We start from the raw sequence: 72,089 nt of genomic DNA, 5'->3' as shown, positions 1-72,089 counted from the left end.
CTAAAGCCCTTCCCCAAAGGGAGAGCCAGGGACCCTTAGCTATGGTGGTTAGAAGGTCTCAGAAAAGGCAATGGCTTCAGATAGATGATTTCTTCCTCCCAGCTAATGCCAGAAATCACTTAAGATTGGGGGTATGATGGCACAACTGTCTGAGTCCCCATTCTCCACTTAATTTCTCCATGGTACAGTTTTTTTTCCCTCAAATGCTTATCTCACATGGTGTTTCTGAGAACCAAATAAAATAATATCTAGGAAAACGCCTTATAAACTGCATACAAATATATGGATTTATTGTGCAAAAGTTCAGCTGCAATGGCTCTTTGTTGCTTTCGTCATCTGGCATCCTCTCTTGGGGGGCAGTGCTCTTATATGACCTTGTTGGGACCATCAAACACACCTGCTCCCTGACTACAGAGTCACGGATGGCATTTCGTCCCCCTGTACAGAGTGATTGGCCCACGGGGTGGACATGAGCCAGACAGAGCCAGACAGAAGCCTTAAATGGAATTAGGCAAGGAAACGCTAAGAGCTGGAGGGCTGTGATGGTTAATTTCACGTGGCAGCTTGACAGGCCATCAGGTGCCCGGATATTTGGTCAGACTTTATTCTGCATGTGTCTGGGAGGGTGTTTTGGATGAGATGAACGTTTGAATTGGTGGACTGTGTAAAGCAGGTTGCCCTCCCCATGTGGGTGGGCCTCACCCAACCAGTTGAGGGCCTGACTAGACCCAAAAGGCTGACCCTCCTACAAGTAAGAAGAATGCCTCTTGCTTTGAGCTGGGACATCATTTTTCCCTATCTTCTGACTCACGTGAAACATTTCACCTCTTGTTGGGTCCAGAGCGTGCCGGTCTCTGGACTAGAGCTACATCCCTGCCCTCTTGGGACTCCAGCTGCCAGCTACAGATCTAGGGACATGTCAGCCTTCATATCACATGAGTTAGTTCCTTATATTAAATACACACACACACACACACACACACACACACACACACAGTCCGTTGGTTCTGTTTCTCTGGGGAACCCTGATTAGTACATGGATGTCTTTTCCTTTTGAGTTATGAGCTGTAAAAATATGGGTTTGGGGCTCACATTGGCTCTCTTTCCTGCCATATGCAGAGAGCCTTTAAGTACATCAGCTCTTAAAGCTGTTCACACTGATTGGGGAGACAGTATTTGCCCAAGCACACCCACCCTCTAGCACCTTCGTGCTTCTGTCAGAGTGCCTTGGCACAGACCTAGACCTCAGCATGTCTGGGGAGAAAGTCAATCACCCCCGTGGCACCTGTGATCCCAACAGGCACCCATGACACCCACCTGTGACCTTACTGTTGGCTCTAAGGGAATTCCGTTTTCTCCACAGGGAGCTGGGGAAATGCTGTCCTGAAGGTTTGCATTGGTGAAATGCACAGCCACAAATATAAAGCAGATTCTGACTCACAGAATAAAAGTTTGGGAGGGAGGCCAGCGAACGGTCCTACCTCCCACCCGCAGTAAGAACCTTCACCACACCCATCCTACCTGGTGATCAGAGAATTTTCGGATGGGCAAATTCTCCCAAGGACCCTGAGCAACCACAGACGCACGTTTCAGAAAGGTCACGGGCAAGATAGAGGTGGACAGAAGGACCACACTGTGGTTTGGTTTAGGGGTGAGACATAAAGATATTCCCTCCTGCAGGGTCTGGAGCTCTACCATGAGAAATGTTTCCCTTTGGATCAAGGCGTTACTGGCTTCAGAAAGAAAAAGGGCTGTTATCATTAAGACTTAATATGCACTTTAGTGCCAGGGACTGTGCTAGAAACTTTGTATACATTATCTCCATACGATTCATCAGATGCCTCATAGAATCCACGAACACACTTTACATGCAGCAAAGTCACACAAGTTGTCTGGACCACACAGGTTGTAGGCAGCCCAGTGGGCTGTGCCTTGAGGTCTGCGGCCAAATACCCAGCACGTTCTATGGCATCAGCATCTGGCATCCACAACCTCCCGTTCCTGCCCAGACGTTACGGAATGGGGCATTACTCTCAGTTGGGACCCATCAGGGCTAAAACCCTCTGTGTTTTAGCAGAAAACCAAAGTGACCACCCCAACTGCCCATATCTACAACCCCAATCAAGCTTCATGTAAGGAAAGAACAGAAAGTAAACAGCAACTAATTTTTATAGACTCAAATGAAGAAGAAGAAGAAGGAGAAGGACAAGGAAGAATTACTGTGACCTGATTAGAATCTTGGAACAGAAGAGAGACGCCCAACAGCTCATATGGTCACATCTAACCAGGAACGTTTCCTACGAGACCCCAAACAGAGGGGCAAAGCTCTGCCTTTGCTTACTCTTCCTGGAGCCGGCAGGCTGCTCCTCACCCACCCATCTCCAAGAAGCTCTGGACAGGCTAGATGGCTCTCCCTGGGGGAGGACCATGCCAGGTACGCCACGCCGGAGATGCTCACCCCAGACGTCCACGTGAACAGTTCTCCCACCTCCTTCAAGAGCTGCTAAAATTACAGCTTCTCGTGCCAACTACTCTGATGTCCAACTTAAAACTGCAACCACCCCTCCCCATACAGGTGCTTCTGACCACCTGTACCTGCCCCAAGTTTTTCCCATGGCATTTATCACCTTCTAATATACTACATACCACATGCATGCACACATGAAGGTATCTATATGTACTGTATAGACTACCTATATGATACTATGTATACTACATATGTGTGTATATAGTATGTATGTATATATATGTACACATTACAGTATGTAGTATGTACATATATAAATTGTATATATACTGTACAATCTTTATTATGATTTTATATATAAAGTCTTTGGTATATTTGTTGCTTATTGTTTGCATCTCCTTCTAGAGTGTAAGGTCCATGAAGGCAGGGAGATTTTGGCTAGTTTTTCACTGCCCTATCCCAGCCCTCAATTTGGTGCCTAATCTGGAGTAATCATCCAACAAATATTTGTTGACAGATTGAATTTATGTTTTAGGTATTTAGCCATGTAAGGCATTAAATGACACCTCTTAATGTGCATCTCTCCCTTATTAGCTGTCACATATCTTAGTGTTTTCAGCACGTTTGGTGGGACTTCCCTGGTGGTGCAGTGGTTAAGAATCCTCCTGCCAATGCAGGGGACACGGGTTCGAGCCCTGGTCCGGGAAGATCCCACATGCCGCGGAGCAACTAAGCCCGTGCGCCACAACTACTGAGCCTGCACTCTAGAGCCCGCGAGCCACAACTACCGAGCCCACATGCCACAACTGCTGAAGCCCATGCGCCTAGAGCCTGTGCTCCGCAACAAGAGAAGCCACCGCAATGAGAAGCCCGCGCACTACAACGAAGAGTAGCCCCCGCTCACTGCAACTAGAGAAAGCCCGTGCGCAGCAACGAAGACCCAACACAGCCAAAAATAAATAAATTCAATAATTAATTTTTTAAAAAGTTTGATGAATAGTTCTGAGGGAATGAATGAAATATCGACAGCTTCTTGCTATCATGACTCCTAACACCACCGATAGGAGGGCTGTTGTAAACATTTAGAAGTTTAAGCTCCTCCCCTCCAGTCGGTCATCCATTCACTAACTCATTCTTCATTCATTCAGCAAATCTTCGCATCCCTGCTACCTGCCAGGGCTGCAAAAGGCAAGGTTCATCCACAGCAATTGCACATAAGTTGGTCTCAAACTGGTGAAACCCTCCATCTCTATCTTTTGAAAATTCACTAGGAAAACAAAGGAATGATGAAATTTGAGTATTAATTGTCCACTTTGTTCATTCTTTTGCAACGATCTTCTGCAAATGACATGTTTCTAGGTCTCCAGAAGGCTGTGGCTGTACCACCTGTGAGGAGCCCTGGGCTCAGAGCGACTGGGCTGTGATCCAGCTCAGTGCCGGGTTCCCTGTCCTACTTAGAGACGTCCACTCCCAGGCCTCCCGTTCCTCACCGGCCACCTCCCTGTAAGACATCCACATAAGCAGAAGTGGATGCACGCGATGTTCCCTGAAAGAACAGTACTTAAGGTAGAATTCACATAACTGACTATTGGATGTTGATGCTGAAAGACCTGCGGATGCCCACCTGGAACAGCGGGATGGGGGCCTGTCCAAGGAGCTGTGAGGACTTGAGGAAGGGCAGGATTTGGGGGGTGGGTTCCCAGAGAAGCAATAATTACAACCTCCACTGTAGTTAAAACTATGTCAGCATACATTCAAATTACTTTACCAAGCAGGTGGCGAGTTCTCATGTTACTTCACGGAATTAATATTTTCCCCTCAAACAAGGGATAGAAATGAGCCTCACATGAGTAAAAAGCCCATTCTGCTGGTCTTCACAGAGGAAAGAGGTGGGTTGGGGCCGGGGGCATCGTTGATGAGCCTCGTTTTGTGCCGCTGCATTTGGTATCTGTTCCTATTTCCCCAGTGGTACCAACATTAGGATCACAAGAGACACTTGTACCAGCAAAAGCTTCATTTCTGTGTCACGTGGGCCAGGCTGTGGAAGAACCAGGGAAACTGAGAGGGAAGAAAAGCCCCTTTAGAAAGGCAAATAGACGGGAAGCGTTATTGCAACGGAGATAACTTTAAGGGACTTATTTCATCAAATCACCCTCAACCTCCGCCCAGCTGAAGTCCCGAAGGGTGTGTGCTAAGTCTGGAAGCAGAAGCGACGAACTCCGACCGAGTAACAGAAAGGGCTATGCGCGTGCGCAGTGTGTGCGTCTGCGCGGTGTGTTTTGTGTCGGTGCGTACCGTGTGTAGAGCGTGTGTTCAGTGTGTGTGAGATCCTGCACGGCGAGGGGGGGAGGCGAAGGGGGACGATGGCGGGGGCACCAGGACCACCGGCCCCAGGGCAGCCCAGCTCTAGGTGGAGGTTCCGGGTCCAGCCCTGGGCATGGCTGCCAGGCGCACCTGTGGGTGGGCGAGTGTTGGGGTGCCGGCCTTTGCGAGCACAGATGGCCTCGCAGGTGGTGATCAGTGCAACACTTTGCAAAACAAGCTTCAAAGGAGGCATCAAGCTGAGATGTGGGCGGTCAGAACAAACCAGCGATGGGATGGGAATGTGGACGGCCTCCAACCCGCGCGCCGGGCCCGTCTGCTGGCGGCTCAGAGCCTCGGAGACCAGGCCCTGCAGTGTCTGTTCACCCTCCTGCATCGCTGTCCCGCCAGCATCCTACCCCTCACCCCCCAGCCCCTCCCCTCGGGCCCCGTCATCTCTGCCCGTTCGTCCATTTCTGGGATCTCGGTGACTTTCTCCTCTTCCCGCAATCCTTAACCTTCTCCTTTCCCTTCCCCCAAACCCACGTGTGTTCAAGGCATGGTGCCCGGTGCCACCTTTCAGCCAAGTGTCCCCCAGCTCCCTCCAAAGGCCCTGCAGTTATGGGACTGTCTGAGGTGCCAGCTGAGGCCTCTCCCTTCCCCAGTGCAGCGTGTCGCCGCGTGTCTGCCGTCGGGGCCACCGTCTCGTTTCTGCCATTAAATAGGAAACGCGGGGGGAGGAGCTAAGTCTCAAGTGGTCCACGGCCTGTAGCACCTTGTTGCCGGGGCCAAGCCCGCGGTTGCCGTGGGGAATGTGGAGGTGTCCGTTCCCCGGTAGAGCTCGTTTCAGTTCTGCCAGCAGGGCCAGTCCGCTCCCGGGGGAAGGTGTCTCCGGGGCCTTGTGACCTCACCTCCACGCCGGTGCAGCCCAAGAGCCTGGACCAGGGGTGGCCCACCTCCCCCCAGGGGCCGGGAGAGGGATCCCCCCGTCCCCGAGGCGGGGGGCCGGCAAGGCTCAGATGCTTCTTTGTCCTGCAAGGAAAAGGGAAACATGCAGACGGAGGGAGAACGTAGGTCCCGGAAAGCTGTGAAACAGGCAGCTTGGTGGGGCTTGGGGGGAGCCAGACAGAGGCCCACCACCTTCAACAGACATCATGTAGAGTGACTCTGAGGGAGGGACGCTGGGAAGGAGGGGCTCTCACGAGCAGGGTGGGAACAGTTTTCACTGGAGCAGCTGAACAGTGAGATGAGCGGCCCTTACGCAAAGCGCATCCCCCCGTCCCCCCGAAGGAAGTGCCCCCGAGACCCGGGCGGCCGTCTGGTCTGTGAGGGTCCCCCGGGCTGGGGGTCAGATCCTGAGCCCGGAGGCCCGAGGCTCACGTTCTGCCCCCTGGGGTGCCCTGAGTCGCGCTTACTCAGGCATTCAGAGAGTGTCCGTGGTGGGTCTCGGTTTGCCCATTACATCGTCCTGCCCCCAAATCCAAACCCGGGAGGCAAACGATGGACAGAGACGACTGATATAAGGAAACACGAGTGTGCAGATTGCTGTCTAGAGGGGATGATTCTGCCCGGCTCTGCAGAGGCTTTAGCTCCCACGGGGCACCCAGCAAGTTCCCAAGACGCTGCATTATTCAGTTCCGTGCCCCTTTGTTGAACGGAAGTTGTATCCTGCGCCTGACACCTTCTGAAGTCGCAGGGCCTCAGGGACTGGGACCAAGGGCATGGGAGGCCTCAAGGTCGGCACTGATTTGCCCCCATGGGCAGGGCAGCAGATGTGTGGATGGCAGCATCCACAGCAGTGCACAGCCAGGGAGAATGGAACCACTGCTCCCCAGACACTGCAGCTGGGGGACGCCCCTGGAGCAGGAGCCCTAAGCGAGGTCTGCAGACTTTCTGAGATGCCAGGTTTCTGTGCGTCTGCAAGGCCAGCCCTGGTGCGGCTCCATCCCCTGTCCCCCAAGAGGGGTGGCTCCGTCAGACTGGCTGCGTGTTCCATCAGAAGGCACCAAAGGGGACCATCTACAAAAGAAGAGTCCCCCAGAAATCACAGCCCCCGAGAACAGACCCTGTGCCCTTCCCTGCAACTCCATCCTCTTAGGATTTGAGGACCAGTGAGCTGAGGGGGCCTTTAGGTCTCTAGCTCCCTTACACATTCCCTGACTTGGTTGTCACCTGCGTGCTTTCTCTTCTGATGTCTTCATGCGACTATTGCTGGTGGGCTACGAACACACGTGAAACCAGGGCTGACCTGTCTGCTCCCTTGTTGCAGGATTGGGCTCCGTGACAAAACTGTCCCCCAGCAGATGCCCCAGAAACGCAGATGACAGGCCAACTACAACTGGCCCCGCCCACCTCCCCCTTGGAGAGGCCCCTTAGCTGCTCCCCAGGAAAACTGTCACTCTCCAAGCAGTTCTGTTTCTTCAGTGCCTGTGTAAACAGTCTCCCTCGCAGGCAGAATCCTCCTCATCAGTCTGCCCTGTCGGCAGCTGGAACGGGAACGTAAACACAGAACTAATGCCGCCCCACTAGCCTCTGTCCCTGGGTCTCCCTGCACAGAAGGGAGGGGGCACGAGGAACAGGATTAAAGTGAAAGAAGGATGCTCAGCTGAAGGCACAGCCTCTCCTGATGTCTCGCACTGAGACCCTGAGGCTGGCCGTGTGTCCCCTCCTGTCCGTCACTCTCCTGCCCTCGCTGTCTATAACGAGAGGTCACTGCCGCCTGGGCGGCTGAGTCCTTCCGAGCTCGTCCTGGGATGGGGACAAAGCCAGGAGGGCAAAGTCAAGGGGAACAGGGGGTCTGACTGCGGGGTGTGGAGTCATCATCACAGGTGGGTGGAAAAGGTAGTGGTATGGCCTGAACTCTGTCCCTCAAAAGGCATACGTTGAAACCACCCCCCTGCCCCGGGACCTCAGGATGTGACTATGGCATAGGGCCTTTAAGGAGGTAATTGAGGTGAAATGAGGCCCTGTGGGTGGGCCCTGATCCACTATGACTGGTGTCCTTGTGAGAAGAGGAGATGAGAACACAGACAACACAGAGGGATGACCTGGTGAGGACACAGTGAGAAGGCGGCCACCTGCGAGCCAAGGAGAGAGGCCTCAGAAGAAACTCAACGTGCTGACACCTTGATCTGGGGCTTCCAGCCTCCAGAGCTGTGAGCAGCCCCCCACTGGTGGCAGGAGACTGCCCACCGTCTCCTGATGCACCCAGGGCAGCTTGCTTGGGAAGCAAATAAAACTCTACTTGAAAATCTCTAAGCTGATGTAACAAAAGAGATTTCCAGGAGGGCCATTTCTGAAGACTTTCAGAAATGCTCCTTACATTTTGTTGTTGTTGTTGTTGTTTTATTTTATTTTATTGACGTATAATTGGTTTACAATGTTGTGTTAGTTTCAGGTGTACAGCAAAGTGATTCAGATATATATATATTCTTTTTCATATTCTTTTCCATTATGGTTTATTACATGATATTGAGTATAGTTCCCTGCACTATATGGTAGGACCTTGCTGTTTATCCATTCTATATATAATAGTTTGCATCTGCTAATCTCAAACTCCCAATCCATCCCTCTCCCACCCCCTACCCCTTGGCAACCACAAGTCTGTTGTCTATGCTGTGAGTCTGTTTCTGTTTCATGGGTAAGTTCATTTATGTCATATTTTAGATTCCACTTATAATTGATATCACATGGTATTTGTCTTTCTCTGTCTGGCTTACTTCACTTAGTATGATAATCTCTAGGTCCATCCATGTTGCTGCAAATGGCATTATTTCATTCTTTTTTATGGCTGAGTAGTATTCCATTGTGTGTGTGTGTGTGTGTGTGTGTGTGTGTGTGTATGCCACATCATCTTTATCCATCTTTATCCATCCATCTTTAATCATCATTCATCTGCTGATGGACGTTTAGGTTGCTTCTGTGTCTTGGCTATTGTAAATAGTGCTGCTATGAACATAGGGGTGCATGTATCTTTTTGAATTATAGTTTTGTCCGGATATATGCCCAGGAGTGGGCTTGCTGGATCATATGGCAACTCCATTTTTTGTTTTTTTGAGGAGCCTCCATACTGTTCTCCATAGTGGCTGCACCAGTTTACATTCCCACCAGCAGTGCACGAGGGTCCCCTTTCCTCCACACCCTCCCCAGCATTTGTTGTTTGTAGACTTTTTTTTTTTTTAAACAAGGGGTGGGGTGTGGGGGGGGAGGATTTTATAAATTTATTTATTTATCTATTTATTTTTGGCTGTGTTGGGTCTTCGTTTCTGTGCGAGGGCTTTCTCTAGTTGCGGCAAGCGGGGGCCACTCTTCATCGCGGTGCGCCGGCCTCTCACTATCGTGGCCTCTCTTGTTGCGGAGCACAGGCTCCAGACGCGCAGGCTCAGTAGTTGTGGCTCACGGGCCCAGTTGCTCCGCGGCATGTGGGATCTTCCCAGACCAGGGCTCGAACCCATGTCCCCTGCATTGGCAGGCAGATTCTCAACCACTGCGCCACCAGGGAAGCCCTGTAGACTTTTTAATGATGGCCATTCTGACCAGTGTGAGGTGGTACCTCATTGTTGTTTTGATTTGCAAGAGATGCTCCTTACATTTAAGGTAACTAAGTGACCCTGTTTTCCCAAGGCAGGTGCATCTTACTTCTGGAGCCCTGGAATAATGATTAATAGTGTTTCCCTTCACTCTTTCATCTGGTTTGGATGAGAAATTATTTGGCAAAGTTATCCTACATGCTTGCGCTCATGCACACTTGAGTGTCATATTACTAATAATAAAAATGAATAAATCATCCTACTCACTTTTTGGGTACCAGCACTCAGTTTCTTTTCAGTGGGTTAAGAAATGCAGCATATGACATTAATCACAATATTTAAAAATTCTCTTTTTTTCCACTGGGCCATTAGTTCTATTATTGCAACTGAGTTTCAAGTAAATCCTCTACAATCAAGAAGACAAAGCCCTCTTTCCTAGAAGATTCTTCAAAGAATCTTTCACAAGAATCAAAGGACAAGAATAGTTTCCTTCAAAGTTTCTGGGGTCTTGTCTTAGGTCATGTAGTATCAGGTCAGAGCTGGAATTTTTGTCTTTACCACACTTCTGGGAAGGTTCAACATGAATTTTTCTGTCTTTGGGGGTATGGGTGGGAGGCAGTGTTTTTCCTTTTTTTTAATTCTGCTTTTTTAAAATTAATTAATTTATTATTTTTGGCTGAGTTGGGTCTTTGTAGCTGTGCGTGGGCTTCCTCTAGTTGCGGCGAGCGGGTCTACTCTTCATTGCGGTGTGCGGGCTTCTCATTGCGGTGGCTTCTCTTGCTGTGGAGCACGGGCTCTAGGCGTGTGGGCTCAGTAGTTGTGGCGCACGGGCTCTAGAGCACAGGCTCAGTAGTTGTGGCTTGCAGGCTCTAGAGCACAGGCTCAGTAGTTGTGGCGCACGAGCTTAGTTGCTCCACAGCCTGTGGGATCTTCCCAGACCAGGGCTCAAACCCGTGTCCCCTGCATTGGCAGGCAGATTCTTAACCACTCCGCCACCACGGAAGTCCAGTGTTTTTTCTTTTTGTTTGTTGGTTGATTTTTGGTTAAATATTTGAAGATAAATGACAGAGAACCAAAGATAGCAGATCTCACTCTGATAGACTCGGGTGTGGGAAGGATACTTCTCTTCTGTCCCTTCTAGAAAAGAAAGGAAAGGGGAAATTCAAGCTTCTTCTACGCATGAGCCCAGTCATAGAATTTGTCCAGTTTTTTCTTTGCTTCTTTTCTTGCCCCTGGTTTTTCTTCTTGATGACGTGTAGGCCATGGGCCTGTGTCTTAGTCCATTTGGGCTGCTATAAAAATATACCATAGACTGCATGGCTTATAAACAACAGACATTTATTTCTCACAGTTCTGGAGGCTGGAAGTCCAAGATCAAGGCACCAACAGATTTAGTGTCTGGTGAGAGCTCTCTTCCTGGTTCACGGACCTTCTCGCCATGTCGTCACATGGCAGGGGGCAAAGGGGCTTTCTTGGGCTTCTTGGATAAGGGCACTGACTCCATTTATAAGGCTTTGCCCTCACAACCTAATCATTTCCTAAAGGCCCCACCTCTAAATAACCCTCACATTGGCTATTAGGTTTTCAGCATATGAGTGTTGGAGGAACATGAACATTCAGTCTATAGCAGCCTGTGTGCAGTCCTGTTGAGAAGTTGAAAACCATTAAAAGCTGCTGTCCTGCCATTTTTTTTCTCTGCTGTTTCAAATCGCAGAGGGAGGAATAAGGTCAGGTTTACATCAACTCTGAATGGAAGAAGCAGCCTTGAGTAAAGGACTACAGACTGGAAGGCAGGCCCAGGACGTGATGCTTCTCTACTAAATAAGGCAGTGAAGCCAGCAGAGAACAAGAGATGTGTCGCCTTGGTGATGAATGGCCCAAGAACACTCAGACTGGTAGCCAGCTGGCGTGAGAGATGGGCTTGGACAAGAGTGGTTCAGAATTACTGGAAGGAAAGCAGTTTTCAGAATGAGGAACATAATGTTCTAGTGAAGTATTTGATACCTGTGAACCGAGCTAGAAATTGAACAACAAGGCTGTCCAGAAATGGGTAGGAAATCTTCAAGAGCAACAAATACGGGGCAGGGGGTGGGGGAGGAGGGTTGGAGATAATGTGGTCACGTCGACAGAAGGAGGTGAGTCCAAGTCACAGCAACAAGATATAGTCTGTGCAATTTTTAATAGTTTTATTGGAGTGTAGTTTAATCGTGCTTTAACTACTGCAAGTGTACAACCCAATAATTTTTAGTAAATTTGCAGAGATGAACCATCACTTACCACAATTCCACTGGAGGACATTTCCATTGTCCCTCAAAACTTCCCATGAAGTCAATCAATGCTCCCTTCCCAATAACCACCAATCAGCACTCAGACTCTATAAATTTACATTTAATAAGGAGTATTCACTTGCTTATTAATATTAATATTCACCGCCTGGCTTCTTTCAATTAGCATGACATTTTGAGGTCCACTCATGTTGTAGCGTGTACCAGTAGTTCATTCCTTGTCATTGCTGAATAGTATTCCATTGTGTGACTCTACCAAATTCTGAAATGACCAGTTGACAGACATTTGGGTTGTTTCCAGCTTGGGGCTGTGATGAATAAAGCTGCTATAAACATTCACGTATATAAGTCTTTGTGAAGACATACGCTTTCATTTCTTTCAAGTGAATTCCTAGGAGTCTCATGGGAATTTTAGTGGGTATGAAGTGGTTTTGATTTCATTTCCCTAAAGATTAATGGTGTTCAGCATCCTTTCCATATGCTTCTTAGCCATTCATGTGTCTTCTCTGGAGAAATGTCTACTCAAGTCTTTTGCTCATTTTTGAGTTGGGTTCTTTGTGGTTATGACTGAATTGTAAGTGTTCTTTATGTATTCTGCAGACCACTCCTTCATTAGAGTTTGATCTGCAAATATTTTCTCACAGTCTGTGACTTAACTTTTGTAACGATGTGCTTTGAAGTACAAAAGTTATCAAACGTAAGAACTTAAATTTTAAAACTTAAATATAGAAAGAGCTGTGAGCCGTTACTAATCTCTGGTGTCTCACTGCCTTGCGTTCCATTTCTTAGCTTTCTTTTTCTCTCTTGTTTTTTTTTTAACCAAAGTAAGCAATTCCCTCTATTAAATTCCTTCTGGTTAAGAACTACAAGTGGTTTCTGTTTCCCTGGTTGGACCCTGACTGATACACCTAAAAGTCCTGAAGTTTTATTTGCTCCTGATAATGGCTCCTTCTGTCAGGAATGATCTCTCCAATTCCTTAGCCCCACCCCTGACACACACCCTTGACCAAGCAAACTTTTATTCATTATTGAGATCCCAGAGCCAAGGTCACTTCGCTCAGGTGTATTCCCTCACCCCAGTCTAGGTCACATTTCCTTCTCTTCCAGAAACGTCAACTCCAGGAGAGAAGGACTCTTTCCTCTTATCATTATTTTCCCTACCACTCACCACAGTTCAATAAATCGGTTTGAATGCTTGAATATGACAGAAGTTCATGGGTCTTTGAACCTGACGTTTCATATTTTAAGAGGATCAGAGTGAGGGTGAGAGCTGTTAAAAGGAAGAGAGCTGAATAGATTGACTTAATGAAGTAAAAGGAATGCTCTCCGGGGGCCAGGAGCTGTTCTCATGTTGATTGATGAACAGACCCTGGAAAGCCCAGACGACAGACATTTTGAAGGACCTGGGACTCTGGGCGTCAGGGGAAGAGAGAAGCTACTTGGAAGCCTGAATGGGACCCCTAGTTACGTTGATAAGAACAGAATGAGACATGAGTGACGGTGCCCTTGTGGCAGGAATCTCGGGACTGGACCCAGGATGTCTGATATGAACTTTTAAGTTTTTCCACTTTCTGTTTGGAACATGCGTCTGTTATGGACTGAATGTATGTGTCGCCACCAAATTCCTGTGCTGAAGCTCCACCCCTAGAGTGGCTATATTTGGGAAGTAATTAAGGTTAAATGAGGTCATGGTGGGTGGGGCTCTGATCAGATAAGATCAGTGTCCTTATAAGAAGAAACAGCAGAGCTCTCTCTCCCTCCCCCTCCCCTGCCCCCCACCCCATTTGCACGCCCTGAGAAAAGGCTGTGTGAGGATAGCAGGAATGTGGCCGTCTACAAGCCAAAATGAGTGGTCTCGCCAGCGATTAAACCAGCCAGAACCTTGATCTTGGACTTCTAGCCTCCAGAACTGTGAGAAAATAAATGTCTGTTGCCTAAGCCACACAGTTCGTGGTATTTTATGGCAGCCCTTGATTCAATCGATGGCTTGATTCAATGAGGGAGGGAGTTTGTCTCTTTGCTTGAGTGACAAAGTGAGGAGAAAAAAGAGCATCCTGAAGAATAATGATGACAGTGGCTTAGCTCACAGAGCGCTTAATAAGCCCGGGTCCCGGGCTAAGGGCTTTACATGTATCAACCTGGTTAAGTCTCGCAACAACCCCAAGAGATGGGATCAGGAGCCAAGGCACAGACTAATTGTCACACGGTTAATCCACAGTGGAGCTAGTGATGCCAAATCCAGGCTCTGTACCCTGACACCGAATAAAATCTCAGAGACAGAGTTTTGGGTGAAGTAGAAAAGAACAGCTTTATTGCTTTGCCAGGCCACAGTGGGCTAATGCCCTCAAAACTGTGTGTCCCGCCCTGGAGGGGGTTGTGAGGAGTTTTATAGGAATGGTTCGATGAGGGCGTGGTCAGCTTGTGGACATTCTTCTGATTGGTTAGTGGTGAGGTAATCAGGAGTCAGCATCATCAACCTTCTGGTTCCAACCGGTCTGGGGTCTGTGTGCTTGTGGGCAGCAGAGAGTTAACTTCTCCCGCCTGGTGGTGGCTTCAGAATCTGCAAAACAGCTCAAAGATATTGTTATGTATCAATATATCCCTTGAGGGGGAACCAGGACCCTGCCCCCAGGCTGCACTATTGTTTCTTAGCTTCTGCTCCCTTGTCTCCGAATCCCCTCGCTTCCCTAATTAGCAACTGAACCTGCCCGTTGGAACTCAGGGAAGGTCATGGAGGCTGAGAGGAGGCCATTTCCCATAATCAAGAAACGGGGGACACAGAAAGGTTTTTGTGCCCAGGAGCCCCACAGGGTCCTGCTCGGTTTCACTAGGGGTCCACACCCAGGCATGCCCTGCATCGCAATGACTCTCAGAAGTGTGGACCAGAAGGGGGCGGGTCAGAGGACAGAGGAGAAATGAGGAGCAGGAAAGCTCCTCGAAAGCAAGGTCACCTTGGGAACTTGAGGTGACCAGTGACCCGGCCCATTCTAATTCCGATCCTGCTGTTTGCTGAGACGGGTTTGGGATGAGTAGACAAGAAAGTGTCAGCTTCTTCAGGGGGTACTGAAAGGTGGCTGTGTCTGTCCCTTCTACTCATCCTGCATCCATCCATCTCCAGCAGCAGCTGTGGGAGTAAATGAAGACCAACCAAATGAGAACAAGCAAGGGCTCTTCATTCAGAGGTTGCTTCAGCACGAGAGTCGACTGCCATCCCCTTGGGCTCAGCAGAGACTCAAAGGCAGGCAGGGGAGCAGGACAGCTTCATGGTGGGAGGAGGAGCCTCAGGGTGCTCTGATGGAGGCTGTGGGCGCCAGGGAGCTGGAAGCGGGGGTCCTGTGTGATCAGTTAGAGGTGCATATTGGGATTTCTTTGTCTTCCTGCAAGTGTGACTTATGGATAGTAGGCTGGCTTCCTGGGCTGGCCACTGTAGGTAACGGGTTTGTCTCCTGGGCTGGCTGCTGAAGATTTGGTCAGAGTTCTAATTTTTTTTTTTCTGGCCATGCCGCTTGGCATGCAGGATCTTAGTTCCCTGACCAGGGGTCGAACCCATGCCCCCTGCAGTGGACCTGCAGAGTCCTAACCGCTGGACCGCCAGGGAAGTCCCCCAGTGTGCTAATTTTATATACGGTCTTGCTGTTTTCCATTTGTATATTCAATCTCTCGAAGCTAAAGGAAAAGATTTATCACTGGAGACATTGATTTCCTCCAGCATCTTTTGCCTCGGGTGGGGAAGCACTCTTTAAATCAGTAGTTTTCAGCCAAGACTGCGCATGAGGACCACCTGGGAGATGAAAGGAATCACCAATTCCCAGGGCCTACCCCAGGCTGCCTAAGTCAAAATCTCTGAGTGCGGTTCAGGCCTCCGTAGGTTCTAAAACCTGTTCAGAGGATTCAATTACTGCCAAGAACAAGAACCACTGCTCTGAAGGTCAAACATGGCAGGAAAGACTCCCTCAAATGTTGATGTGCAAACAAACCACTTGGGGATTTTGTTTAAAGTGCGGACTCCAATGAAGGAGGTGAACTTTGTTTCTGCCTGTCTAACAAACTCCCAGGTAGGCTGAGGCTGTAGGTCCTCTGGCCACACTTCACATACAAAGAACCAGCATTCAGCTCAGAAAAGGAATAATTAAAGGGCAGTTATGGATGGATCTTTCCACTCACTGGGAAAGTCTACCTGGAGCTGCTGTAACCAGTGAGATGTAGAAAAATCAGCAGTGAGGCATCTGGAGCTTTGAGTTTTGTCTCTCGGGAAATAAAAAAACAAAACAAAACAAAAAATAACCCATGTGTATGTTCTTGGGTATGCAGCATAAACTTTCCAAGCCTCAGCTTCCTAATATACTATATAAGTGGTTTGTACTAGATAATCTTTTTTCAATTGAAGTAGAGTTGATTTACAATGTTGTGTTAGTTTCAGGTGTACAGCAAAGTGATTCAGTTATATATACATGTATATCTTTTTTTTTCAGATTCTTTTCCCTTATAGGTTATTACAAAGTATTGAGTATCGTTCCCTAGATAATCTTTATAGAATAAAAATCGTGGTAATTAATATTTTAATGCTTGCTGTGTGCATGAAATATGCTAGCATTTTACTATGAGAAGCATATAAGATAATAAACGTAACCTTGTTAGGATTGCCAGATTAAATACAGGACACCCAGTTAAATATTGGATTAGCAACAAATAAATGATTAGTTTAATTATGCCCCGTGCGATATTTAGAGTATTCATAGCTTATCTGAAGTACAAACTTAACAGGGCATACTGTATTTTTATCTATTAAATCTAGCAACCTGAAAAGGTCTTAGACCCATTTCACAGATGAGGAGACCAGGTAGTAAGTGGAGGAGTTGGTACTTGAAGACACAGAGTCCCCCTCTTAAGCCCAGACTCTTAGCTGCTGGCTCACCCCGTTGGGATGATATTACTAGTTGAGGCTTAGTCACACCACCACGGGACGGGAGACATTAGGAAGCAGATGAAAACAGGAACATCGTTACCTGCTTGAAGGCGTTGGCACGGAGGTTTACTTTGTTCATGGCTTTGTTCATCAGCCTTTCCTTGTTTGTAACAGGTCAACCTCACTGCCCGGCTTTCTCACAGCAATGATCAGGACGGGACCCGATGGAGGAAACTTTTTCTGTCTAAGTTGGGGTCTGGGTATCACTCCACCTCTCTTTAATCCTACATCTGCCATTTCAGAAATGGGGTCCTTCTTCTCCTGGATTTCGTTGCATGCTGAGTACAATATGAGCCTCTTAGTTGGGGGAATTTTTACTTAAGATCTTGGAATGCACAGTTTTCCCTTGAATTGACTTCCTTTAGGAGATGCATGCCTTCTGTTGTCTAAAGGCAACACCAGGATTCTGACTTGTCTTTGTGATCCCGTATCCGACATCCTTTCCTACTCACATTCAGTGTCCCATCCCTCACCCCAAAATGAACCCAAACTGCACCCTCACTTTCCAAAATCATTGCCTGTAGGACCTCTTCCTCCTCTTCTCTCTCCTCTACACCTTGCTTCTCCCCTGGGTTCCAGCAGAGATCTCGCCCCGATGCTCAGGTCTCCCATGTCTTCCTGCTAAAATGAACAGGTCTGGGACTCATGGTCTGGATGCAGGAAGGTTCCAACCCTTTTCAGAAAAGTTTCTCCCTTCTGTGACCTTGCTCTGGCTGTTCCCTGGGCTAGAATGCCCTCTCCACTTCTTCATGTGTTAGAGGAGGCTCTGAGGGAATGTGGATGGCTTTAGGGGTAGTCTTTCTGGTCATCTCAATAAGGCATTCTCCAACCATCCCCAAGTCTGGAAGAATATCATCTATCAGCCTTGGAGTAAGAGCCCAGGGTCTTGACAACATGGCAGCCTGATTTGACCTCGCTTCCACCTCCAACAAATGTACTCTTGCCTTAGCCCTTGTGTGGGGGGCTTTGCACATTTATGAATGTGCTTTGTAAACTCTGAAACACCCTTAAATCTAAGTTCTGTTCACTGGATCTCCATCTTACTTAGCCAAGGCAGCCATTGCCAGGCCCCTGCAGTACATCTCAGGGTCACTGAAAGCCAGGTTTTGTTAGAACTTAGTCATCAGGTCGGGACCTGGGACACCACCCTGCCACCTGCCAACAGGTGGATAAGAGACCCGCCTCTCACCTCGCCCATGTCCCAACAGCACTGCAGAATTTTACCTACGTTATCACTTAATAATGAAAGAAAAACTCCCCGGGAGAAAATCTCCTGCTTCCAGAATTATTCGGCAAAGATTGGGACCGACTTTTCTAGACAGGATACAAACTATCACTTGTGAAGTTAATTGGGACAACATCTGTGGACAGTGGATTTTAGAAGTGGCCTATATCATTGTCAAAAAGAAATCCTCAGCCCTTCGAATTAATTATTCACCTATTTGTAATGGAAAGCACCTGCTTTCCATTACATACTAAGTGAGCAGGAAGCAGAGGTTTACCACAGTGGATTAAGGTTAATGGCAGGAAAAAGACAAAACCTGCGTCCAGATTTACCACTGAGTGAGCAAGGGAGACCAGAACAGCCACAAGCCCAGTAGTGATGGCATTACAGGTAAATCACAGAGAAGGGGACCCTGGGGGAAGGCAAAAATTATGAGGAAATCCAGTCAGAGGAGGGGTGTCCCAGCTGGGGAGTGGAGAGGGGTTGTTTAAATAAATTCCAACAGGCAAATCAATGGTCCATGTCAGGAATCTGGGGCTGGATTTGGGGCTCAGAGACAATGTAGAGCCCCAGTCTTGGAGTCATAAAGACATCCCTGACCACGTGAACCAGAAGATGCAAACCTACTAAAATGAAATTAACACTGACCTGACACCCAGTAGCTATTTTTAAAAGACTGAGCCCCCAAATAATGATTTCACCAGTTACAGAAAGTGTGTTTTCCTATCATTCTGCAAAGGAGTTTTCCTTTTCATCAGAGGACTGTTCTTCAAAGTGAATCACGTTCATTTTCTCTTCCAAGTTCATGTGTGTAAGAACGCACGCAAGTCATGGCTGTGGATACTTGGACTTCATTAGCAGCAGAAATACTTTTCAAATAGTTGAAGGACAACAGTTTTTTTATTATTGTCACCAGGTACTTCTAAAAGGAAATCAGCATCATGAATTGTAATCGTAGCTCCACTTTTCTCCTCCAATTCTGGAATCACAGAAAAACTTTTGGGAGTTCATCCTGTCAAAGTTGAAATGGCTGACGCTATTCTGAATGCCGTTCTAAATGCAATTTAAAGGTAAACGTTAAACATAAAATTATTTGGTTTTGAGGTGGTAATATAAATTTTGGTAGAGCAGAGTCACATTGTAAAGGCAATTTTACTAAATTAAGAAAACTGTGACAGCTTCTATTTTAACTGGTAAAATATTGCAACTTATTTGGGTGTATGGCCAGTACGGGGGGCAGGGTATAGGGGAGAGAGAGGAGTGGGGAAAGAATACCTGAACTACAGTATTTTTTGAGAAAAATCTGACTTTGGATATAATAAAAATACTTTAGCACGGCAACGCGCGCTTTCTCTTTTTGAAGCTGCCATCAGTCAGATGGCAGAAATGTGTGAGCCTTTGAAGTACTTCAATATAAACAACCTAAGCAATGGTATTAAACTCGTTTTTTTAGTACTAAATGAATCCACTAAGTTTTGACTGCATGTTTTTCAAACTCAGGTGGAATCCTTTTTATTCAAAAAATGTCAATACCTGATATGACAAGAGTAACTTTAGATTTTACACCTTTTAGTGAATTGTAATTATTGAAAACAAAACATTCAGGAAGGAGGCACTGAAACGCACCCTTTCAAAAGCAAAGAGGCTGATAAATTAAATGAAAAAATCCCAAATAGTCTGAAAAAAAAGTTTTTTTTTTAAAGCAGGTCACAGGAGAAGCTTTTTTTTTTTTTTTTTTTTTTTTTTTGGCTGTGTTGTGTCTTCGTTTCTGCGCGAGGGGTTTCTCTAGTTGCGGCAAGCGGGGGCCACTCCTCATCGCGGTGCGCGGGCCTCTCACTATCGCGGCCTCTCCCGTTGCGGAGCACAGGCTCCAGACACGCAGGCTCAGCAATTGTGGCTCACGGGCTGAAAATTTTAATTGGAAATTTCATAATTGCATTTTGGAATATCTCAACCTTTTAAATTGATAAATTACATTCTGTAGTGGAATAGAATAAAATGGAGAAGGTCAATGATTTTTAGCATCCAAATTTGACAATATTCTAAACAATTCTATATGGTTTGGTCCTGTAAACATTATTTTTGAGAAAATCTAGTATAAATAGAGGCAATAAAAAGCACCTGTGAACATATTTGATATTTTTGCTGACTTAAAAAATAAAAGAAATAGGACTGAGAATATCCACCACTTAGCAGAATTTGTTCTGTGATCACTAGGGCCTCAGGGAAGAAGTAGCATCCATGTTCCAAGCATAATTATTCTGCCTATGTTCATTTTTAATATTTATTGAAACAATATAAAGAGTTTTATTCCATTTCAATGTATATTGATATATTATTTTAAATTTTGAAAATAACTTTAGTTTTAAAAATGGTTTTAGATTTTAGCTAATTTATATATCTACCTATATTTACCTATATAGTAAAGGCAACTTGTCAGACACTTAACGTAAATTCCAGGATCGCCCTATGTATAGGCCTTTCTACTTTCTCCGAGATAAAGTTTAACATCCAGGCTTCTCAGAGGAGAAAGCATATACTCCTTGAGTTTACCCCTGACAACAGGAATTCTAGAGCACAGGGAAATGGCAGAGAGCATGCAGAGACAGAGCAGATAGTTACGGCCACCCTGGATGAAGGATCTGACATTTAGTATCTACAGCCCTGGTTTCTGGCAATAAATTCATTGCTCGGGTCTACAAACAATTGAGAGAGGAAAATCCTTGAAGAAACACCCTGCAGAGCGGCCCTGTGCGTTTTCTTGAGGAGGAGGGACCGTCCAATCAGCACTGTTGCTGGAGAGTTCCAAAAAGTTTCCTCCTTCTCCCAAGTTCTTGAGAATCTCCAGGCCTGTCCAGTTCCTTGTGGTCTAGAGTGAGGGGAGGAATAAGTCATCTTGTATAAAAGTCATAGCTTTGTTCTCCGCTCAGAGCCATATATTGGGAACAATAACTAATATCTTACAATTCAAAGCCCATTCAGGTTAAATTAAGCTGCTCAGCCTCAAATACATGAAAATTAAACTGTTTGAGTTGGATGTGCTGGAACACTTAAGTTGACGATGATCAATAATGATACTCCCAGGCCGATTGATTAGACTCCTTGGTGATGAATTTTGTAAGTTACTCATTCTTGTAATCTACCAAGAAGCAATTTTATTCAAACCGAGTCAGTAAAATCAGTAAATAAATTAACAAGGAGAAGTTGATTAAGGCATTCCCTTAGACATCTTCGGCATGTGTGTGAAGGTCCCATCACATGGAAAAGACTATTTTAATCTGAAAAGGTGAGAGTGCATTACTTTAAAGTCCTGCAGATCCCCCTGCAGCCCACTGGGTCTCTACCTGACTTTAATTTTACGCACTGGAATGACAGCTCTTCCTGCAGCGTGCGTGGTGTTGAAAACACAAGACTCATATTAATGAACCGCGATGAATGTGCTTCAGGCACTTGCTAGAGAATTCAAATCTGAGTAGATGGAAATCCATGCCTGCCAAGGCTCACTTGAGACATCTGATATCTGAGAAAGGCCATCTAATGCCCAAGTTCACTAACAGTCTAATAGGGTTTTTTAATGTCCTTTTGCTACGGGAAGCCAGAATGTTAGATTGCAACGAACACAGACTATTATAACCTAGTCAAAGCAATTTCGCAGGCAACTAAGATAAATTCGTGGTGTGCCTTCTTCCACTTGAACAAGCTGTATGCATGTTTTCAAAAACTGTATTTAAATGCATTGTCTATTTTCTTACCCAGGATTCTCTGACTCATCCCCATTTGAATCCAATAATGGGAAAAAGCTTGATAAATAAACCAGAATGTTTGCCTTCAGAAAGTAGCAGAAATATATAAATCAATGCCTTTCTCTTTTGCCTTGGTAACAAGGAAGCTAAGAAGAATAAAGTCAATTAACAGAAGGCAAAAAAGTTCTTACAGGACAATAAGAGAATTATTATAATTTTTAAATGTTTTGTATTCTACACTGTGCTTAATTTTTAAGATGTCTCAAAACTGTTTCAATACCAGATGGAGTATAAATTCTAGTGAAGATACAAGAAACAAACAGGTTAATGGGCAAAATAAAAGTTTTGCAAGCTTGTTCTGGTTGTTATATTTTGGTATCAAAGGCTTGAGGGATTAGAGGAAATGTTTGCCTTCTCAAATCTTTTCTGGTCCAATTTTCGTCAGTGGATATATTTATCTATGTATCTATCTGAAATAAAGATAGGCTTTTGGAATTGAATATTAATTCTTCAAGATATATTTCAAATGTTATGTCCTCCACAAAAAATTCCAAATTCATCCCACAGTGATTCTTCTGGCTTGGGGCATTGTGCAGTAGATTTTGTGTATATTTCAAATTATGTCACTTAACTTTAATCTCTATTTTATTCTCTATATACTATTTGAGAGTAGAAATTATATCCTGTTTTTCTTTTTTAATTGTATATATGTAAGGGGTACACCTGTATCCATTGTGAAAGAATGAACACAATCAAGCTAATTCACACATCCATCACCTCACACAGTTACCTCTGTGTGTGTGTGAGAACACCTAGGATCTACTCTCTTAGCATATTTCAAGAATAAAGTACAGTATTTTTACCTATAGTCTCCATGCTATACATTAGATCCCCAGAAGTATTCATCTTGCGTAACTGCAACTTTGTACCCCTTGACTAACATCTCCCGCATCAACCCCTCCCGAAGCCCCTGACAACCACCACTCTAATCTCTGCTTCTATGACTTTGACTGTTTTAGATTCCACCACATCTAAGTGAGATGATTCAGCATTTGTCTTTCTGTGTCTGGCTTATTTCACTTAGTATAATGTCCTCTAGGTCCATCTATCTTATTGCAAATGGCAGGATTTCCTTCTTTTTAAGGCTGGATAATATTCTACTGTGTGGATATACCACATTTTCCTTATCCATCCATCCATTGACGGACATTTAGGTTGTTTTCATATCTTGGCTATTGTGATAATGCTGAATAAACACAGGAATGCAGATAAGTCTGTGAGATCCTGATTTCGTTTCTTTTGGATAAATACCTAGAAGTGGGATTGCTGAATCATACAGTAGTTCTATTTTTAATATTTTGAGAAATCTCCATATTGGTAATGGCCTTACCAATTTGCATTCCCACCAACCATGTACCACTTCTCAACAATGTTATCACTTCTTGCTACATCCTTGCCAACACTTACCTTTTGTTTTTTTAAATAATAACCATCCTAACAGGTGTAAGGTGGTATCTGTTGTGGTTTGATTTGCATTTCCCTGATGATTTATACCTTATGCTTCTGCTCTGGCATCTCCTAAAGGACCTAGCGAAGACTGGATAGGGTAGTAGTAGATGCTTAGAAAGGCTTACTGTACACCAGTGATGGCAGTGCAACATTTCCTCTAGTAAGAACTGTCTATTCGGCTTAGCCCAAGTCAGACTTAGAGGTTTAAAACTCTCTAAACCACACCATGTGGTTTTCCGGATGTATCCTGGGTTGACCAGTTATACATAAGCAGACCTAGATGTTAAGAGTCAGATTGTGCTTATGAATTGGCACATGGAACTATTCACTTCCTGTGCCCAGGACTGAGACTTACCTTGGCACTGGGGTACCAGGAAACAATGAAATATGGAGAAGAGGAGACCCCCAAAGCCCAGGTGACCCCCAACGCCCGATTTCTCTCTCCTCCCTCTTGTCAGAAGCCAAAGTAGGAAGGGGGGAGTTTGGAAGGACAAACAGATGAAGCAGCAGTGATCGGGAAGGGGGGCAGGAAGAAGCTTCCTCACCAGTGCGGAGCCATCTGTCTTGGAACCGGAGAGGGGTGCCCCGCTGGGAGCTCTGGAGCCTTGGATCCTCGGCAACAGGATCCTGGGCAAACAGCGGCCACATCCAGGCTCAGGCCAAGGACAGCACCAGCTGCACCTATTTTTAGGTTGGGAATAAAATAACTGAAGCATGAAGGGCTGGCCCTACTTAGAGTTCCACTGAAGGACCCCCTACTCGATACCTCAGGGGGTTTGCAATGGAGATAAGCAAGTGTCTGATTAATCTGATGGAAAACCAGGTGTTTCCTCTTTTAAAAAAAAATTGTCCCTTGAAAGAGAGCCCCGTGTAGGCACCTTGGTCCCACCTCTGGGGACCGGCATGGTGCCGAAGGCATCACATAGGAGATCAAGAGACACAACTTCACGTCTCTCAGCCTCAGTTTCCCCAGCTGCAAGGAGAAAAACATTGTCCCTGGGTTACTTTCCTATTGTTGCATAACTAATCCCCATGCAGTGAGCAGCTCAGAGCAAAACCCGTTTATTAGCTCACAGCTCGGCAGGTCGAGTCCAGGCTGGCCATGGTCAAGTTCTCTGCTCATCCTCATCTGGAGCTTAAATGGTCGTGACACAACTCAACTGCTGGTGGTTACAGCCCTGAGGTCCCATTTCCTTGCTAGGGGTCAATGGGGGCTGCTCCAGCCCCTAAAGGCCACATGCGCTATCTGCCACATGGTCCCTCCACCTTCAAATCCAGCAAAGGAGACCTTCTCACACATCCAATGCCCTTCGTGCTTTGAACCTCTTTCTCCAGGAAGAGAAAAGTCTCACCTTTTTTTAAGGGCTCACTTGATTAGGTCACCTTGATAATCTCCCTACTTTAAGGTCAACTAATTTGGGATCTTAATTACATCTGCAAAATCCCTTCAGAACAGCACCCAGATTAGCATTTCAATAAGTAGGAGAAATTGCACGTACACCAGGGGCTGAGAACTTGGGGACAACATCAGACTTTTGCCCAGCACAGTTCCTCATGGGTCCAGTGGTCTATGGTTCCACGAAAAAATAAAAATAGAATTTTCATTAATTGAGAAGCAGAGATGAAGTAGATCTTGTCAAAGAAAAACCAGTCGATCTATGAAAGAAATGGAAAATTTTATTCTAGCCAAATTTGAGGATTATAACCCAGGAAGAGCATCTCAGAAAGCTCTGAGAACTGTTCCGCCCGTTAAGAAGTCAAGACATAGTTTATATAAATTTTATGAGACAGAGGGCTGTACATCAAATGACGTATTATTGACGATTTACATAATCCAGATCTAGGCGCCATCGAGGTGGATCATGTGACCCCTTACAAGATCGAGGAGGAATGTTATCTTTAAGGAGTTGTCTTATTGATGCTGGGAGAATGTTGCTCTTCATGGCTGAGCAGCTATTTCTGCCCGTGGGGGAGGTTTGGTCCATGCATAATGCAGGTACACAATGCACCGTAGGGAGAGAGGAGGCCAAAGGGCAGAGAAGACTTTTTATGTTTAAATTTTTCTTGTCTTGCCATAAAATATGAATTTTATTTCACAGTCTCCATTGAAGGTTTAAAACTCAACCTCAGGCTGGCAGGAAGGGAAAGAAAGAAGGAAAGAAGGGATAGGAAATGTGAGGTCTACTATGAATCATGTATTTTTCATACGTTGACTTAATATTTCTCAGTGTATATTATGGGAAACACCTTTCCACTGGTTGTTAATAGATATGGCACAAAAGGGTAGCTATAGTCAGGTAAGTTTGAGAAATGGAAAAATTTTTTTAAACTTAATAGGAATAGGACTAAACACATGAGATGTTCTGAGAATTCCTGCAAGGATTTACATCACATATTCAACCGTCACAAGGGGAAATCAACATCGCACTAAGGATGGGATTCTAAAATAGACCATTGTTTACGTTTTAATATTTCTGAAACCATGTCATATTAAACCTGATATATGCAGTATAAGCTGCATTATGTGAAAGTTGATATACGCATCCTATAGCGTGACTTCACTTATACCCAAAGGCTGCTGTATAATTGATGGTACAGAGGACAATCAATGAAGTCAGAGCAGACAGGGAGGGCACAGTGAGGGGGCCCAGACAAGAGCCATCCCAGGAGCTGCCCCCACCCCCGGCTAAGGTGCAAAGGGAGAAGATGGTCACAGTGAGCCCCCCTTCCCCAGGTATGCAGTTCTTCAAAAGCTGGCATCTCAGTGAGAGGCTCAGTACCTGAGCTGGGTTCCTGGACAGAGGGGCTGTCTGACAGGAGCGGAATCCTTGTGGGAGGAACGGCACTGTCATAGACACTGCCTGAAATAGAGGCGGGGGGTGGTCCCCAGCACGAGTCTCCCAGTGGCTGAATCAGGCCAGAGATCACTTGACAAAAAAGCCTGGGGAGTCAGGTTTTCAGAGCACAGGATCCAACAGAGGAGGGCAGGAAAGGACAGGAAGAGCAGACAGGAAATGCCTGGAATAGCAGACGGGAAATACCTGGAACAGCAGACGGGAAGTGCCTGGAACAGCAGACAGGAAACGCCTGGAACAGCAGACGGGAAGTGCCTGGAACAGCAGACGGGAAATGCCTGGAACAGCAGACAGGAAATGCCTGGAACAGCAGACGGGAAGTGCCTGGAACAGCAGACGGGAAGTGCCCGGAACAGCAGACTGGAAATGCCTGGAACAGCAGACGGGAAGTGCCTGGAACAGCAGACGGGAAGTGCCTGGAACAGCAGACGGGAAATGCCTGGAACAGCAGACGGGAAGTGCCTGGAACAGCAGACGGGAAGTGCCCGGAACAGCAGACTGGAAATGCCTGGAATGGCTAGGTTAGGTAGAAGGAGGGAGCTCTCTCTGGACAGTCCCTGTCAGATTTTTGTCCTGTGAGGGAAGGTGGGAGGGTCAGTGGGATGGAGGGGAAAGGCTGCCCTTTCTTTATCCCATTAGCTGCAGTGTGGCTCCCCTCCTAGGGCCCATGGCAGGTAAGCCCAGCAGATGAGCAGTAGTGTCTAAAAAAGACAAAAGGCAAAGGGAGTTTGAGGTCAAAGCTGTAGACAAACTTCCATCAGACACCCCAATGGAGACAAGGAACAGCCAGGCTTAGGTGAGCACGAAAGCCAGCAGCTGCCTTCCCTGTAAACACTGTTCAGTGCGCAAGTCAGGATCAACCTGGCGGCAGAAGGCCTGGGAGGTTCAGAACCATGAGACGGCCAGCCACTCAGGAGGAGGCGTGGTGGCCACTAGGCAGTCACACCGGGACCATCAATTTTGGATCAGTGATGTAGAGGGAGGTTTCCAGGAACTGTGCGTGAAACCAAGGAGTCAGTGCAATAAAGAGCATGCAGGAGGGGCTGGAGGCATGTCAGGAAGAGCAGAGGATGGAGCAGCCTTGAATCCAGCAGGAGCCAAGCAGACGGTCCAGCCCAATCCCGAGCCACGGGCTCCAAGGAGACCTGGGGAGTAGGTACGGAGACTAACACCTGGGAACCAGGAGCACAGCTGGGGCGCACAAGGTGAGAATCCAGTGTTAGGACCCTGGAGAGGAGACCCCGGCAGGACCAGAGGTCTGACTCAAAGTTCAGCTGAGGAACAAACGCCAGGGGTAAGGACCCTTGTGACACTCCGCTCCAGGCAGTGGTAAGGATGGATCCTGGAGGTCAAGTTTCAGATGCACCCAAGGGGTAAGAGTCAATTGCATATTACTGCCAAGTTAGAGGGAGCAGAGATTAGGGACTTGGAAACCTGTACAAGGCTCTGGGACCCTCAGCAAGAGGCTGTACATCTTGGTCTCATCTGTAAGATAAAGCTGTTTGAGATCATGGGCTGGTTGAAAAGCCTGGTTTCTAAGATGAGTTCAGTGCTGAGACATGCACTGCTTTGTAGCCGTGTGGCCATCTGGAATTAGATGTATTACTCGTGGCCAGTATTGTTTGTCAGGAACCAGAGTCGTCAAGTCCCATCACATTTCTCATACTCTCCTTCCATTATTCCGGTCCAGGCTTCAAAAGGTCCCTACTGTTGAGTGAAGCTGGCCTCTGCCCCCTGCTTCACCAATAACACCATCTACATGAAGATCTTCTCATAAATGTAAATAAGGAAATAAGCAGTAGGTATTTTCCTATACCTAATTCATTTGCACAATCATTGAATGAAAAACACACAATATTTAACTATTAAACTTTCATAGGATGCAGTAACTATGCATTTCTGATGCAAAAAAAATACATTTTCATGATTTAAATAACATTTTTTATGGTAATAGCTTGAAGCACTTGGAGCGATACCTGATAGATAATACTCAATTTTTTATTATTTTTTTTTCATAAATTCAATTGAAAAATTAATAAGAAGAAACCTTCGACTGTATAATGGAGTTTAATTTGGAGATTATTTCTTAATTCTACTGTACTGGAACAAAGTTATAAGTGGTTCATATCATCAAAAGATTACCTTTTCAGGGTTTAAGATTAGTACATTTAAACTTTATAATAATCTGCTGGAATATTCTCTGCTTTTCAGAGGAGGGAAGCAATGACAACTCACATAGATGAACTTGCTTTGGGAACCTCTGGCTTCTTAAACAGCATATATTTCCTCATTTGACTCACTTAAAACCCCTGTGAAGACTACTATATATAAAATTGATAACTAATAAGGACCTCCTGTCTAGCACAGGGAACTCTACTCAATCCTCTGTAATGACCTATATGGGAAAAGAATCTAAAAAAGAGTGGATATGTGTATGTGTATGACTGATTCACTCTGCTGTACAGCAGAAACTAACACAACACTGTAAATCAACTCTATTCTGATAAAAATTAATTTAAAAAAATAGCATTTTTTACTTCACTTACTTGGAAGTCAGTAAGAACATATTCCTAGTTGTACGCCCCATCCCCACATCACCGAGGCCCACCCTCTTCAAAAATGAGGAAGCTGAATACACAACAGATCTGTTAGATGCCTCCTGCCGGGTCCTGTTACGGGGTAAGGCTCGGGAGCGGTGTCGGTGGAGGTCATCACACGTTACTCCTGCTTTTGGCCCCTGTAGAGGGCTGCCCCTCTCGGCCTGAGACTGAGCCATCTTCAGGGTCACTAGCTTGTCCTCAGGAGAAAGGACTCAGTGCCAACCTAAGCACATCCCCCCGGCCCACCACAACCGACGGCCACCTTTCCTTGCATCTGATGCTGAAGGCACCGAAGAAGCCACAGCAAACACATTCTGACTCCAAGTAACTGCCAGCGGGCCCAAGACCTGGACCAAGAAAATACAGCATGGTTGGACTTGGGACAATGTCACGTAAATGAGGACTTCACGTCCCTAAGGCTTCCTGGAAGCCTGGAGGACGCCCACTGGTGCCTTTCAGCAGCTCCTCTGCCCACCGAGGTCAGTGGCCCGTCGCTCGCCACTAAAGCTGATCAGTTTGTCCCAGAAATGTCGATTTCCTCTCGGATTGCCAGGGAGGCAAGGGCAGTGGTGATTTTCAGAAATGAGTATTTTTGTTACCCTTTGATATGCATTATCAAAAATTGGCTAGCATCACCTGAAAGCCCATGGCTATGATTAGCCGAGGGCAGGAACAGGAGTGTCTGGGGGACAAAGCGTAGTGGTTTTCACTGCGGGGGTCTCTGCCCCAGGAACTCGTCCTTCCTCTCCCTTCTGGCACACGCTTCAGCGCCACTCCCAGCGAACAGGCAGCACCCAACCCCAAAAGGAGCTCAACCACAGCTTCCTGTGTGCTTCTAGGTCTGCTCCTGGTGTCGGTGAAGCTGCTTCCAACTGACCGATGTTTAGATTAGTTGTTGAAACGCAGAGATGCGGCAGAGGAGGTGCGCCAGAAACAAGACGCTTGGAAACGGACAGAACGTTGACAGGTGCAGGACAGACCCTCATAGAAATTGTCCTCTCCCTGGCCCCTCACTGTGCCTGGAAATACACCAGTTATATTTTTAAAGGTATGAATCGTTTCAGGCACACCAGGAATAATGGAACAAGCCCCCACCATGTACCTGCCCTGTAGCAGGCACTTCCACATACCTTAGCCCTTTGCTCATGCAGCCTTCACAGTGATGCTGAGAGGAGAAAATAAGAGACATGTGACATGTGACACCTGTCAGCGCAGGTGTGGGCTGGCAGGGCTGCTCGGGACAAACCTGGGAGTGAAGCTTGTCTCAAGATCACGGCTGTTCACCCTGCTGCTTTGTAACCTGGACGGCACAGTGGGATCCCGTACCCTCTACTGACCTGAGTAAAAACGCAAAATCTCCATGGGATGCAAAGGCCTTTTCCACGCACAGGATGCAGAAGCAAAACATTTGCTAGCAAGAAACAATCTCCTCCAACAGAGGGAGGAGAAGTGTGTTTGAGGCCACATCTAATATAAATCAAAGGATCATAGAGCAAGAAGCACATGTCATATTCTCAGCAAGCACATGTCTGCAGTTTCTTTTGAGTCTGGAGGGATGGATAGGCATGAAACCATGATTCCAGTTGATTAAAAGGCATTGAGTTGTACTGGAGAGGTCCCATATCTCAGATGTCACCATTTGTCTTTCTGAAGGAAGAATGTGAACCCCAAAGCTTAGTCTGGTCACAAACAGCACATATGAGCAATGCACCAAATAACTCAACCCTTGTTCTTTGAGGGCTTTCTGCGTGCTGGGTATTGCTTAAGTACCACAAGGAATTCAAGATGAAATCTAAGGTGCACATGGTCCCAGGTGAGATAATAGAGGACAGCAAATGGTCACAGTGGATGAAAACAGAATGCACAATGATGTACTGGTTAAAGGACTTTGTGAAAACACAGAGAATTAAAACTAAGATAATCAAATAATTTAGAATAGAGGAATTTTAAAAGATATAGCATGCAATGACTAAAAACTGAGCGAATAAATAAAAGAGAAAGATTTGATTAATTGGACTCCATCAAAATTAAAAACTTTTTTTTTACCTTTTTTAAAAATTTATTTTAGTGAAGTATAGTTGATTTACAATGTTGTGTTAATTTCTACTGTACAGCAAAGTGATTCAGTTATACCTACATATACATTCTTTTTCATATTCTTTCCATTATGGTTTATCACAGGATATTGAATATAGTTCCATGTGCTATATTGTAGGACCTTGTTGTTTATCCATTCTATATATAATAGTTTGCATCTGCTAATCTCAAACTCCCAATCCATCCCTCCCCCCAAAACTCCTGTTCTTCAAAAGGCATCATTAAAGAAAACAAAAAGACAAGCCTCAACTGGGACAAAATATTTTCAAATCCTATATCTTAGAAAAGTATACTTATAATACAAGCCAGCAATTTCACTACCAGCTGTATCTCCAAGAGAAATAAAAATATATATCCGCACAAAACCTTGGCCATGAATGTTTATAGCAGCATTATTTATAACAGCCTAAAACTGGAAACAGCCCAAATGTCCAAACAGGTGAATAGATAAACAAACAGGTGAATAGATAAACAAAATGTAATATATATCTATATCTGTAGTAATATCTCTCTATCTATCATGTGATAGTACTCAGCCATTCAAAATAATAAACTGTTGATACACTGCAACCTGGATGGATCATCAAATAATCATGCTTATTTATTTTTGGTTTTACTTATGTATTATTTTTGAAAAATTATCATGCTGAGTGAATTTAGATAAAACTAATACACTGTAGGCTTCCATTTATATAAAATTCTAGATTATACAAACCAATGCTCGTTGACAGAAATGAGGCCAGGGATTTTGTGTTGATGGGCGGGGATGGGTGGGGAGACAAAGGGGCATGCTGGTGGTTTCATGGGTGTGTGCATGTCAAAACTCACCAAATTATAAACCTTAAACGTTCACAGTTTATTATATGCCAATTTTACTTCAATAAAACTGTTTAAAATATATGTAAAAATGAACAGAGGAAGAAAAATTACACACTACAAAAATTGAACACAAAAAAGGCAGTAAAGAAAGAACAGAGGAACAAAAATACATGAGACCTGGAGAAAACAAATAGCAAAATGAGTGAAACCCAAGCACTTCAATAATTACATTAGACGTGAATGTTCTATACACTCTAATTAAAAGACAGATTTTCAAACTTGATTAAAAAAAAGCAAATCCAATTATATGTTGTCAACAGGTGAAACACTTCAGATTCTAGGACACAAATAGCTTGAGCATGAAAGGATGAAAAAAGATGTTCTATGCAAACAGTGACTGTGAAAGAGCTAGAGAGACAATATCACTATCGTAGAAAATAGATTCAGAGACAAGAAATATTGCTAGAGTTCAAAGACAGACAGTTCATAATAAAAAGTGTCAATACACAGGAAGACATAAAAATTATTAACGTGTAGACAACTAACAGCAAAGTCCCACCTCTAATATTAATCACAGGAAAATAGAGTAAAAGTGTGCATAACCTTTGCCCTCTGCTTTTCCCCATCTTTAGAGGTGAGCGTAAGGTAAGTCCCCTGTGGTCGAGTTTGCAGAAGTCGTGGCTGAGGCATCAGGCCCACCAGTGCAGACGGGGAAGTGCAGTGAGTGTGAGCTAGCAGCACGCGGGGCAGGGACAGATGTGGCTGTAAAGAGGGAAGCAGACGGGGCTTGGCTGGGGTGGGGGATGGACCAGGAACTGGGCTGAGAAGACGGGTAGCGAGGAGGATAGAGAAAAGGGCTCTGACTGCAGCTTCACGAGCCAGGTTCCAACACTGACTTTACGCTCGTGTGGGAGATGAGATGGAGTTATCCCCACACCACAGATGGGAAGACCGAGGCCGTCAGAGGAGAAGCACTCCTCCCGGAGGCGATTTTGTGACTGAGCCTGACTCCCAAGCTGGTGTCTGCTCCACCGGTCACACCAGGCTCCGTGTGGGTGGCCCCTCCTACCATCTCTTGGGTGACTCCAAGCTCGCGCGGTCCCTGGGACCAGCTTCTCATACAGTTTGAGGTACAGGAAATGCCTCTTGCCACCGGCATCTGTTTTTGAAGGGTCAAATTTGTGGGTTCTGCCTGGGAAGAGCCCACCATGCAGAGCTCAGTGAGGAAATTGCCTGTCGGATATGGAAAGAGGGCTCTGAAGGGCGGGTGACATCTGGGAGATACAGAGGTTCATCTCTCCTTCACCCACCTGGGGTATCCGGCTCGAAGTGACGTGACCTACAAGGACTAGCTGCGTGAGTGATGTCTCTGCCTCTGACACCAGCTGTGTGAGAAGCCAAAGAAATAGGGGCGACAGCAGAGAGCTCCAGGCACCACCGGGAGAGATAGCCCCCTCCCTTTCCCCAGTGGATGCCCTCGACCTCATTAAAAATAAGGTGAGGCAGAAATCAGAGAGGTCACAGCCTCAGCCCTGGAGCCTGCTAAGACCAGCGGGAGTTCTGAACGCCCGCCCCCCACCCCCTTGGACACAGACTTCTAGGGAGGGGCCAGAGGCAGCATGCTCCGTTAAAAACCCATCAACCACAGAAATTATTTTTAGCCAATTGATGACTTCATGGAGGGCTGGGAATACTACATAGAGGGCTGGAAAGGTGACAGGGAGAGTCAGGTTAAACAGATGTCAGGAGCTGAAGCTGGAAAGCTGGGAAGCATATGTACCGCAGCACGGTCACACCCCAGCTCTGCAAACGTAGGCAAGGTGTTTGACTCCTCAGTGCTTCAGTCCCCAGTCTTACGATAACTGTGTTGCAAGGGTAGGAAGAATAGTGACACAATATGTAAAAGGCTCAGTGTAGTGTCTGCTTCTGGAAGGCGCCCAGTGAACGGCTGCCGATCATTATAAATTATAAATCAATGCACACACACTCAGTGCTTTCTTATTAGTCTACATAAAATTCCTGACCTACAGGTAGGATATGTCGCATTATTAGTCCTATATTAGAAAGCTGTTTATGTCATTGTTGTACCCAAAACACACTGTCTGACTTTCACAGTGAGCTGGTGGTGAATAGCACACATTCTGGAATCTACTAAGGTTTGAATCCTGGCTCTGCCTATCATGGGCTGTGGACCCCCAGCCAGTCATGAACCCCTCTTGGTTGCAGTGTCTTATCTGAGGATAAGAAACATATAAGGTTGCTGTAAAGATTAAATGAGCTACTACTATTATGTATCACCCTTTGTTCCTGAAAAGTCTTTCTCATGGGAGTGTGCGCGCAGGGTGGGCATGGGGACGGGGGCAGAAGACTGGAGGGGAAGAGAAGGTTTCCTTCTATTCCTGAGCATCCCTGGTCCTGTCATGAGGCAGATCGAGGTCCAGTTGAAGGCTGCACCTGGGTCCCCTGTATCTCAGTTATGACCGTGAGCAGATTGATTTGGCTGTAAACAGAGTGTCAGGGGGCCTTCGATGCAAGGCTGTCTCTTTGATTTTGCAGTTGGTTTGATATCCCAAAGGCAGGGAGGCCTTGCCAAGAGGATCCCAGGAGCAGCGTGCAGTTTGAGAATTTGGGAAGTGAAGCGGCGTCAGTGCCCCCTCGTTACACCACAAAGCCCCTCCCTGCCACTGCTGATGGTCATTGCACTGGCACAAGCACTCGGGCTTGCTTGCTGTTCTTGAGGCAATTCCTGAGCTCCAAGGGCAGAAAGCCAACCGCGGCAAGGAATTCTGCTACTTGGGAACAGAAGGGAGGGATGTCGAGGTTTGATTGTTCTGAAACATTAGAAAATCTGCAAGATGACGTCTCCAGAGCATTTAATATTTAGCGCTAAGCATCATGAGGGGTAAAAGGAGATGAGTTTCTGTCTGCAGGGCGCTTACACTCTGTAAGGAAGTCTCTTTCCTGCAGAGGGTGGGAGCTGAGGGTGCTGTGCTGGACAAGCCAAACTCAGGGGCTTGTCTGCACCTGGACCTAATTAGGTGGTGAGATCATGAGTTGAATCCCATGACAGATGAGACTTTGGGAGATCCTGGGAGGAAGTGGGCCTGTGAGATGAATGCAAATAACTTGTGGCCAGAACATGGATAATATGCTTTTAAAAAGAAGAACAAGTAACAACCGAAGAAAAATTATTTGAGGACTCAGTAATGATACTAACTGGTATAAATCAATGTCTTGAAACTACAATAGAAAAAAACAAAAACAAAATCAGAACACCCCTGGCATCTGGGATTAGGGCAGGAACTGACTGGGAAAGGGCTGAGGGAACTTATAGAGATGATGGTAATGTTTTATATCTCTTGATAGGGTTTAGATTATATAGATGTATTCATTTGTCAAAACTCGACAGATGTACACAAAAGACTTGTGCATTTATCATGTGTAAGATTTGCTTCAAAAGAAAAAAATGTAAAAAAATATTGAACTCTTGTTAATGATAAAAAAATAAATTAAAAAAGGAAGTGTATTCAAAACAAAAAAAATCACCAAAACATGTCTGCACATTTTTGACCCTCCATAAAAAGGAGGGCTCCAATTCACCTCTCCTTGAAGACAAGCCATCTTTTTTTTTTTTTAACATCTTTATTGGAGTATAATTGCTTTACAATGGTGTGTTAGTTTCTGCTTTATAACAAAGTGAATCAGTTATACATACACATATATCCCCATATCTCCTCCCTCTTGTGTCTCCCTCCCTCCCACCCTCCCTATCCCACCCCTCTAGGTGGTCACAAAGCACCGAGCTGATCTCCCTGTGCTATGCGACTGCTTCCCACTAGCTATCTATTTTACGTTTAGTTTATATATGTCCATGCCACTCTCTCTCTCACTTTGTCCCAGCTTACCCTTCCCCCTCCCCGTATCCTCAAGTCCATTCTCTAGTAGGTCTGCATCTTTATTCCCGTCTTGCCCCTAGGTTCTTCATGACCTTTTTTTTTTTTTAGATTCCATATATATGTGTTAGCATATGGTATTTGTTTTTGTCTTTCTGACTTCACTCTCTATGACAGTCTCTAGGTCCATCCACCTCACTACAAATACCTCAGTTTCGTTCCTTTTTATGGCTGAGTAATATTCCATTGTATATATGTGCCACATCTTCTTTATCCATTCATCTGTCGATGGACACTTAGGTTGCTTCCATGTTCTGGCTATTGTAATTAGAGCTGCAATGAACATTTTGGTACATGACTCTTTTTGAATTATGGTTTTCTCAGGGTATGTGCCCAGTAGTGGGATTGCTGGGTCATATGGTAGTTCTATTTTTAGTTTTTTAAGGAACCTCCATGCTGTTCTCCATAGTGGCTGTATCAGTTTACATTCCCACCAACAGTGCAAGAGGGTTCCCTTTTCTCCACACCCTCTCCAGCATTGATCATCTTACACCAGTCAGAATGGCCATCATCAAAAAATCTACAAACAATAAATGCTGAAGACAAGCCATCTTAACGGCTCATTTCTAATGAGTAGGATGTGGCAGAAGAAACTCAGAGCGACTTCCACAGCTGGGTCTTAAAAAAAGATACAGCTTCTCTCTCTGCTTGGGATGCTTGCCCTGGGAATCTAGGTTGACAGTCTCCCACTGGGAGTAACTGTAGGCGGTTCTGAACAATTGCTATTAACAGGAGCTGTCGGGTTGTTCCTCTAACCATAGCGTCCAGAAGACTCAAGACACATCCAACTGTCTCAGACTCTTGTACCAAGCATGGCACTTTTCCTCCCTGGTCCTTTCTCCTGTCACCTGTTCCTATACGGCCCCGTACCATGACTTTGCCCTCTGTGACCCACACTATGACCTTGGTCTGTGTGCCTTTCAGCCGGCCGCATTCACTGACCATCGCAAAGGCAACACTAACACGTAAGTTACTTTTCCAGGGTTTGACTCCTAAGTGAGATGGAAGGTCTGCCCATAGAAATGATATTCTTTACAGTGATGTCCTGTTCCCACTAATTCCCGGTGGTATCACTCAATGACGATGAACTTTCTCTGTGGCTGCTCGTGGCTCCCTGCCCCGCCAACTGATCAATCGTTGCAGTTGGAGACGTTTAACCGTCAGGCTCAGACTCTGGGTCTAATCCTGTTCTTGGAGAGGGGAACCACAAGGACTCCTGGACAGTAGTAGAGGGGCTTAAGGCAGCTGGGCAACTTTCTCCATTCTGATCAAATGCCCCTTAAACCGGTTCTCCACCGGATCACAGGGGAGCAGGCCACACTGAGCAACTAGTTTCTGCTAGTTTGTCTTCGGACTCGCTTTCTAGGAACAGAGACTTTCCTTTATCTGTTGGCCATATCCGTCCCCTAAGGCTTGAGGGGCAAGGCTGTCCTTTCCCCAATACATTTTTTACAGCTGGAATCCTACATGTGAAATTCATTCTCTGCGGGTTGTTCCATACTATTTTCCAGATAATAATGACCACTTTTATGGAATTTCTCTTTTTTTCTCCCATTGAGGCAAAGGACTCCTGTCTGCCCTATCCTTGTGCTTTGTGAAGTCCCCTCATCAGACCTCACACTGCTGGCTACACCCTTCTTATGAAGCAGAGGGAGTCCCTAGGACACGTCCTGGCTCATAGCAACCACTCTGTAGATGTCGCGGAGGGAACGAGTTACAGAACAGAGTGAAAACTTCTCCTGAATGAGGAAAGGAAGCCAGTGTGGCTCCTCTACTCAGAGACACGCCCCCTCCTCCCCCCAGGCCCCAGGGACAGTCAGCGTTGCCCTTCTCACCGCCCGCCCCCCACCTGGCATTGGGAGTGAGCCACAGGCCATCTGTCTTGGAGTCACACTCCTTCCCCCAAATCAACCACCTGCCGGAGCGAATGAGCGTGATCCCTGAGAACACGTGATGAAGGTCATTAGGTGCTCCCTCCCCTGAAAGAGCTTCCAGTCCTGTCGGTGAACCAGGAACCTGTCAATAGACGGAACCAATCTTGCTGGGTTCAGTGCTTAGGGAAGAAAGGCTTCTTGACGTGTGGCAGGGGCAGGGGGACAAAATCCAGATCTGGCGTGGTAGAACCTGTTACTCCTCACCAAGTGTCCACACGATCCTCTTCATTCCCAGACCCCTTCTTGTCTGAGGCAAATACAAGCACGTGTGTCTTCTCTAGGCTCACTCGCTCTCTCTCTCTCTCTTTCCTCCTCCCTTTCTCCCTCCCTCCATCTCTCTCTCTCCACTTGCCTGGAAGGAAAGAGTCTAAGATGGTGTAGCTGCGTTATGAAAACCATTCAGATCCCAGAGTCACTGCCGAGGAGAGGACCCAGGTCTGTGAGAAGCACAAAGCAGAGCGGTGCAGGGGAGCTCGCTCAGGGGACCCGTGCAGGAGATCCGCTCAGCCCACATCAGACTGTGCTGTGAGTGAGAAACAGGGTCTTTACACATCCCAGGGTTGAGATGCTAGGGTTTATTTGCTACAACAGCTTAGCTTATTCTAGTCTATCTAATATACATGGGGTATTGTTATGATGTGATTTCTTTTGTGTTAGGTTTCCTATTCATCTTCTGTGAAACTTACAGGATTTAAGCACTGTCAAGACATGTTAAGTAGTTCAACATGGAGTCACAGTGGCCAATGGGAGCTTCCATACTAGTTGTTTTGAAATGTCCGCTGCAGGACTGCGGGAGTCTTCAAGTGATGAACTAAGACTACTGCTTTAGATGAGAAGTTTGATGGGCCATGCGTGTCACTGGAACAGGAGCAACAGATAGAGCCAAGATCCCTTCCCCTGGGGTAACCGTGACGTCTTAAAAAGAGATGCTAAGCAGAGTGACTTGAAGGCTCTTTGCAGGAGGACCCAACCCTTAGTTACCCCCTTTCCCTACATGACTGGCCTGTGTTGTGTTCTAAATGTGTGCAATATGTGATTCGTGATTCGTGACTATTGACTACTGGTTTGTGTATCTCCAACACCGTGATTCTTACCTGCCCTTACTGCTGGGCCCTGCAACAGTTATTTTGGATGGAGAAAATAGCATGTGCCAAGAACTCTAAAGTAGGATACAGGGAAAACAAATGGGGGAAATTTAAGCCTCTCCTCTGAAGTCACCCAGAATAACTTTTGCCAACGCTAAATCTTCAATTACAAGCTGTAAATCATTTTTGCATGTTATTAGGCCCAGTGATTTTTCAGTCTGATGTGACATATTTCAGGCCTTTCCATCAAATGTCAAGAAATGAAATGTCAAATTCTGAGCTACTTTGCCTACTGGATAGCAGTGAAAGGGCATCGTTTGCAAAGCTTACCAGCCTGGAAAGAGCTTTGGCCAGGGAGTCAGGCTGTCAATTCTAATCCCAGCACTGGCCAAGGCCACAAACACATAGCAGCTGGGCCATTACTGTGAACGAGAAGATTGGAAAAGATGATCTTAGTTTTGATGATTGTGTACTATTGTGATTCTAACAAGGTGTATACCTCCTGAAGTTTGTCACGCTGTGTTGCCCCAAGAAAGCTCAACGAACGAAACTGATTGAACACATCTGCAACCACGTGATCTCAACTCAGAAGAGGGTTTCCACAACCCTGATGGGGTGCAGGGGATGCTGGCTTTGGTCTTGTGAGGTCCTGGCAGGCGTGCTGAACTCAGCCTTGGTGATAGATCTTCTGAGAGAGGAGAACCTTCCCCATTTTCTCATAAGAATGCTCTGGGTCAACCTAGTAGACATCTGGCCTCACATGCTGTTCTTTGTAAAGACCACTGGACTTTGTTTAAGGCTTGGAGTTTTTAAACCAAGCACTAACACAACTTGTCAGCCAAATGAATTTGGACAAGTCATTGAACCTCTCTGAGCCTATACCTCCATCTGTGAAATAAGATATAATAGTATCTACTTTGCAGGATTGTTATGTGTATTCAATGAAGTCCTGCATATGAAAACCTCTAACAAAACCTATTTCACAGAGTAGACCCTTACAAAGTTTAATGAACAGATGTACAGTTGGGTGGATGGACGGACAGATGGAAAGTGTTCTATCTAAAACCAATGACTGGGGAGGCAATCAGGATGGCAGAGTAGTAGGACCTGAAGCTCACCTCCTCCCACAGATAAAACCAACTACTTACTAGGGAGATAGGGAATGTTTTAGGATGTTGTAAGAGGTTATGGCTTAAACCGAAACATTGCCTGAATCTCTTTGCATTATATCCTTTGCTATTCTAGAGGGAATGGGTTCTCTAAATTCTGTATCTGCTGCCTAAAGAATTATTATTGTTTTCTCATCATTTGTCTGAAGGCTAATGATTTCAAGCTATCCAATAGGCTCCATTCTTCTGCTAAGTTTTGGATTTCAAAACATTCCTGTTCAGACTTCCATTTACTTCACGACTTTACAAACTTTGATCACCCTGACTTTTCCACCTTCTTTTTCTAGCTTGAAGCGCTTTGTTCTTTTTAGGTTATCGTCATAAGACAGCCTCCTTATCCCTTTGATCATGTGAAGTTTTCTTCTTTGAATCGTCTCCAGCACTGTTATGTCATTATTCTTAAGAAGCCTTGACTCTCAGTTTAACCACATAGAGGATGGGAGGGAGAGAAAACAGAGGAGATCAAATAAGTTATGAAACTGATGTTCTGAAAATAAGAATATGTGGTAATTGCCAACTGAGTGATAGATGCTTTGGTGTGCCCCCCCCCACCTAGAAATTCTAATAGAAAGTGAGAATTGGGAGCTCCCTTGGGGAGATCATCTGATCTCTTCCACACTTGCTCGGACGTAAGAATCATCTGAACCACTTGTTCAATGTACAGATTCCAAGGCTCTGTGGGGATCAGTGCTGTCCAAGATGGTGGCCAGCAGCCACAGGTGATGAGTGAGCACTTGTAAGGTGGCAAATCCGAAATGAGTTGTGCTGTAAGTATAAAATACACACTAGATTTTGCAGGCTTCGTACAAAGAAAGAATATAAAATATCTCATTACTATTTTCTATTGACTACATCTTGAAATGATAGAATTTTGAATTTATGGGACTAAATAAAAGATATGGACCTCCCTGGTGGCGCAGTGGTTAAGAATCTGCCTGCCAATACAGGGGACACGGGTTCGAGCCCTGGTCTGGGAATATCCCAAATGCCGTGGAGGAACTAAGCCCGTGCGCCACAACTACTGAAGCCCGTGCACCTATAGAGCCCGTGCTCCGCAACAAGAGAAGCCACCCCAATGAGAAGCCCGCGCACCTCAACGAAGAGTAGCCCCCTCTCGCCTCAACTAGAGAAAGCCCGCGCGCAGCAACGAAAACCCAACGCAGCCAAAAATAAATAAATAAATGTATATTTTAAAAAAGATATTAGAATTAATTTCACTTATTTCTTTATACTTTTTTTTTTTAATGTGGCTGCGAGAACACTATAAATGACATGAGTGGCTCATGTGACGTTCTACTGGACAAGCCTGGTCCAGACATACCGAATCCGGGTCCCTGTGGGAGGGGCTTATGCTTATCAAGTATTCCTGGTGACTCTCAGGACCAGGAAAACTGGGGAAGCACAAATAGCACAATGAACACATTTGACAGATGAGGAAATTCACATTCAGAGAGTTTTATCAGCTTGTCCAAAGTCATGCCGAAATCCGTATCGTAAGGGCCAGGGAGTCAAATTATAACCTCATCAGAAAGTAAACTGCGTTAAGTGCAGAAATTTGGACTGTTTTGTTCACTGATGCATCCTCAGTGCTGAGAGCAGTCTCTGGCATAGAGCTACTTATAAATATATGTTGAATGAATGAGGCCACTTAGACACAATGTTCATGAAGTTAAATGCATAATTTCAATCCCCTAACGGCCTGGTCTGCTTTGTTCTCTTCTTGAGACTGCAGATAATAAGGATTGTTATCTACAAGGGAAAGGAAAACACATTATAGGTCATCTAGAAACTATCCTTGAAAATCACAACACACACCACATTAGCACCTCCTAGAGAGCATCTCCTTTGCATGCAAATTTGACATTCAACTCATCCATTCAAACAGTGTCCTAAGAGTAATTTGTACCACTAAGAAACATAGTCGCAACAGGTTTTTTTCCCCCCAGCTCCACCTGTTGGAAATACTACCTCCTCTACCAAAAATAAAGAAGGAATATTTTTTTCCTAAACCACCTAAGCTGAAAGCACCCAGAGGACCTACTCCCAACTCCCTCTGGGGCTCATGGTTTCTATGTTTAATCGTGCAGTGTGCAGAAAGAAAAACAGCTCTCAAAGAAATTGCTTTGCAGAGAAACTGTAAACATCCTCTGGCTTCTACATGTGAATGTGGGAGAGCAGTGGACTTCTCAGAAATCAGGAATGACAAGGGAACAACGGCATTTGAATCGCCCAGCAAAAACCAAAACCAAAACCTAATTACTCTCTTCATCCTCTCTGTCCTATAAATTACTTACCAGGCAGCTGCAAGTAGGAAGCCCAATTTCATACCGAGTGATGGAGCAAATCTTCCGTGTGGGCAAACATTCAGAAAGATGGGAGGGTGACTCATAGACCATTCTGCCCATTGTTAGAATGCGTGCCCACCTGCCTCTTCAAGGGCTGAAATAATCCGTTGTCACGCTACTGCAGGAAAATCTAATTGTAACCTTGGTCCCCCAGCCCCTCTTGAATTGCTCACTCACAGCCTCGGCTTTAATTACATAACACTTGGAGGGAGAAACACAGAAAAGACAAAGCCTATGTTGGTCTTTTAGTAAAAATGGAAATTGATCAGAGTTCAGTCACATGCTTGGTGGTCTGGGGACCATGTGTGGTATCAACCGATCACCCGGAAACTTGCTTCTATGCCTATTGCCAGGGCCCACCCCAAACTCTCTAATGACTGAGTGCACCCCCCAGGAAGATGTACATTTTGCAAGGCCTGATTACGCACAGCCGTTAATCACGAATCATGCGAGCTCCAATCATCATGTTCTATTCTGTCCTCCGAAAGGAGGAACAGGTAAGGATTATCCTACCTGACGATGGGAAGATGTGCATTTTAATCAGCTCTCCTAGTGATGACCTATGCCCGCAAACGTTTGAAAATACCAGTCTGGAGTCACATCTGCCACACTGAACTTTGTGAAAGTCAAACTCAACCATATGGATGAATAAATACATGTCACACTCCAGTGCATGGGACTCTTTCCTCAGGCCCCAGACTTTGCTTCTGAATCCCAGCCTGTAGCAGCCACTATCCGGCGGGACCATCGGTGTGATAGCAGCACCCAGCAGACAGCCTCACCAAAGACTCCTCATTCCCAGATTTCCTGATCTGGACCCAAGCTCTGAAACCCTCACAGGGCATTCTGCTACTAACTACAGTCGGAATCAAACGGAGCCGGTCATGCAGTTTGGACCGTATGCCCTACCCACCTGGTACACCCTGATGCCCAGCCTAACACCCTAGTCTACCGTGGGGAAGCATCCCCTTCTTCTGCCCGATGTGCTATGGGGACCTCTGTGCCTTGTGTACCATTCCTAGACGTGCTGGGGCTCACCATCCGTGAGGAATCCCAGCGATAGAAACCTTTCAGGGAAAGGTTTATCTTAGATGTGCATTTGGGCTGAGTTCAGAAGGTTGGGGGTGATCACGGTAGGGAGAGAAGGAGGCAGTCAGGGTGGAGCCTGTGAAAAGGAGCCAGCAGAGCTGAGGGGTATTTACTGCAGTGTCACCAGGCAAGGAGACACCACAGAGGAAAGGACAGTCAGCTGTTGTTGTTTCTTCATACCAGTTCATCCCCAACCCACCAGCTCCTATTTCTGACCCTTCCAGGATTAGATGTAGGGGGAGGAGCTACAGAAGCAAAGGTGATTTTACATTCACAAGGCAGGTGCTCTGGAGGATTTGGCATTGGTACCGCTGGCTTGCGTGAACAACGAAAAAACACCTCTGTGGGTGTGTGTATCTGTGTGTGTGTCTGTGTATATCTGTGTGTGTGTCTGTGTGTGTCTTTGTGTGTGTCTGTGTGTGTCTTTGTGTATCTGTGTGTGTGTCTGTATATCTGTGTGTGTGTGTCTGTGTGTGTCTTTGTGTGTGTGTCTGTGTATCTGTGTGTGTGTCTGTATATCTGTGTGTGTGTGTCTGTGTGTGTCTTTGTGTGTGTATCTGTGTGTGTGTGTCTGTGTATCTGTGTGTGTGTCTGTATATCTGTGTGTGTGTGTCTGTGTGTGTCTTTGTGTGTGTATCTGTGTGTGTGTGTCTGTGTATCTGTGTGTGTGTCTGTATATCTGTGTGTGTGTGTCTGTGTGTGTCTTTGTGTGTGTATCTGTGTGTGTGTGTCTGTGTATCTGTGTGTGTGTCTGTATATCTGTGTGTGTGTGTGTCTGTGTGTGTCTTTGTGTGTGTATCTGTGTGTGTGTGTCTGTGTATCTGTGTGTGTGTCTGTATATCTGTGTGTGTGTGTCTGTGTGTGTCTTTGTGTGTGTATCTGTGTGTGTGTGTCTGTGTATCTGTGTGTGTGTCTGTATATCTGTGTGTGTGTGTCTGTGTGTGTCTTTGTGTGTGTATCTGTGTGTGTGTGTCTGTGTATCTGTGTGTGTGTCTGTATATCTGTGTGTGTGTGTCTGTGTGTGTCTTTGTGTGTGTATCTGTGTGTGTGTGTCTGTGTATCTGTGTGTGTGTCTGTATATCTGTGTGTGTGTGTCTGTGTGTGTCTTTGTGTGTGTATCTGTGTGTGTGTGTCTGTGTATCTGTGTGTGTGTCTGTATATCTGTGTGTGTGTGTCTGTGTGTGTCTTTGTGTGTGTATCTGTGTGTGTGTGTCTGTGTATCTGTGTGTGTGTCTGTATATCTGTGTGTGTGTGTCTGTGTGTGTCTTTGTGTGTGTATCTGTGTGTGTGTGTCTGTGTATCTGTGTGTGTGTCTGTATATCTGTGTGTGTGTGTCTGTGTGTGTCTTTGTGTGTGTATCTGTGTGTGTGTGTCTGTGTATCTGTGTGTGTGTCTGTATATCTGTGTGTGTGTGTCTGTGTGTGTCTTTGTGTGTGTATCTGTGTGTGTGTGTCTGTGTATCTGTGTGTGTGTCTGTATATCTGTGTGTGTGTGTCTGTGTGTGTCTTTGTGTGTGTATCTGTGTGTGTGTGTCTGTGTATCTGTGTGTGTGTCTGTATATCTGTGTGTGTGTGTCTGTGTGTGTCTTTGTGTGTGTATCTGTGTGTGTGTGTCTGTGTATCTGTGTGTGTGTCTGTATATCTGTGTGTGTGTGTCTGTGTGTGTCTTTGTGTGTGTATCTGTGTGTGTGTGTCTGTGTATCTGTGTGTGTGTCTGTATATCTGTGTGTGTGTGTCTGTGTGTGTCTTTGTGTGTGTATCTGTGTGTGTGTGTCTGTGTATCTGTGTGTGTGTCTGTATATCTGTGTGTGTGTCTGTGTGTGTATCTGTGTGTCTGTGTCTGCCTGTGTTTTGCTCCTTCCTCAAGAGTCTTCCTCTGGGAGGTCCACCTGCACTGTGTGTTCAGCTGAGTGACACCTCTCCTCCAGTTGGCCGCTTGCAGTTCTCCCCCTGCCCCTGAGCTTCTATAGCCTCCCTTCTCCCTGGGCTCCCCCTCCCCTCCTAGTGGTCCCCTTGGCATGCATCGGTTTTAAGACAATGTGGAATGTTCGGGAAATGTGTAGCTTTGCCTCCCATCAGGGAGCTCCAGCCACGTCCTCCTGCCTTTAAGCATCTGAGGGATAAATGTTCGGGAAATGTGTAGCTTTGCCTCCCATCAGGGAGCTCCAGCCACGTCCTCCTGCCTTTAAGCATCTGAGGGATATCAGACACTAGGCTGTATGTTCTGCACATTCCATGGAAACTTCTGGAGCCTCCTTCTGGTTTTCTGGACTAAAACACCCTGTCCCTCATCCCCATAGGTGTGGTGAAGTGGCAGAGTGGAGGGAAATGCCGAGCCCTCTGAAAACCCTCCCCAAAGGGACTGTTTGCCTCCTCCTCTTCAAGCTCATCTTTTGAGAGGGCTGGAGGTTGAAGACTAACTAACATTGACTAACCAGCTTCAGCTCTTTCCCCAAGCAATTCCTACATAAGTCAACTAGCTCCTCTCTTGAAAATGCCGTGATGCTTTCCGTGCTCCCAGGCTTTGGGGCCTCAGCCAAAACTGACAAGCATCTCATTTTAATACCTTGTTTCTCATGTACAATTATAATTCAAGGTGGTATTTATTCTAATGGACACATGCATATATTGCAATAGAATTACAAGGTAATCTAATAGCAAACAAAGGAGGGAGTGTCTAACCTTGTCTGGGACAATTAAGAGGATCTTTGCGAAGGAAGTGATATGTGAGCTGCATCTGAAGGTTGAAGAGGAGATATTCAGTTCTGATGGAGACGGTGCTATTCTAGGTTCGACACAGCCAAGTGCTTCTCTTTCTGTGACAGCTTTTGCTCGTTAGACAATCTCAAAAATGGTTTCCAGAGCCTGACACCCAGTGGCTGTCAAACCATTTGTAGAGAAAGGACAGGGAGATGGGAATAATAAAGATGGATTTGAACAGATAAGTGTGAGAGAAGCTACACCCCTACCACACATACGCTTCACTGACCTAGGAAAAGGGAGGGCTTTAAGACAATGAAAATATTCACATCGCTGTGTGTGTGTGTGTGTGTGTGTATGTATCCCAGTACACACACACACACACACACACATAAATAGGCCATGGGTTTAGAGTCCATGTTTTGGCCCCTCTATCCAAATCTATTCCAGAAGGTATAGGTAATACTAGAAAAAGGGAGAAAAACATGAATACAAGGCCAGGAACTCCCATATAATTGTATGCCAATATCCTACAAAGTTTGCTAAAGGCGCCAAAGGGGAGCAAATAGCAAGTGAATTCTAGAGAGAGACACACAGGGCATGTGAAACGTTCTGCAGAGTTAATACAAGCTGACTCCAGGCCCCTGAGAAGATGAAAACATCAATCCAGGCATTTCCTGGGGAGGCAAGTACAGAACATGGTTCCCTAAGCCAGAAGATTAATCCAATTCTGCCCTGAGACACTGAGCGTTAGGAGTTTCTGGGATTCTCCAAGGGCCAAAGGTGGAGCACTTTAGAGCCAGAGGGGTCTCAGAGATCAATTCACACAGCAGATTTCACAGATGAGGAAACTGGGGCTCCGAGGTATTCCATGTCTTACCCCAAATCTCATCATTAATCACCAGTGACGCAGAGCTAGAGCACAGGGTCTGTGCTCTTTATGTCACGCTAGGTGACATAAAGGGAAAATACCAGCTTGCCTGTGAGCGGGGCACGGAACATGTGTGTTTTCTCTCCCTACGATCCCTCTGGAAGCCGCACTAAAAAGAAAGCAAACGCGTGACGTTATATTACAAACCTACAAGGACGCGGAGACCCATTGAGGAACTGATCCCAGATGAGAGAGGCCAACAGAATGCTGGAAGAGGCAAAGCAGATGCTGAGGTGGTAAATAATACGTGAGTGGGGAAAGCTGAAACCTAATCTGCAGAGAAAGAAAGCAACAAAACGCAAGGCGATCGACACCACTGAACTGTGGGAAAGCCCCAGGAGGTGACCGCTCCAGGTGCCACTGAAAGTGGGGCTGAGAGAGGGGCTGGGGGACATTTGTGAAGGACTTCAAGTCCCTCTGTCCCTTCACTTGGCCAGCTCACCCTTCAACACCCACACAAAGACACAAACGCAGACCTCTCCATACACGTACCCCAAAGGCAGAGCTGAGACAGGCTTGCTTGGGAATACTTTATTTCGGAATCTGATCCCAGGAAGCGGGAGTGAAGGACGGGCAGAAGGAGGGAGAGTCATGAGCAGGTGCCTTATTCTGTGGACCAGCGCGTGGGTGACCAGTTGCTCCAGCTCACCAGGACTCTGAGGACGCTTGTGAATTGGTTCACAGACCCCCCTGCCCTGGGAAAGGGGCGGGGAGAATACATCTCCATCACCTCCACCTACTGTGACTGGTGGCATCAACTTCCCTGTCCCTCCAGGTTGCACACATGTGACACCTACTGAGTTTCCCCTCCAAGGCACCCAGGAAGCTCAGGGGCAGAATCAAGAGTTGCTGGCCAGGTGCTGTCAGGGTGAACCTGCGTGGGGCTGGTCACCCCTGCATGGAATTTGTCACCACAGCAGTGATGGGAACAAAGTAGATGGGGAGGATTTGAAGTGATTCAAAACAGGTCTCGAATACAATTGTGAGCTGGAGGCTCTGGGCTTGGGAGTTCCAGGCACAGGGGAAGGTTTTAGCAAGCGGCAGAAAACAAAAGCTTTCATTAAAAACCCAAACACTGGAAAGAAACTTCCCCAGTCCACTTCCCTTGCTTGGTCTCAGGAAACCGGTGGCCATATTTATATCCTCAGGCACGAGGCCAGAGGATCTTCCCAAGAGAAATGGCCTAGCAAAAGATAAAAGACCTGATATTTCAGGGTGCCTCTAACAAAATGACCAGGTCTCAGCCCAATAACCCTAAATGAAATCCTGCTTTAACCATGCTCACCAATCTCCTTTGCCGCTCACTCTTAAATAAAAACAGAAAGCAAGAGACCACCAGAAAATTGAGGCAAGCCTGTATCACTAAAGACAGCTCTGGTTTTTAAAGTTTTCTCTTAAATAGATTGACTCTCTTCCCTTTAAGTGCATTTCAATGTTTGTTTGGCTTTCCTTTCGCTGTTAACAGTAGCCTCGGGGGGACAAAAGAATCTTGGCTTTCAAGAAGCAGCATTAAGATTAAGAGTGCTACCAAACGTAAAATAGATAGCTAGTGGGAAGCAGCCGCACAGCACAGGGAGATCAGCTCGGTGCTTTGTGACCACCTAGAGGGGTGGGATAGGGAGGGTGGGAGGGAGGGAGACGCAAGAGGGAGGGGATATGGGGATATATGTGTATGTATAACTGATTCACTTTGTTATAAAGCAGAAACTAACACACCATTGTAAAGCAATTATACTCCAATAAAGATGTTAAAAAAAAAAAAAGATTAAGAGCGCATGCAAATGCCGGAACCAAACCTGGTTCCATGAATGTACATTGGTGCAGCCACTGTGGAAAACAGTATGGAGGTTTCTCAAAACACTAAAAATAGAACTACCATAGGACCCAGCAATTCCACCCCTGGGTATATATCCCCCAAAATCCCACTAATTCTAAAAAATACAGGCACCCCAATGTTCATAGCAACATTATTTATGATAGCCAAAACATGGAAACAAACTAAATGTCCATTGACAGATGAATGGATAAAGGTGTGGTGCATATATACAATGGAATACAACTCAGCCATTAAAAAAGAACAAAATTTTGGTATTTTCAGCAACATGGATGGACTTGGAGGGCATTAAGCTAAGTGAAATAAGTCAGAGAAAGACAAATACTGTACGATAGGACTTATATGTGGAATCTAAAAAAATACAACAAACTAGTGAATATAACAAAAAAGCTGCAGACTCACAGATATAGAGAACAAACTAGTGGCTACCAGTGGGGAGAGGGAAGGGGGAGGGGCAATATAGGGACGGAAGGTGGGAGGTACAAACTATTGGCTATAAGATAGGCTCAAGGATGTATTGTACCACACAGAGAATATAGCCAATATTATAATACAATTATTATAATAATTGTAAATGGAAAGTAACCTTTAAAAATTGTATTAAAAAATAAACTTTTAATTTTAGAAAAAAAATCTGATTCCCTTAACAATAGCAGCATGAAATTGGGAAAGTCACTGAACTTCTCTGTTCCTCAGTTTCCGCATCAGTTAAATGAGAAATACTGATGAGCCCCACGTGCTCCTGGTGCCACTGGTTTCTGCGGAAAGAGCTGCCACAGGGCACCATTCACGTGGAACAGATGGAAACGGCTTCCCCCGGAGGTGTGCAGTGGGTGAAGAGGCAGGACCACATGACATAGCCCTGTTCCGCAAACGCGCCAGGGAATGTCCCCAGGATTGTGCACACCGTGGGCCATCCACCAGCCTCTGTCCCGCGATCAGAGTGATGGGGCTGGAGACACCCAGAGCCCTGCTTGCTTTTGGAGAAGTCTCCTGCCTGTCCACAGTATGCACAGCCTCACCACCCCAATTTGCACCACACTCCTATGTGCACTTTATCGTATACACATCCATCACTGAGTCACACATCATCCTTTATTAACTGGAAACTCACCCCACTTAGCTTTGTACATCTCTGAACACTCACGCTCCCTTATAGCCCAAATCCTCCCACCGTGCCTTCTGGAACTCAAGGTCATCGGCAAGCTCTTCTCTATTTCAACCTCTTCTTGGAACAATCTCTTCACCTTCTCCTCTGGCTGGAACCGGCCGACTGTGGAGGACTGAGCATCCCCTTCAGCCTGTTCTTTCGAACCCCTTGCACAGGTGGTCTGGGACGTGAAGTAGGTGTTTCCAACTCCTCGTTGTGGTTTCTAGACCGTCATCCCTCCTCACTCATGAAATGAATCTGGTTCTTTGAAGCTCTTGCCATTAGCCAGCCTCGTTAGCTCCCTGTCATCATGACAGCCATCTATGGATCACTAGATCAGTCCCCCTCTTTTCTTAAAGATCACTGTTTTGATGTTTGCCTGTATCTAAGCACAATTCCCACCCACCCCCATCCCGCCTCACCTGTGTCCTGAATTCAATCCCCTCTCATCTGCTCAAAGATATCACTGTGGCAATTTTCCATCCTCTCTCACATCATAAATGTCCCTTTCTGTGGATTATTTCCCTTGATCGTACAAAGATGCTCTCATCTTTAAAAACAATAATAGGGTTTCCCTGGTGGCGCAGTGGTTGAGAATCTGCCTGCCAATGCAGGGGACACGGGTTTGAGCCCTGGTCTTGGAGGATCCCACACGCCACGGAGCAACTGGGCCCGTGAGCCACAATTGCTGAGCCTGTGCGTCTGGAGCCTGTGCTCCGCAACAAGAGAGGCCGCGATAGTGAGAGGCCCGCGCACCGCGATGAAGAGTGGCCCCCGCTTGCCACAACTAGAGAAAGCCCTCGCATAGAAACGAAGACCCAACACAGCCATAAATAAATAAATAAATAAAAATAAAAACAATAATAAAAGAACCTCCCTTGAACTCAGATGAGTCTCTTGCTTCTCCACGTGTCCAGTTCGCCTTTTATCACGACTCGGCAAACGAGAGCCTACAGTCCCTGAATCCACATCCTTTCCCATCATTACCTTGGGAAACTACTCCAGTTAGACTGTTATCTCCACAATAAAAACCAAAATCACCTTCATCAAGGTCAATTCCATGTCATCATGTCATCTAATAGTCATTTCACCAGAATCATTTTTCTCAACTAGGTATGCTACCCATCAATGCCTTTCTTTTTCATGAAATGAAATGTTGCCTTTACTTGGCCTCAAGGAAGTTCCGGACTGTTTGAAGGAGCCATGGAAAGAGCAGCACAGGCATCCACTGGTCTGGGTCTCTGTAATTTGGGACCAATTTTAGGATTAAAATAGGCACAGTATCTCTTGGGGCCTCTTCTACATTCTACATCCAATGACTGTTTCCTACACACAGGGACGCACTGTGCTGACCTCTGTGTGGTGGATGCCGAGATGGAGACTGTGACCTTGCCTTCCAGGGCTCACAATGCAGAAGGGAGACATTCTCATTGGTCTAAGAAAATAACTTATTTTATTCTTTTCCCCCTCTGCCCAAACTGACTTCTGCTGACTCCCCTCTGACTACCCAGTGAGTCTATTACCAATATCTTAAATCATATTTCCTCAGCTCACTCTCAAGCGTACCACAGTGGCAACTAGGAACAAAAATTGCTGATTAAATTCATTCATTCTTAGGGCAAAATGATTGGGAGTCTCCTTTAAACTCCTGTGTTTTTTGAATTTAATAATGCTCCTTATATTAAAACAAGAATTAATATTGAACAGCTTAAGAAACTTTGTAAAGTACAAAATGTATAGATTGAGAATGGTATTAAAGCAAATGATAGGCTTTTCAGGATGATAGGTCTATTTTCCTTCAAAGACTTCACTTCTTTCATGTTGTGGACACTTAGAACAGACAGCATGACTCCAAGTGTGAACACTTGCAAGAGGCTTTACTATCTGTGTTATGTTTTCCCTTGAATTTCTTTTTTCCACACCACAACACCCAACGCTTTCTGAAAATTGTATCTGCCAAGTATACAAGGTATCAAAAGAAGTTTTCTAAAAAGCTGAGAAATTGTCCTTTCTCCTTTCAGAGTCAGGAACCACTGTTTGGAGAAACAATTGATGGCATTGGGGACTTTTTTTGATGCTGTGATTTCCATATTCTGAATTCTGAGAAACCATGGAAATGTATCTATTCAGTAAACATCTATCAGTAACTCCTGACTACTTTTATTTGAGAAAATACCATACACTGAAGAAAATTCCCTAATAGCTTGACTAAAGACCAAAACTACCTTTGAAAATACCAATAAGGCCCCAAATTTTTGTTTTCTAAGACATTTTTTTTTAATATAAGGGCATGAATACATCATCATCTAAAGTTCTTCTCATTCCCAATAGCTCCTACATATTTTGTATTTGGTTCTGTCTTTCAAAATATAATCCCTAGCCAGGATTTGTGTATATTTAAGGAGGGTGAATTACCTGGGCTTGAATTCACACCAGGTAAGGTGACTCACCTGTTCCTCCTCTAGTCTTCATCATCTCTGTAAACAGATGCTCAAACCCAGGACCTGGGACTCACTTTTGTCTTCTCACCATCACTCACCTTCATACCCATCACCAGGTCTTGTCATTTCCATCTTCACATCTGTGGATCTGAATTCTCACTATCATCCCCTATCTGGGGTAGCCATAACCTTTCACCTGAACTGAAACCACAGGCTCCTAATTGGTATCCATTTCTGATCCATTCTAATCCATTCTACACATAGCTGACAAAGTCTTATTGGTATATCACTCCCTGTTCAAAGCCTACAGTGGTTTCCATTCACAAGCAGGATATCCGACAGAATCCTTATCAAGGTCCAAACAACCCTGCATGATCTGTCCTCACGCTCCCCTTCGTTTGACTCACTATTCTCTAGTGATAGTAATATTCTTTCAGGTCCAGCAAAGATCTTTTCTGAGTCAGGACCCTTGCACGGGCTACTGCCTCAGCCAGATGTTAAGTCAGAGCAGCCTCTGCGAATTATAACTTTAAATTGTGGAGTCAGAGAGTCCTTTCTGAGATCTGAAGAGTGAGTCCCACCCTGCTCGCTGGCTCAGAGCACATCCCTTGAACCTATTAAAGTCATGCTAATGACCTATCTGTTTTTAGTCTGCCTCCCTACTGGATTGTAAGCCCCATGAGGGCAGGGGTATGTCTGTTTTCTTATGAAGAACATCCCCTGTGCTTGGAAACTTCCAAAATAAATAATTGCCTACTTAATAAATATTTGTTAAAGAATAAATTAATGTTATTTTTCCTTCTAAAATCTGGCTTGCCCCAGAATATGTTACTTTTTCTTTTTAATCTAAATTCAGTTTTTTTTTATGCAAAAGACGGTTTCTGAGAAACAGAGGGCTCTCTCTCACTCAATTCCATGTGTTGCTATAACAAATAAATCTCTGTGTTGAGCTCTTACATGTTTTTAGATTTATTCCTCACTCACGTGAAACTCATGTGAGTGTTCTTGACCTGCAGGCAGCTTTCCTTCTCTAGAAGGAAACCCAAGCCCCTTCCATGTGGGAAGCAACCTGTTCAATTGAAACTGTGAGGATGTGCTGCTTATTTGCATCAGGACCGGAGGAGGAGCGTGGGGGGAGGGGCACAGGATGCTGTGCGCCTGACCTACACTCGCATCCACCTGATGGAAATCTGTGACCTGGCACACAGAACTGCAGGAGAAACAGGGAAATATGTTCTAGCCCCAAAGGAAGAGAAAATGATTTCATGATCAGTTCAAAGACAATCCCAAGCTTATCAAAGAACTGTGTTTCAAGAATTCCTCTCTCACTGAAGTTGTTTATTCTTTGGAATGCACTTTATTCTGCCCGCTCCCTCCCCTATACCACACAGGCTGGGTCTTTAAGCCAGTGCACAGGAAACACAAACCCAGGAGAATGACGACTGAGTTGGCCAAGATCGCCACCCTCTCCCTCTGCGGGACAAGGTCGCTAAGTCACCACAGGCCTCTGTGATCTGAGGCAGGAGCGACAAAAGGAGATGCCCAGGGACTTTAACATGAACAGACCTGGGATTGGGGCCATGTGGAGGGGAAAGCCTCGCACAAATAGTAGCCTTAACCTCTATTTACGCGCACCTTTCAGGAATGGCTAAACCCTACCCCTCCAGGTCTCCCCACTTGTTCCCATTTTCCTCCTTCCCCTTTCAACTTTTAACTGAAATACAATTTGTTTTCCTCTGAAGTGTGGGGGAAATCTTTTATTTAAAATTCAATAGCTTGCGAAAAATTCTCTGAGTCTCAAGGGTCCTGCATGCGCCTTTGGGTTTCCCTACAAGGACTCAGTGAAAAAAAGACAGAGAATTGTTCTGCATTTGTAGATAACTTTTTAGATTTACTGTCTTTTCTGAGATTTTCCACAGTTTGAAACAAAAGTAATGTGCTTGCTCTAGGGCCATCAGTTATCAAATGTTGTTCCATAATGGACCAAAAGTGAGAAACCTCGGCTGGAAGGAACAAATTAGAGAAATAAGAGACTGAAGGCTGCCCCCCAGGAGCCAGGGAATAAATAATATAAAGGTAAGGGGCTGAGGAGCCCTGTGAGACCTGAAGGGTTAATCAGGCCCTCGCACCTGCAGGAGACAAATTACCCATGAGTGACACCTGACGGAAGCAGGTGCCTGTTAATGGCAGCGCCATCTCCTTTCCCAGAGGGAAGGAGGGCAAAGACCTCAGCGGACAGGTTGACAAAAATGAACAGCGTCTGCTCAGGGAAAGTCGTGGCACTTTGATTTGCAGCACATACATTTAATTCAGAACCACCTGCATCAACCCATTTCTGTACTTCAAAATGAAGGTGTAAGAAAGCCATCACCTATCTTAAGGCGATTACATGAAGCCCACTTTTCTCTCTTTTCTTTTTTATTGAAGTATATTTGACCTATAATATTGAGTAAGTTTAAAGTGTACAACATGTTGATTTGATCCATGTATATATTGTAGTTTGGTTGCCATTGCAGTGTTAGCCAGCACCTCTATTCGGGCAGTTATTACTTTGTCATGGTGGGATTAATTAAGAGCTGGTCTCATAGCAAGTTTAACAATTATAATACAATAATGTTGTCTGTATTCACTAGACTGTGCATTAGATCTCCAGGACTTACTTATCTACTGGTTGCAAGTGTGTGCCCTTAAACATCTCCCCTTTTCTTCCCCCCAAGTCCTCCCCCAGCCCCCGGGACCCTCCATTTCACTCTGTTTTTAGGAGCTTGGCTATTTTTAGATTCCACCAATAAGTGAGATCATACAGTGTTTTCTAATGCCTAGCATTCACTTCTGTTAGTTGACTCTGCCTTTTCTCTCTACTTTCTTAACTCATTCTGATTCATCTTTTGCCACTTTCCCCCATTTCTCCCTCTTTAGTTCTTAATTACTTCCCCATCCCGCTCTTCTCTCACCGTGTCAGCCCCAGGACCTCCGTGAACTCAGATGATCTGGTCCAGCTAATTTCCTTCTCGTGCCGGGTGGCAGATGCCATACTTCCAGCCTCATTCAATTCGTGATCAGTCAATCCAAAAATATTTATTGAGTGCTTGTACATGCCAAGCAAAGAGGTAGAATTGGCGGGGGCGGGAGGGCAGGCAGAGAATTTCATTCCCAGGATGTCAGAGAGCTGGCAAAATTAGTGAAACGCTTGCGTTGGTGCAGACTTTGGTGTGATCCGGGAACGATCATTTATTAGTTCTGTGGCTTTATTCAAGGTGTTTACCTTCTCCAATGCTGAGTTTTCTCATCCATAAAATGGGCATTAGAAAAGTGCCTCACTGGAAGGGGCTGGTGCAGATTAAACAAGATAATTTGTAAGGAACATTTAGTACGGAGCCAGCTAGCTTCACGGCACCAACCCCTGACACGTACTAAGATCTTATCACCTCCTCAAATTAATGCCGAACTAACAAAATGACAACACTGATCCCCCGACATCTGTAGCACACTTGACGGCTTTTGAACCTCATCTGTCGTTTAAAGGCTGATGATTCCCAGAGTTACAGTGACCGTCTGCTCCGGCAACCCCACCACCTTCAGCCCTACATCTCTGGCCAGCATCCGGGTGAGAAAGATATGGGTTGTAGTACCAAGCAGCCAGCAAGATGCTTGGAACCCCACCTGCTAATAGGGTGTCTGCTTGATTGAAAGTCACAGGGTCGGGATGGGTACCAGTCCCCTCAGCATCGGTTTGGAGCTTGCAAATGGCAGCTTGTGCGGGAAGCCAGAACACATAGTGGCGGCAGCAGAGCGGTTTGCCGAGTCTTCGCACAGGCTGTGATTTTATCTGGCGTTTATGCTTATTGTGACCGGTGGAAACTTCCTCCCCTAGCAGGGGGACTGAGGCTAATGCTCGTGTACCACATAAGGTTACACCTCAATTACGATTTTTATGAGAATCATGTCTTCAGAGACAAGCTCTTGGGGAGAGATTGCTCTTTTTTATTGTTTTGCCTGAAAATGGGAAATTCCCTTCCCGCCGTGAGGCAAGGCAGTCTTCTGACCTCCCTCCAGAAACACACAGATGCTAGCGCACTGTACCTCCCCCAGATCGCTTAATCTGGGCACGACTTGCAAAATTAATGAGTCACAAGGATTCCAGTTGCACGGGGATATTAATCATGATCCTGACTTGCAGGATCGTCCTGACGTTTCAAAAATGTATTCTTCTCAACTCTTATTTCGCTCTCAAGGAAATTTGAGAAGCAAGGCCTGATAGTATGGTTGCTTCTCTCATTCAGCAGTAAGAGGTGGTCCAAAGTTAGCTCGATTTCCTAGGGTCACTAGAGAAAAGTCTTATGGGAGCACCGGTCTCCTGATTCCTGGTCCCATTTGTTGATCTTACCCCATCGCATTACATCAGTAATGCTTCCTATTTGTTCTTTTCCCCATAGTCAGGGAGTAAGTCTCACCCAAGCTTTCGTTGTGACATTTCTGACTTTCCTGTCCATTCCATTGCTACTGTCACCGGTTAAATCTGGTCCTAAACACTCACAGTGACTTCCTCACATCTTTACTTCTTCCGCGTCCCTTGGTTCCAACATGTATCCAACATCTATCCATTCCTTATGACCACATTATCCCTCCTAAAAGTAATCTTTGAGGCTCTATTATCTACAAAATAAAACCAAACTCTTCACTCGGGTGCGAGGGACCCCTACCTACTTGTCTAAGTTTCCTTCCAAGAAGCATCCTTCTCTCCAGTCAGCTCGAGAGACCCAGTGTTCTCAGAGGATATGCGTGTCCTCGGACCTGAGGCCTTTCCCTGCCCCACCCAATCCCCTCCGTCAAAGACCGGGTGAGCCCTGCTTGCCCTGTAAGCCTTTCTGACCACGCCAGCCAGCTGTGACCTCTCCTTCCTCAAGTTGCCTACCTCTCAGCTGCCACAGGGCAAGTTCTGCCCCATGTTCCTTAAGCAGGATTTTGTTTGTTCACTACCCCCCACAGAACCCTAGGGAACTTGACTGCACTGCTTTATTTGGGCTCCAAACATATGGTGTGATCCTCTGCACATAATAGACAAGGGCATTTGTGCCCGTGCTGAGCTACTGAGAGTTCTAGAGCCCTTGGAGAAGATGGGCAAAAGGGATAAAAAAAAAAAAAAAAAAAAAACAGCCAAGAATTTCAGTGTGGACCTCCCAAATAGCCACAGCAATGGCAGCTAAGAAGGGTTCTGCAGTGGATGTAAATAATTTAGTGGACTGAGTTTTTGAAGTAAGTAAAGAAAAGTCCATGAAGCACTCTGAAACTGGAGGAGGAGAACCAAGGTTCCCCGGGGGTCCCTTGGAGGGGCACTTTTCAAAGGCGTTCAGTGTGGCTACCAGTTTACAGAGAGGTCAGCTTCAGAAGAGAAAGTCAGGGAGTCTCCATGTCTAAACTCGTTTTTAATGAAAATTTCTATTTCCTGTAGCCAGTTACTCTCAAAGGCCTTGCTGTGCCCTATGACACACACCGGGGTGAGCTCAGTCATAAGCCCAGTAAAAGAGTCATAAGCCCAGTAAAAGAGGCGCAAAGCTTCCCCAAGTCAGACAGAACCCAGAGTTCTTTCCTTGGGTTGCAAAGACCTTCTCTCTTGGGTGACCTTTTCTTTCAACACTCCTTGCCCTGTCCCTATTTGACCTGATATCTGGGTGACCTGGGGTCTTGAAGGCAAGAAGTGCTTCTTTTTATTGCTGTTGAATTGCTCTCTCAGGCAGGTCTAACCTGAGGGCCCTGCAGCATTCACAAAAGTCAGAAAAACAAGATGTTTAAACTGGAGGGACCTACCAGTCACCTCATCCAAGCCCCCACTCGTAGATAATAAGCCCACGTCCAGTCTGCTGGAATTATTTGCTCAGGTTCACGCAGGCTCTTAGTGATGAAGCTGAGAGAAGGTATTTCCTCGGTTCCCCATATTATCCCTGATTCAGATTGTGAAACCAAACAAGGAAGTGTATTCAAACTGTGTCTAAAGTGAGACCAAATAAGGGATTGATGAAGGTCTAAGAAGCTCTGTGTGCTAAAGCATATGAATTGGGGGGCAGTTGACTGAGGAGGGCACCCTCAGTCAACTGAATGTTTCCAGGATCACTTATTTTCACTGGGTTCTGAGCAGGTGAGCCTGCATGATGGTTATCCTGCCCACCTGATGATACCCAGGGTCCTGTTCACTGACATTGTCCCTCAATGGAATGCACAGTCTCTTTTCAGGAGATATTGGCATGTAGATTGCAGGGAGAGTGAATATTTCACACCTCCTAGAGGAAAGGCAAAGATGCGTTCCCACCCCCAAGAGAGCAGTGGGCAGAGTCAACCGCAGCTTGTCCTGTTCCCCACATGGAGGAGAGGGAGGGGGTGAGCTGTGTATCACAAACGCCAAAGCTTCTCTAATTTGCCTGCCTCTGCTCTCATGACTAACCCAGAAGGGCATGACAGAGCCCCGGAGTTGTATTAAAATTCTCCAACAGAGGTGTTCATCAATAAGCAGCGAGAGTGAAAATAACCGAGGGTGGAAATAATCCCTCAAAGATCATAATTAGACTACACAAAACCCGCAACAAAAAACAAAGCAGAATCACTGGGTTAATGAGTGGCAGACTGATAATTAAATGTGAAAACCTTATGCCTTAGGATAAAGTGTGCCCTAGAAGAATGTCTGACTTCTCGGATATGGGGAGAGGCTGCTTCCAGATGGCAAAACAAGGAACACAGAGCCCGCGGGAGTGGGGACAGCAAGGTGGTGAACTCAGTAAACTGGGATCTCCCACAGGTCAGCGTGGGAAGGTCCCAATTCCCACAGTTGGAAACAACCTGAGGGTTTTTCCATTTCAACGTTCAATTTAAAAAATTGAGTGCAATATTGGCTTTCGGTGAACGCAGGTTATTTTCTAAATACTAACAAGTCACTAATTTAGGAGTTCATACTGTATTTTCCAATAATGTTTCTTTTAATCCTGTCTTATTTTTGTGGCTACCATGCTAATTAATGTGCATATATAATGCAGGCATGGGTGTGGGTGTTTATGCCATTGCCCTCAAGAATTTACAGTAAAACAAGAAACATAAAATACTTTGATATTCCTGAAGAGTTCATCATTTCCTCATGAATGACTTTTGATTATTGAAAGCCCCTCTTCCTATATAAATAAACAAAATGATATTTTCCCATAGACTGGATATCAGGAGAAATTATAAACTTTTTTCCCCATGCTAAATCACCTCAAATTCCTTTAGATGTATCCTATACTAAAAATTCCCAAGGTCATTTGACTTCACAACAGAATTTTAAAGGGCATGAGAGTGGAGAAAGTCTCTTAGAAACATCATTATGGGCTTTGAAACAAGTTCTGTTTTTTCATCACGCCTCATGTTAAAAAGAAATAGGAGACATGCGGGCTGGATAATAAGCTAGGCACTTAGTTGGGGGGGCAGGGAGAAATGAGTTATGACTAGTAAAATACAACAAACTAATTTCCAAGAAACAAGGTCCACAAGAATGAACAAAGAACTCCACATGCCCCAGAGACAAAGTGAAAGCATTTATTAGAAGCATCCCTAAATAGGGCAAGGCTGAGACACAGCAAGGCACACAGGAAAGCAGGACATGTTAGAAAACAAGATGCAGAAGTAAATGATCAACACTTGGAGATTATAACTTGAAAATAATATTCACAGAGACAGAAAGAAGCAAAGAGCTAAACAGATCTAGAAAAGATAAAGAATCTTTGTGGGTTGTAAAGAAAAGGGAATTCCCATGGGTTAAGAATTCTGAAACTACTTTGTGTTTTAGGGTTGAACAAATAAGTACATTGCAGATAATGAGAACTAAGTGTCTCACTGGCAGAGAAAGAATTTACAAATAAGGAGAGGGAAAAGCCTAGAAAAAATTCTCTGGTGCTGGATTGGGTTTGGAGATATCAATGTGGACTCATGACAAAAGCATAAATACAGATGTGTGTATGCATGTGTTATATGAGTACATATATTCTTAGCTATTTCAACTGAGGACAGCTAGAAGCAGCAGTGACACCCCAGTATCAATGAGCACAATTATCTTCCATGGTTTGGTTTCTAAATACCATTCTCAAAAACAGACAAACAAATGAAAACGGAACTGTGGACAAAAAAAAAAATGTTGCCTGCCACTTCAGTAAACAAAGAATGTCGCCTGCCATTCCAGTAAACAATAAATTATGCTCGCCATCAAGCCAACAGCCACTGCAGCATACCCCCACCCCTGATAGTAACTCAAGATGGAGAAAAACAGGATACTGGCCCTAGATAGTTAAGATGCATATCAAAGGAATAATTTCAGTAACCCCAGACTCTTGCATCTTCTCATACATAGAAAAGCACTAAAATCATTAACTTCAGATGTCTGGTTTTTTGTGAGTAGCAGTAATCTTTTGATCTTTGACCACATTTATTTTTCAGCAGAATCACCCATGTATCCTGGCTCCTCCCTCACCTCTTTGGAGCAATTCCTCAGAACTAGCTGAGAGGCTGTCTCCCCAGCTATATAGTCCTCAGCAATGTCTCCAAATAAAACATAATTCTCTGCATCAGCTGTGCTTTTTAGTTTAGCCTCCATTCTTCCCACCTGAAGCTTGTCCGCCACCTACCATCATCCCTGAGCCAGCTGGATGGTTCCATCCTCTCCCCACCAGATTTGGCAGAGGTGTTCCTGCTGCACCCTCAGACCTGTGAGTACCCTTGCCACACTGCCTGGGAAAGTGCCATATCTCCCAGGCAGAACTAGGACATCTTGAACTCCTTTGTTCTAAGTTGAGCATGTTCATTGGCTTAAAAAAAGAATTCTCATAAGCGTATATCATTCAGTATTAATTTGGGATTTTTATTTGAAAGTTGTCTTAACTTATCCAACCTATGACTTGTGTCGATCTGTAATCAAGCCTCACCTACCACACCTCAGCCCTGAGAGGAAGGCTAGGTAGTAGTAGTGAGTTTGGTTTTGGTTTTCATTTCAAATGCTTTTACCTTTTCACTCCGGCAGCTCCTCCTGCTGCTTTCCTGAGTCACCCAAAGCATGTCTTCTTGGTCCTGTTTTTTTTTCGCCTTCTATCTGGTATAATGTTTACCTAGAGAGCCTCCCCCATAAATCAGAGAGGCAATGTATTATAGGAAGAGAAGAACCAAAAGAAGAGAGAACCTGGCTTAGGGATGACTGTAGTGTCGTCTTAAAGGCCGAGAAGGGCCTGGCTCTTAGGATTGTGTCTGATACAGCACAGCTGAAGAGTGGACACCCTTCACCTGCTGCTGGTTGCTTTCCCTTCCTTTGGCGTTCCCCCTCACGTTATATCGCTGGACGTAACCACATCTGTGCGCCCCCGCGCCCCCCATGTTGGTCTTGCCGGTCACAGTTGAAGATTTTGACTGTGATGGGCTCATACTCATATGGCCTGCTGTTGAGTTGTTTTTAGTAACAGCTTTTGTTTGCTACACCTCATTGGCTTGCTTACCAATGCCAGTTTGATATGGTCCCCTCTTTCATATCCAAACCAGAACACATTTGGGTATTCCTAGGACTTTATAGAGCGTGTACTGTTTGTTATACGAACCTAACCTACCTTGTTTTTTTCTCATATTAAGAAATGTAAATCTACTTTGCTTAAGTGGAGCTATTTTGGTAATGTTTAAGCAATTTTGGTTCTGTTTAGGGAGGGAATTCAAGATTTCCATCACTTGATTTGGGCTTTGCTAATTTAATATCAGTAATAAAACAATTTTAGTTTAAATAAAACATTTCTTTTTTCTCAAAAAAAAAAAAAAAAAAAACATAATTCTCAACTTTTACGCTGTGTGTGTGTGTTTAGTTTTTTTTTTCCAGTTGAAAGAACCAAGCCTCCTTAGTAAAGTGGTTGATTTCAGGACTGGAACAAAGAAAATACCAGATGAGCCTGGAGCATCTTGTGGAGCTAGAAAATAAGAAGTTGCTGAACAAAAAAAGCACACATACTGAAAAGGAACAGAAACCAACCTGAAAGGTCTCCCAATGGGCAAAGTTACAACAACTCAAGACATAGATAAATAAAATAAATAACTATAGTACTAGACTATAACTCAAAGAATAAAATAAATATCCATGAGTCCATACTGATAAAAATAAATAACTGGACCAATAAATCAATGGAAGAAGTGGCAGTTCTTCCTCACAGGAGAATCCCAATTAATAAATGTAGAAAGAAAGGGAGAAATAAAAAATCACCATTAACATAGGCAAAATATTCTTAGGCATAAATTGTAATAATATTTTCTTAGATCAGTCTCCCAAGGCAAAAGAAATAAAAGGAAAAATAAACAAATGGGACCTAATCAAACTTAAAACCTTTTGCACAGCAAAGGAAACCATCAACAAAATGAAAAGACAACCTACAGAATGGGAGAAAATATTTGCAAACGATGTGACTGACAAGGGGTTAATATCCAAAATGTACAAACAGCTCATACAACTGAATAAAAAAAAAATCTAACAAACAACCTAATCAAAAAATGGGCAGAAGACCTAAATAGACATTTCTCCAAAGAAGATATACAGATGGCCAACAGGCACATGAAAAAATGCTCAACATCACTAATTATTAGAGAAATGCAAATCAACACCCCCAATGAGGTATCACCCCACAGCAATCAGAATGACCATCATCAAAAATCTACAATAATAAATGCTGGAGAGAGTGTGGAGAAAAGGGAACCCCCCTACACTGTTAGTGGGAATGTAAATTGGTTCAGGCACTGTGGAAAATAGTATGGAGGTTCCTTAAAAATCTAAAAATAGAGCTACCATATGATCCTGCAATCCCACTCCTGGGCATATATCCAGAGAAAACTCTAATTCGAAAAGATACATGCACCCCAATGTTCACTGCAGCACTATTTACAATAGGTAAGACATGGAAGCAACCCAAGAGTGCATCAACAGATGAATGGCTTAAGAAGATGTGGTGTATACATATATATATATATATATATATGTATACACACACACACACACACACTCTACTATACATAAAATAGATAAGTGACAAGGACCTACTGTATAGCACAGGGAACTATATTCAATAGCTTGTAATAACCTATAATGAAAAATAATCTGAAATATATATATAATATATATAACTTAATCACTTTGCTATATACCTGAAACTAACACAATATTGTAAATCAACTATACTTCAATAAAATAACGTTTTTTAAAAAAATGTGCTTCCCCTTTGGTTCAGACAGCACAGTTGTTCACCTTACTACCCCCTAGGAATAGAAAGGTCCCCTGTGATTCATGAAAGGGGTAGTTTTGTGGCTTAGACCAGAGAAAGAAAGAAAATTAATTTAAATTTGCTCCCCCAGGGCAAGGGGCTCTCACTACCACTTGCTCTCACTCATGCTATTCCTTCTAAATTGGCATCTCATGCACTGTTTACAGTCATCCGAAAGATGATATAAAATGCAGTGCAAGGACTGTCTCCTCATGGCTGGTAGCACACCTCACTAGCCTTGACTTTTTCAGCCTGTAAATCTCATCTTTGGTGCTTCCTTCTACCTCTTCCACGCTGAAGAGTCGTGATCATCTCATAGCAAATACAACAATCTTATATCTGTGGGATAACCACTCAACATATATGTGCTGATTATCTATTGCTGCATAACAAACTATCCTGAACTTCGACTTAAAGCAATGAACACGTATCTCACAGTCTAGCAGGGGTTTGTGGCACAAGAGCCATCATGAGGTTGCTGCCAGATGTCAGCCGGGGCTGCATCATCTGAAGGCTGGACTGAGGCTGGAAGATGCTCTTCCCAGGGGGCCCACCTACATCCCTGGCAAGATGGCGCTGGCTGTGGGTGGGAGGCCCCCTTTCCTCACCGTGTGGACCTCTCCACGGGACTTCTTAAGTGCCCCCACCCTATATTGTGGCTGGTCTTCCCAGAGCAATGCTCCATGAGAGAGCAAAGAAGAAGCCATAGTGCCTTTTATGATCCAAGCTTAGAAATCACATCCCATCCTTTCCACCATACCCTGCTGGTTATGCAGGTTGTCTCTATTCAACATGGGAGAGGGAATAGATCCTAGGAGATTATAATCATTGGGATCATTTTGGAAGCTACCTGCCCCAATTTTTCAGAAAAGGAAGTAATGGTAAAGCTAGAATTCAGTGGTTTATAAGATGCCCACACTCTCTATCTTCATGTTGACTTGTCCTAAAAACTTCACGATCAAAGCACAGTAAGCCAGTCACACGAGGACACTTTGGTCTCTCACCTACAATGCCATGATCATTTTCCTCCAATCCCAATCCTTCTCTTTTGCCTATTCAGAGATTATAATCATTTGACTGAGAGCGGATCTTAATTGACAGGTGGGGAGAGTCGATAGATGGCAGTGTGCATAAAGAATTTGAATCATTGATAAGTAGATTTCTCTAACCTCCAAAGTTCTTCTAATACTCAGGGTGATGGGACCACCCCATTAGACTTTCTGAGAGAAAAAACATTTGTATGTGACTTACACCAAGCAGACTTAAGCTTTGCAGACAAGTTGAAGGCCTCCTATAAATCTGATTTGGTGAATCACTTTGACTCTGTTGCTGAGTTCACTCAGCTGTTGAACAAAAGTGGAATAGATCAGTGATTGCTGAATTTGACTGATGACCTCATTCTTCTGGGTCAAAATCAGATTGCCAAGCCCTATCCATGAACATTATGATTTTCTGGGTATATGGTGAGATCCCAGAATCTATATTTTATGTAAGCTACTTCAGAGGGTTTAGGAATCATTGAACTAGTTCAGATTTTCTTGACTGGAGATGGCAGACCCTCTTACTTTGGGGAAGGAAAAATAGTGAGCTTCTTTTTACTTGAAAAGAGTTTCTGCATTATTGAGAATGGATTAAATGATTTAGCAGATGGTCTTCCAGATATACATATCTAAACTTTTATGCTTCTAGGTAGAAAAAAAAGTTTGTGTATGGCGATGCAAAATCTTATTACAGTAAGTTTGGTCTAATCTTATCTATAGCTTTATATTTGTTATCACTTTCCTCTAGGGCAGTAGGTCTTGAACTCCAGTGTCAAAAAGAATCACCCAGCCTAGATTCATCCTCTTAAACCAGGGTTTCCAAAATTTCCTTGATGATAAGAACCACTTGGTGGTGTTTGTTAAATGCAGTACATAAGAGTTAGATCTCTTCCCTGATTCTACTTTGGAATATCTAGGTCATTTTGTAAACAAGTGTTCCAGGCAAGTTTGGGAGAGTCTGTTCCGAGGACCTGTAGGTGGAGAAATCTAAAGATAAAATATCCCCATCTTGTCCTTGTGCACTTAAGGTGACAGAGGCCACCCACCTGGCTAAGGTTACACAGCTGGCTAACCTCCACTTGAATTGCATCTGGTCTTAAAAGTTTCTTGAATACTGGGTCTTTAGAAGCAGTATGGGCTTAACCACTTTTGTTGGTCTCATTGGAGAGAGATTGAAACAATAAGATAATGCAAGTGAGGAAGAGAAAACTAATTAGCAAATTCATTTTATGCCGTGTCAAAATTTTTAAAAAAGGAAGGAAAAATGAAAGCCAATAAAGGGTCTAAAAAAAATTGTTATTTAACCCTTTGATCCAGATAGCTCCTGGAGTCCAAGAACTGACAGTTACAGTGGTAATTAAGGAAGACAAATAAGCTATTCAAATTATAAACAGGAAACATGCTTTCTAACCACTGGCTACTTTCTCCATATTATTTCAAGGGTGACCAATTTCAGCAATAATCACCGGAATACCTAATTTGGAGGAGAGCCCAAATGAATTGTATATTATTGTTTATTATGACGATAGAAGCAGGCACTTGCTGGATGGCTCCATGGAGACCATAACTACAGAACAAGAGGATATTGAAAAGTGTTCTAATGATCCATCAGAAAATTAGCCTCCTTGATTCTGGACCACGTTAGGGGCTTCATGTGGAGAGGATGCTAAAACTGGAGCCACTGACCGACCCTGGGTGGGTACCAGTCTCCTGGGCTCTGGGTTGGTACTGACATCCAACAGCCTGATGTAAGGATTCCTGATGGATATTCTAATACTGAGGCTTCCTCCGCAGACCAAGGAGGACCCCATAAGCGTAGAAAACAGTCCAGGCTGGGTGGGAGAGAGCAGACCAGCAGACCGCCTCATCGTCTCGTCCTTGGTTTCTGCTGGAGGCCCCAAGGAGCTCAGGTCTGCTGCACTTCCCGTACTCACTCAGCAGTAGCTGCCTCTTCGAAGGGAAGACCCACTCCCCTTCCCCCTTTTCTGCCTCCGCTCCATCCCTGACTTATGCATCCCCAGGGAGGAAAGAGTGGCTAATGTGATTGGCAGGCACTTGACATTATTGGACTTTACTTTCAAAATAGGTGATGTCATTGTGTTATAAGTTGGTGCTTCTGCACAGAACATTCCCGTACATGTTTACCTTCTCTGTTGCATTGTCTCAGGCAAGCAGACCCCCTCCACTGGCTCTCTCCATGGGGTGAGGAAGGAGGAATGCCCTGCTTTGACTACCCCCTACCCTATTTTCTCTCTTTTCTGTCTGTCTTCAAAAGAGATAGAGAGTTCCAATTTCTTGTCCACATAACAGATTGAGGAAACAGACTTGGAATCCACTGTGGTTCTCTATTACCAATTCTTGCAAGCCTACCTTTGGGTAATTACAGGATTCTTGCTCAGTAATATTATACTCACATGATTATAAAATTTAGGTATATCCTCCACTGCTCCAAGCCCTGAAGGGCAGAAAGAGCAAGGCATAACTTGAGTTCTTAAAAAATAGCGTCCGAGGGCGTGGACTCTGTAGACAACCCCCCTCGGTGTGAATCTTGACTTTGCTCCTTAGCAGTTGTGTGACCTTGAACACATTTACCTTCCCTGGCCTCGGTTTCCTCATCTGCATATTAGGAGAAATAATGGTCACTAACCCAAAAGATTATTGTAAAGATTAAATGAGTTAAAACCTATAAAGTAAAGCTGATATTCAAAGTGCCTGGAACATAGGAAAGAATAGTTAGATTTTTATTACTTTATTATTATTATTATTAACATCACAATAAGAGATTATCACTTTAAGAATCAATGTTGATGTTGACGGTGCATCGCTAAGATTTTAAAGGCATAAAGCAGATGCATGGGATTTGGCTGACATTAAACTCTATGTTAGTCAACAACCACAAAAGCTGATCTGACCTTAGATGGTCTCAGTAGAAGTGTCTCATTCAGATTGAAGAGGAATCATCCTCTATTCCTCTCATTAGATAGCAGTGCACCTGAGGGAATACCTCTGTGATGCCACAAAATTAAGGAGCATTAGCAAATGGAAGCATGGTCCCATGAAAAGGACAATAATCCGGGTCCTAAACACTGGAAAACAAGACAAATAAAGGTTGGAAAATCTGGAAATTTTCTTTTTCACCTCGAGAAAAGAGCAGATCAACAGCATATGGTTCAGAGTCACAGGCAGCGTGAGTGAGAGAAAAGACCATTAAACTGCTCCATCCTGAGTCCTACTTGTGTCTCTTGCACAGACATGCTGTGTGACCTTGGGTAATTTACTTCATCCAGCTGAACTTCATTTTTCTCATCAATATAATGACTCTCAATTCCTTCCAGCTTTAATATTCCAGGATGCTGAAGGGTAACATTGGCTTTGTATCCCAAATCCTCCCATTTACTGGCCCCCTCTTTTTTGCCTGCTCCAGAGCTCTGGCTGCTAAAATATAAATACAAACAACTGAGCCAAATGGGAAATATGATAGCAGCTATACTGATGGCAAAGTAGTTTGGAGAAAAAAACTTGGCACTGGTATTGAAGCAAAGGTTATAACAACTCCTTTGCCCCCTGAACTGAAGCCAAGGGCACAGACCAGAACTGATCTTTCTACTGACCTATCCACAGGCTGACAAGCCTGAAAACTGGGAGAGTCCAAGGGCCCAACAAGAAATAGCAGGGACATTTATAACCTCCCTCTCTTAACAGACTGTGTGCATTCTCACAAGAGGGAAGACAATCTCCTTCCATTCCTTGGAACATTATGATGTCTTACTTTTCTGAGTCCTTTTGCTGGGAAAAGTGTGATGATGTAATGGTATTTTGACTTATTTCTGAGATTCAGCACCACACTTGCCAAAGACTCCATCATTGCTTTATTAACTTCTTGATGATTTCTTATACACGGTGGCATCGCTGTGATCAGATCCAGTGCATTAATTACGCAAACTTTATTCATGGGTGCCGTATAACTTGAGGAGTAATTGGAAGAAATAACCTATTCTAGAGGATCCCTCTAGGAAGAATGTAAAAACAACCTAGTAAGTTATTAAACTTTTAAATAGATGCTTTTCTCTTCTGTCTTCTTTATAGGAGTGCTTCCTAACTACTTAAAATTCTTCAGCCCAGGTAAATTTATCACAGTGCAGTGAAAGAAATACAAGGCTTGGAATGAGAAATGAAGACTTATTGATTGTCTTCTCACACTAGCTATTTTAATACAAGTTCTCCATCAATCTTTCCAACAATCTCATGATGTAAATAGCATTTGCCACATTTACAAATGAGACAGCCGTAGCTCTCCCGTGGCCAGTAAATCAAAGAGCTGCATTTGAATGTGGCTTTCTCTGATTCTAAAACCCATAGTCTATTTTACCAGCGTTTCCCTGATTACATCAATACGTATTTCACTACTCACAGCATAGCCGTGAAAGAAAAGTTGCAACTCAGGATAAAAGTGTGTATGATGCACCAGAATATCTCAAAACACGTGCACAAGTGCTGCTTTGACAACATATCTAAGATGCAGTGCTTCAGTGCGTGTCCCTCACTGGCTGAGTCATCAGAGGCACCCGATCTGTGTTCCAATCTTAAGTCCTTAGCACAGTGCCTAGCACCTTATAGGTCCTCCAGAAAGACTTTGAAGGGTACAATTGTTAGACTGCCTTGATCCTAACAAATGTCGCTGTGGGCTTCTCATGCTGCCAGCGTTGTCTCCCATGACTAACCAAAATAAATCTACTTGCTAGAGGGAAAATGGACAAAGTGCTTCTGTTGAAATACAAATGAAGTTTCTGTAATATATTACATGGCAGGATTATCCCATTAATTCAGAAAATTTAGAGAGCTGTTATAGTCCTAGAGATGTGAGGAGTCACAAGCCAGGCTGAACAGCCTTGGCTGCATCCAAGCACGGATGGTGAGCTCTTCCTTTGAAGCCCTACGTCTATCCGTGATCCAAGCAAGAATTTAAGCTGTCTTTATGAACCTCTCTGTTTCAGTTCTGTGCACAGGCCCCTGATTTGCTGTATAATAAGTGGTAAGACATTCTGGGCTGGAGGGAGAATTAAAGAGAAAGTGACAGTGACTTCCTTTCAAATTCTTAGACTTAGAGCCTCCACTGCCATCTCCAATTGCTGATCAGGATTTAGTGTCATTTCCCAAAAGAGTGAGTTTCATCCCTACCCTTCCCTGCCCCCAGTACTTAGTGGCACCCCTTTCCCTTCATAATCAGAATCAAATCACCCAGCCACAAACCACCCTTGAACTCCCTTTTGTTTCATTTGCCCAACGACACAAAGATTCCAAAATTGCCAGGTATTAGTCTCAGCCTCCAAATGAAAAGAACCATTACTTTGTCTTTTGTTGAAACGTTTCTTACTTTCTAAAACCTCTAGTTCAGCCAAGTTCATAGTAGTGGAGCAAAAAATAAAAAATAGCTGCAAATGGGTCTTCAGATATAAGTGTGTGAGGACCCACCTTAATGTTCATCATTTGATTCCTAGACCAACATATTGTGACTATCATGGGAAGATCACTACCTATTCATCACTGTTTCACTGTATCAGAGTTTGTGTGTCATTCTGAAGGACAGTACCTCAGACTTATACGGTAAAATCTCCTTGGCATCATGCCTAGGTCTTTTTTTAATTTAATTTTTATTTTACATTGGAGTATAGTTGATTTACAATGTTGTGTTAGTTTTAGGTGTACAGCAAAGTGATTCAGTTATACATATACCTATATCCATTCTTTTTCAGATTCTTTTCCCATTTAGGTTATTACAGAATACTGAATAGAGTTCCCTGTGCTATACAGTAGGTCCTTGTTGATTACCTATTTTATATATAGTATATGTTAATCCCAGACTCCTAATTTATCCCTCCCCTAGGTCTCTAATAGTCATTCTATTCCTGTAAGGTCAACAACTTCTGGATGGCGAGCTTTTTGATGAGCTCAGAAATCCCATAAGCATCTGCTCATTGCCTTCCTTCTTTTGCTGTAAAGAAAACCCCTTGATCAAGACCACTTTGGGATTTGATGATGAGTATAAGATATCAGGCCCGCGAATGATGGAAGAGGCCAAGTTTCCCTTCTCCATCATCTTTCTGTGCGTCACGGTGCTGAAGCAGCCCACGTCTAACTTATGTCAGTGTGTTATACAGAACTATCCCAAACTGGGCTTTTGTCTTTTCCAATCAACGTCCATGAGTAACTTCTCGCAGGCACGGACGAGGCACTCTGTTTGTGAGAGAGGCTTGCTTGCAAATTGCTTACACCTCCAGGTCCTGCTGCTGCAGGTGCCACAAATGCCATCGTCATCTGATGATAGACAGCTGCCGGGCAAGTCCAGTCTATGTCTGGACAGCTCAGATGTTCCTGGGTTCTTGAAGGGCACATCAGATCACCTATGTCCATGGTCAGACTAACAGCAAGCTAGAGGCCATTTCTCCAAAAGAGAATGTCATTTGCCAAAGAAAGCACAGATTTGCCCCCTATGCCCAGGGGCTTGCTACAGGCTCCAGGCATCAGCCCAAATGTCTCAGCCACTGTAGGTACCATGAGCTCTGCTGCCATAAGGGCTGAAGATAGACCTTCTTGCCCTGCAGCCAGGACCAATTGGAGGACTCTCCCTTAATCTGGACTCTACTCAAAGCTAATAGCTTCTCCAGTTACCTGTCAAAGTAGTTATTCTGTAATAACCTAAATGGGAAAAGAGTTTGAAAAAGAATAGACACATGTATATGTATAACTGAATCACTTTGCTCTACACCTGAAACTAACACAACATTGTAAATCAACTATACTCCACTATAAAATAACAATTTAAAAAAGTTAGTTGGACCAGAACATTTCAATTTAACTAAGAGTGCCTTTTTCCTAGTGATGAGAGGAGCAGGAGATAACTCCTCGTCCTTAACTTTTTGAGATGAGTCCCAACAAAGCTCAGATCAGCAGAACATCAGAAACTTTACTAAGGGGTCAGGCTCCTGTGTTTTCCTAGAAGAGATATTCAACCCTGTAAATGCATACATACATACATATGTGCATACATGCCCTCTATCAGAAAAATATCCATATTTCTACAGCTCCCCAGCTGATAACATATAAAGAATGTAATTTTCCATTACATATTCCAGAATTAACAAAATGTATGGACAACATTTTAATGTATAACATATTAAACACTCACGAACTATTCACACAGCTGAAGAAATAAAAACTCTTCTCAAGTTAGCTCTCCCTCCTCCACTTCACCCCAGCCTCACCCCAAAGGAAACCACCATCCTGACTTTGGTGTTCATTTTTTGAAAATTTTATTGAAATATAGTTGATTTACAATGCTGTGTTAGTTTCAGGTGTACAGCATAGTGACTCAAATATATACATATTCTTTTTCAGATTCTTTTCTCTTATAGGTTATTACAAAATACTGAGTAAAGTTCCCTGTGCTGTATAGTGTGTCCTTGTTGGTTATCTGTTTTATATATAGTAGTGTGTATGTGTTAATCCCAACCTCCTAATTTATCCCTGCCCCTCTCCTTTCCCCTTTGGTAACCATAAATTTGTTTTGTATGTCTGTGGGTCTATTTCTGTTTTGTAAATAAGTTCATTTGTATATATTTTTAAGATTCCATATATAAGTGATATCCTATGATATTTGTCTTTCTCTGTCTGGCTTACTTCACTTAGTATGATAATCTCTAGGTTCATCCATGTTGCTGCAAATGGCATT

At 44.7% G+C, this 72,089-nt stretch overlaps 1 non-coding gene and 1 pseudogene across 1 annotated transcript; both read right to left on the bottom strand.

Annotated features, from left to right (window-relative positions):
• Positions 1-42,257: 42,257 nt before the first annotated feature.
• On the bottom strand, positions 42,258-42,402 carry LOC133097064 (U8 small nucleolar RNA). Its single transcript, XR_009701940.1, has one exon. It is a non-coding gene; the product is annotated as a U8 small nucleolar RNA (small nucleolar RNA).
• Positions 42,403-42,830: 428 nt separating this feature from the next.
• LOC133096697 (PAX3- and PAX7-binding protein 1-like) lies at positions 42,831-55,060 on the bottom strand (annotated as a pseudogene).
• Positions 55,061-72,089: the final 17,029 nt, after the last annotated feature.

The sequence above is a fragment of the Eubalaena glacialis genome, chromosome 8, assembly GCF_028564815.1.
Source record: "Eubalaena glacialis isolate mEubGla1 chromosome 8, mEubGla1.1.hap2.+ XY, whole genome shotgun sequence".
Taxonomy (NCBI): Eukaryota; Metazoa; Chordata; class Mammalia; order Artiodactyla; family Balaenidae; genus Eubalaena; species Eubalaena glacialis.
This window is presented reverse-complemented; position numbering and strand designations above follow the sequence as displayed.